Raw genomic sequence first — 72,089 nt, 5'->3', positions numbered from 1 at the left:
GCAGTGTTCAAGGTTCTGTTGGACAGAGCCTTAGGCAACATTGTCTAATGTAAGGTGTCCCTGCCTATGGCAGCAGGATTGGAGCTAGATGATCTTAAAGTCCTTTCCAACTCAAACCATTCTGTGATTCTATGATTCTGATGAATAAAGTAGGGAAAAAAAAACCCATTCAGAAAGATATGATAGGCAAGACTTTCATACTCACCTTTCATAGTCACCTTAACACTTTCATGCTCAAGGACTCTGTACCTGAGGAAAACACTGACAGACTTGCATAAACAAGCACAAAACAAGGCAGTCCAAAATTGGGCTTGGTGTAACCACTTTCTGCATTTTGGAAGCCCAGTGCCTTATTCCCTGACCCACTGTAATGAAGGTCTGGCTGCAAAATCTTTGGTAATTGCTGGAAGAGTCAGTGACTCAGGATTCTCTCAGTGAGTAGAACTATTGCAGATAGTCCTGCTAGGCTATGTGCAAATGTACATTTCCCCTTTTAGGTTAGTGCCTAGACATAGTGTGGGCAAAAGAGTTTTGCTGAAATACAGTGAAAGCAAGTCCAGTTTTGTAAGAGAGGGCTAGAAAGCATCCATAGCCTCGGAAGCCCACAAGGAAGCTACTCAATTTGGTTACAAACGAAGAGAGTTTGATTTGAGGTTGGTTTCCAGAGGAACTGTTCACTGACATGTTTTGCGATTTAACTGGAAAGGGCTGAAAGTTTGAGGCAGATGGACTGATAGGAAAGAGTAGAAGGGCAGAGTTATTTAGATTAGCTTTAATGTAATGTTCAAGATCTCAGGAGCAGGCTAGCATAGGTTTTTGTTTGTTGTGGTACTATAGGAGCTACCTCAACATAAAACTAGGTAGAACAAGAATAATTTTGGAGACTGTGAGGGAAATCAGTTCTTCATAGCAAGTCTTCTGTGTTGCAAAATTCTGAGGCTTACCTGGAAGGCCCACTACAGAACAGTCATCAGAATAAGATGTCACCACCACCACCTTTGAAGTCCTCAGCATATCACAATGTCCCTGGAACTGCTCAAGCATCCAAAGACTTGGTTTCTAAAATATACCTCAACATCATTATTATTGATCTCATGGGGACCTTGGGTTTTCTGTGAGCCCCAAAGACAGTCCACTTATTTACTTAACAGGCACTGGGCTTGGCACAGTCTCAGCAACTGCATGACAGCCTCCCCTTGGTATATAGGTATTGGTATGATATATATATATATCTCCAATATATACCAATATATATAGATATATTGGTATGATATCTATACCAGGCATGCCTGCAGGGATTATTTCTCCCATGATGTCTCATTCTGTCGTAATTGTAGTTTTGTTAGCACTCCAGATCACTGTGCTTTTTAAATCTTAACTTGCCACTAGTATAAATCAGTATAGCTAGACTGCAGCCACCAGCTACAGCAAATAATATTGGCAGAGTATCCAGACAGTAAATCCAACTTATTGACAGGAAAAAAGTGCTTTTTCTATACATCTGTGTCAATGCTTCTACAAGAATCCTATGTGCTATAAGAAAAGACCATGCGTTAACACTGGAACGTCTATCATTTCAGGGAAAAGACCATAGCTACCAAAACAGTTGCATTTTGGTGACAGACAGGGATAAATGCAGTCAGCATGGGTTTGTATGGCTTCCGTGACACCAATGCATTGCCATCATGAACAGTTTAGGCAGTGCGCTCAACAATTTGAGAACACAATTGATTCACTGTATGCCAGGAAAAGCATGTCACTGATAATGGGGAAAAGTTGCTTCCAAATGATCTTATCCTATGGTTGTTTTGGACATTTTGCTGCTAAGGTTGTAGAATTGGTTAAATGACAGAGAAGAAGAAAATGTGAGATCAGGTACATTAATGCAGGTATGTATGTGAATCCTATCATTAAATTATTTCATGCCAGTCCTACCCAGAAGTTACTGTACGTACAGTCACTTATCACTAATACTAGGTTTCTTTGGGCATATCTGAATCAGGAAATAATATGGTAATTTTCATAGTCACCAAGTGGAAAATATTTATGGTGCAGCAGTTTAATATATCTGTATTTTATATTTCTAAGATTGTACCTGATGACATAATAAGAGTTTGAGTTTAAATAACAACTGGATGATTTCAGGAGGAAGAAAAAACTGCACTGTTAGAAAGCTTACTCCTTTATAAAAAACCTTTTCCACGTTCTTCAGGATTGCCAGCCTGGGGCAAGCTTAATTAAAGTCAATGGAGAAAAAAATTGAATACTTAAAAGTGCTATTGGGGGCTCACAGAGCTTGAATGACTCAAAATATGAAATATTCAATTACAAATAATTGTGAGGTTTTGTTTGGTGAGCATTTTGTCACTTACTCCACATTTCAGATCCTTCCCCTTGCTTTCCTTGCTAGATAGAAGGGTTAAAGAAGAAGAACCTATGTTTATCCAGCCCTTTGCTCTTTGTCATCCTGGTCTCTCCCTTTTATTCATACCTTATGCTTGCTACTTCCTCTCTTTCGTCTTCCCTCTCTCCCTGAAACACACGCTCTCTCCTCTCAGTCTTTCTTTTTCACTTGTGTGGAGTGTGATCATGATTCATGAGGCAATGATCTGACTTTGAACGTGACCTTACATTCAGCAGCTCTGTTGGGTTAGGTGCCTGAGAGAGTTTGAATTTCTTACTGACTTGGGCACACCATTTAACGAACCCAAACACTTTGAATAGCAATTTGGAGGAAATGATACCAGGACTCACTTTTCAGCACAAGCTTGATGGGCCTTGTAAAGGGAAAATCCATTGAACAAAGACAATGAAACTTGAAATGGTTTTATTTACTGGATTGCAGTATTAGAGGAAGTGAGCTCAAATTTAAATATATCACTTACCCAAAGATGCAGCTGATTCCAAATAAAAAGCTGAGTTTTGTATCACAGGAGGTAGAGCTCATTGGGATTGATGCTTCACTAAAAGTACTGTGCAAGAGGTCAAGCAATTTCCTCAACTTTAGAATTAAAACCAAATCAAACCAGTGTTATATCTATGTATTAAATTGGACGTGAACTGAAGTCAGCCTGTCAAACCAATGTAAATGCTTCTTACTTTATTTCAAATATTCTCCAAGCATTATGAACAAAGGAAAACTTGGGTTCAGTTTTGGGTTATTCAACAATTCCAGAATTAAAGAAAGACACAAGAATAAGGTTCATTAAGTGACTGATGAGGACAGGCTATTTGAGTGAAAAAAATTTAGCATATTTTGCTGTCTTACAATGAAAGAAAATCCTAACCCAAAGAAATGGCAAATTAATTAACATATTCTCCAGTACTTAACGACACCTCAGTAGAAGGCAACTCTTAAAATATGAAACCCTTGACACTGCCAGCATAGAAAAATAAAGTACATGTCTCTCAGTGGGTACCAGAGACCTATATTATGTCCTACTGTTGGTTACAGAATTTTCAATATTTTCTTATCCTTTTTCACTCATATGAACTGCAGCTTATAGCACTGGTAATCATTTCCTGTGTTTGAAAAAGAGATGAAAGCATTCATGGATGAAAGCAAGTTGGATTTAATCTCCTTCTCTCTCATCCAGTGCACTGTACTGATCATTTTCCAAAAAAACAAGACTTAAGCTCATTTTTGTCATGACAAAACTAGTTTCATAATAATCAGATGGCAATTCCTAGTGTACACAATTCTAATATAATTACCAGGAGGAAATGTAGAGGGAGTTGCAGGTTTGAGATAAAGAAAAGCCTGTGAATTTTGTATTAATGTCTCAGACTCTCTTATTTGTGCAAGTAATCAATCTTTCGGGGAGTAGAATAGTAATTCTTTGTGAAAAAAATGACAAGAGTCTGAGGAAGAAAGAAGATAATCTGAGTTTCATTCTGTACACAGCAGGTCAGCTGTGATTGACAAAGCTCATCACAAAACTATAGCTCCCGGAATAATCCCAATAGCAGAGTTTCATTTGCAGCCGAAGCAGTGTTAATGACATGTTTAACAGCTGCTTGTTGAAGTTTGGAATCTGCATTAACCTGCAGAGCAGTGAACAGAGAAATGAGGGGAAGTATTGAAATCAAGCCTTCATTATGCTGACAGCCCAGGGTAAGGGGTAGCAAGGGGTTCGTGGAGAAGGAGGGCAGAGAGGCGCAGGTTTGGAGGATTCAGTTGCAGATAAGGATAGTCAAGAAGATGACAGCATCCGATCAATGAGCACAAAAGGCTGCAAAAGGGAACTGACGTGCTTGACTCAAGACACAGATGAAGAGAAAAATTAGACAACTGAAATGAACAAAAAGGAAGAGGTGGAAAATGAAGGTCTGACAGCATGGCTTGTGAAGAGAATCAACAGCACCATGCCTTGCAGGCTATCACACCCTTCGGCAAGCCCATTCTTCAGTCTGTAGCTGTTCTCTTTTAACCAAAGGCCTTTGCCTACCCTATAAAAAGGATAATTTTCACAACATTCAGTCTCCTGCTGATATCCATTTCAAGATAAGAGGCTCTTCCCTAATGAAGAAACAATGACAGGACACCGAATGCCTTTCCATGCCACACTGGTACCCAGTAATTAGAAATTTAGATATCCTGGCCTGACTCCAATCTTTCTGCACCAATAAACATGCTAGTAGCCAGAGTGTGTGTTTGAGTTGCCCATACACTGTACTGTTCTACATCAACCCTTCTTTTCATACTCCTAATACTAATGTCACACAAGCAAAAGGCAAAGGCCTGGAAGTCTCTGATCTCTATGTGCATGCTTCAAAATGTTGGCAGCACCAGCAGGCATCTTTTGATGGGGATTCCAATTGATAGAGACATTTACATACAATACCTTTATAGGTTAAACAAAATGCTTTAAGCTGTATGTTGTTACTCAGAGTCCTGGGATCAGTTACGGCTTCCATTAGAAGTCATTGGAAGGCCATCTCTCACACCAATTATGTTAACCTTTCCTTGTCTGAGGGGCTGCTTAGTCAGCATTTTTCACTGAATTGGGTTGTTCTCTGTTGCTTCATGATATAAAAGGGACATATTTAATCCTTTAGAAAACCACACAATTTAGACCAGAAATCGTAGGTGGAAGGCACTTCCACCTCAATCCCAGACTATTTTAGGCTTCCAGACAGGTAAATCTAAGCATATTACAGCATATTAAAGCTACCAAAGAGTCTGACAAAATGTCTTTCCAAAGACAGGTGCTTGAAAACATGGGCACATTTGTGGTTAAGTTAGGTCTAGCTATGGTAGACTCAGCAGACCCATCACAGTGTCACTCACCTACTACAATAGGTGCCTTTACCATTAACACAAGTGACCTTTACTGGGAAGCTGGAAAAGATTTTTGTCTTTCAAGAATATTTGGTATTCAAAGCCAGGACATCCCAAAGGTAAGCACAGGCCATGAAAAGCAAGTGTAAGTTTGGAGATATGGAAATGAAACCTAAGTTTAGAGGTCACACCAATGGCAAGGTCTACCATTCGACCTGCTATGATTTTCTTCACATGCCTGCAGCTCTAGTGTTTTATTTGTTACCCCGTTTTTTACTTTTGATTCACATGTCTTTGTCTCTAGTGAGGGTCAAAATCTCTGCTCTGGAACAACATTGTCTGGGAAGCAAGCCAAAACACAGTTGATGCTCTCTGAAAACAACAGGAGAAAGCAGAACAACATTGAACTGGCATATTCCAGGGGCTAGAGCAGGAGTCAGAGACCTGTGTTATATAAATACCTTTGGAGTGACTTATCATAGGACTAAGGGCAATATTTCTTGACATTCTTAGTCAGAAGGGTTTTTGTTTACATAAAAATCAAAATTAGGGTAAATACTGAATGTTCTGTTGTCATTTTCTCTCTCTTGCATGATTGCATGTGATGAACGTATTTGAAAGCATTTTAGTGGGGAGTCTTTTCACAAGCATTTTTGCAGACAACCTTCTTACATCTTAAGGCACATAACAACCCAAACACTGCATTAGGGCAAAAATAGAGGTGGAAGCATAAGCCAGGTAAAAGCAGTTAAAATCTTATACTATGACAGAAAATACATGTATTTTGTGCAGAAAAATCACATTCTGTGCGATTTCACTCTCTCAGCTGTCCTGTGGATGTAGGTTTTAAGATCAGTCAAAATTTGGGATCATTTTCTTATGTTTAAATGGCCACTAGTATAAATCAGTATAGCTAGACTGCAGCCACCAGCTACAGCAAATAATATTGGCAGAGTATCCAGACAGTAAATCCAACTTATTGACAGGAAAAAAGTGCTTTTTCTATACATCTGTGTCAATGCTTCTACAAGAATCCTATGTGCTATTAGAAAAGACCATGCGTTAACACTGGAACGTCTATCATTTCAGGGAAAAGACCATAGCTACCAAAACAGTTGCATTTTGGTGACAGACAGGGATAAATGCAGTCAGCATGGGTTTGTATGGCTTCCGTGACACCAATGCATTGCCATCATGAACAGTTTAGGCAGTGCGCTCAACAATTTGAGAACACAATTGATTCACTGTATGCCAGGAAAAGCATGTCACTGATAATGGGGAAAAGTTGCTTCCAAATGATCTTATCCTATGGTTGTTTTGGACATTTTGCTGCTAGGGTTGTAGAATTGGTTAAATGACAGAGAAGAAGAAAATGTGAGATCAGGTACATTAATGCAGGTATGTATGTGAATCCTATCATTAAATTATTTCATGCCAGTCCTACCCAGAAGTTACTGTACGTACAGTCACTTATCACTAATACTAGGTTTCATCGGTCATATCTGAATCAGGAAATAATATGGTAATTTTCATAGTCACCAAGTGGAAGATATTTATGGTGCAGCAGTTTAATATATCTGTATTTTATATTTCTATATGACAGAAAATATATGTATTTTGTCCAGAAAAATTGCTTTCTGTGCAATTTCACTCACTCTCTCAGCTGTCCTGTGGATTTAGGTTTTAAGATCATCCAAAATTTGGGATCATTTTCTTATGTTTAAACAGTCATTTGCTGACAGTGAATAATGTCAGATGCTGCTTTTAGTCTTCTTTATGCATTCCTGCTACCTATTGTATTATCAGAAAACTTAGATAGTCTTAATTTGTCCACTAAAATATATGCAATGGATTTACACAGGTTTTGACAGCAAAATCTGCTCCTTAGACAGTCTCCTTAATCCCTGTTCCCAAACAAACCTGAGGGCAAAGACTGAATGATAGTAAACTGTTGAACATGAAAATAAATAACAAACAAAAGAAAATGAGATATATTTACGGAATAATTTGGCAATGTGTTTAATGGTTTTGTTTTTATCTTTCACAGCTACTTTTTTAATAAAATGACTATGTTAGATGGAGAATTTTCTCAGCAAGAGCTTAGGAAGCCGTATTATTTTCAGCTCAGCCTTCAATTTTTCAGTGGCCAGGAAGTGTACTATAGAGAATAGAAAGTAGGGAGCGGGTTTAGTCTTTGGATCTAAGTACACAAAGATTTACAGTTACTAGAACTAACCAACAATTCAGTTGCCACTCCATTCTGCTTCACAATATCAGAGTATGAAAACTGCTATTGAATTTTAACATAATTTATTAATATGAATATTTTCTGTATGATAATAATAAACAGTGAGGGGGGGTTGGTAGCATCATCTACTACTTGCGCTCTCCATTTCTGACTTTGTCAAGCGCTGTACCTTCTCCCATTTGACTACTCTGCAATAAAGTTAGCTAACACATACTAGCATTACACTTGTAACAGTAAAAGCTCTATTTAACTTGGCTGTGCAGAGGTTGGAAGACAGTGCTTTACAGAAGCTGGGAGACAAAGTATGTAGAAACTATAATCTATGGGAGTTTCCTTGGAGACAAGTATTTCCCGATGTAAGCAAGCAGCATTTAAATCAGAACAGAAGTCAGTACAACTTTGTTTGAAAATACATTTTGGGAAAAAATACTGCTGCGTTAAAGTGAGTTGTTGACATCTTTAATAACCGTGACTGTGTATCAGCTCTTAAAGTTCTCTATTAATACTATCCACCTTTGAAAGTGCTTCAGAGAGGCAGACAGTATCACAGGATCTAAAACACAGAGAGTTGAAAGGAGTTCCCTGTGCAGAGTATTCAGCAACCTGACAGTTGAAATAGCAAGGCTTTGTCCAGGTAAATTGTGAGCAGTATTCCAGGAAACTGGGATAAACATGTAGAAATGATGGTGAAGCTGTTGAAATGTCCTGAAAGCCAGCAGTGGGAGTTAGATATACAGGATTATTACGCGATTGTCTTTTTTGGTTTTTTTTAATCACTACTGAGCACCCTACGAAACCCCCTTTGAAACTGAGGATGCTAATCTGTGGTTGCATTTATGCTTCGCCGTGAAGAAGTCTCTCCACAGAGAGTGGTATCAATTCTGTACAATAAAGAATTGTCTAAACAGGGATTGCATGGTAGGGAAAGGGGAGTATGCAGAAGTTAGAGAATACATTGATTTTCACTCTGTTTTGGTGTAAAAATATTGCAATCCTCGTGTGGATTTTTTATAGTTATTTAATTTCAGACCAAGGGAAAGAAAAAAAAAAAAAAGGATTGAACTTTCAACCACATACACGTGCATTACAGACACACACCAGAACCCAATCAGGTGTAAGGACACAAGAAGATTTTGACACCTTTTAGTGGAAGCATATGCACTATTTACTGTTAGCATTTCAGGGCAATTTTTATGGCCAGATAAGATTGAGGTGGCAGTAACATAAATGAGAATCAAACTCCATACCTGTCTGAACAAATTTCTTGTGCTATTGGGTTGAATTACAGGAAATGATCTTATTGCCATATGTACATTTTGCTCTTCTTAACCATATGGCTTTATTGCTAAGCAAAATATTTCTAGATTTCTATTTTTTCATCCTCAAGCTGGGACAAATGTTAGCATTTTGAAATTTTTCACATATTAAGAATCAGTGGGGAAAATTGTATCAAATCAGTTAAAATATTTTTCAGACTTTTATAAAAGTTTATAATAAAATGAGTCTGGCTTACAAACCAATCAGTTATTTTGAGCTGAAAATAGAGATTTTTATACAGAGAAGGTCAGAACAGAATGATAATTTATAAGTATTTTGAAAAGTTTGAGCTATGAATGAATCAGCAAATTTAGTAAATAAATACTATTTAAGTTGAACATTTTTTCCAGTCATCTCCAAATACACATAATGCATGCTTTGTGATTTGAAGAGAAGCCAATAAGCTTTGGTTTAGGGCAGGAAGTGACTTAGGGAAACGTGAAAATGGGAGAGGGAGGGCAGACAGAGATTTTGAAGAAGATCAGAGGTTTCAAATCAGACGTGGAATGGGACAGAGGAAAAAGCAAAAAAAAAGAGCAAATAAATGGGGAATGGCAAAGCACAGAACATGGAAGATAAGGGAGCTTTGGTAAAAAGAGAGAAAATGTGAAGTCCTCACTTTGTCATTAACCTAGCTACCACTTAAGCAAACTGTTACCTGTTACCCTTATTTTGGATTTGAGCCAAGAAGGGCTGATGAAACCCTGTGGTCATGAGGGAATATTAAACTGTGCCTGTGGTTTCAACACCCATTACTACATATAGCACACTAGGTGGATTCTTGGAGTGCTATCTCCTGGTTTAGTTTCAACTAAAAAGGATCAGTTTCACATACCCTGAGACTACCCTATCATGTGAACCAAACTGCTAAGAAAAGCCAACTGCTGGAAAAACAAAAAATGTTAATGTTTCATGCCCATGATTGGAAGCATGAAAGAAAGATCAACACCAGTGACAAACTGGAGGGTAAGAACCGGAAAAAAAAAAGGGAAATTTTCTTCATCACATTGCAAGGCAGAGATGCTGTTTCTCTGCCATGTTTTGGGGCAGAATGCAGCAAGCAGTCCTGCTTTCCAGTGCCGATGACTAGAAAGCACATTCCCCAGCTACATGACTCGATACTGAACACTTTTCCCAGTCAGACATTCCAAACCATGGTTATTCCATGTTAAGAAAGGAGACACATGGAATGTTCACCTTGCCACAGCTGAAGGGGCAGAGAGGGCTTGCTCTTGTTTTAGCAAGTCTTCCCATTCCTGAAGTGTCCTTAGAAAGAGAGACCTCATCCTGTTTATACCTTCAACATTGATCCAAAAGCAGAGGCATTCTCTGTATCAGTGAGAGAAAAAATATGGGCAATTATGTGTATTTCATAATCATTCTAGGTTTTAAGAACTCAGTTAATGCAAAGTTAATGCATGTTTTCCCTGATATTTTTAAAGGTCATCCATCCTTTTCTTTAAAAGATCAAAAGTATGAATTAATACCATAATAAATGTTCAAGCTCCAAAGTGTCCTTCCTCAGTGACATGACTTGGGTTTGTTCCTTTCCTTGCTTTGATCTTTTTCCAGTAGCATGCAGGCCCTATAACGTTTAAGTCTGAATTGAACTTGCAAACCCCTAATGACTGAGCAGGTTCAAAACTGAACAAAAGTAGCCTTTTCCATTCATTACTAGCAGGAATAGAGGAGTCTTCCACACTTTACACTGTCAGCATGGAAGAAGATGTTCATGATTATTTACTTTTAAATTAAAGAGCTTTTCTACAGCTGCTGATAAAGCTGAATTTTACCAGTTTTCCCATGCAGCTGCCCTCAGAGAAAGCTGCTGTGTTCAGGATCAACAGTTCTTGTCAGTATTTGTCTGCGAAGAAAAATATTAGATTAATCCTTCAATGATAAACATGAATTTACCCCTTTTTCTGCCTATCCGGGTAGGAAATTTGCTCAGGAAGCATCTTGGGAAAGAAAGACCTTTGTCCTCAAAAGCATAAGCTAAGTATTCAGGGGATAAGTTAAAAGACGTTTAAGGGAAGTAGGAGCTGATGCAATTTGGCCATTATTACCTCTGCTATATTTTGGAGTATCATTATCTCTACTGATGCTCTTGTGTCAGAGTCAGCTGCCACTTGCAATGTCACTCTTCACTAAATGGGTAGCTGGTCTCGTTCTAGACTAGTTATTTGCCTCATGTTGTCCATTTTCTCACTGCATACCTACACCATAGAATCATAGAATCAGAGAATGGTTAGGGTTGGAAGCACCCTTTAGGATCATCTAGTTCCAACCCCCCTGCCATGGGCAGGGACACCTCACACTACACCATGCCATCTAAGGCTTTGTCCAACCTGGTCTTGAACAGTGCCAAGGACAGAGCATTTACCACTTCTTTGGACAACCTGTTCCAGTTGCCCAACATACCCTCACAGTAAAGAATTTCTTCCTTGTATGTAACCTGAACTTCCCCTGTTTAAGTTTTAAATCCATTACTCCTTGTCCTATCGCTACAGTCCCTGATTAATAGTCCCCTTCCGGCAAGTTTGTAGGCCCCCTTCAAATACTGAAATGCTGCTATGAGGTCTCCACGCAGCCTTCTCTTCTTCAGGCTGAACAGCCCCAACTTTCTCAGCCTGTCTTCATATAGGAGGTGCTCCAGTCCCCTGATCATCCTCGTGGCCCTCCTCTGGACTTGTTCCAACAGTTCCATGTCCTTTTTATGTTGAGGACACCAGAACTGTACACAATACTCCAAGTGAGGTCTCACGAGAGCAGAGTAGAACCCAGGACAGGGCAGGATCACCTCCTTTGACCTGCTGGTCACACTCCTTTCGATGCAGCCCAGGATATGGTTCGCTTTCTGGGCTGCAATCGCACACTGAAGCTGCCTCATGTTAAGTTTCTCATCAACCACCACCTCCAAGTCCTTCTGTGCAGGGCTGCTCTCCATCTCTTCTCTGTCCAACCTGTAGGTGTGTCTGGGATTGCCCCAACCCAGGTGCAGGACCTTGCACTTGGCTTGGTTAAACTTCATAAGGTTGGCATCAGCCCACCTCAGAAGCGTGTCAAGGTCCCTCTGGATGGCATCCCTTCCCTCCAGCGTATCAACTGAACCACACAGCTTGGTGTCATCGGCAAACTTGCTGAGGGTGCACTTAATCCCACTGTCTGTGTCACTAACAAAGATGCTGGACAAGAGAACAAAAAATAAATGAACATGGTTCATTAAAGCCAGAGGCTCTCACAGTGAAACACTTCAGCTTCATGAAAGGTATGAAGGTGAAGTATGAAGAAGGAGAATTAGCCAAAGGATCTTTAGAAGACCCAACAGCTGTAAGGTATCCATCTGCAATGCATATGTGAGTTATGAGGTCCTGCACTGATATTATCAAACCAAAATTCACAGTAACTGGACAAAAAACCTTAATATTAGGCCCTTTTTGTAGACTTCTTTTCCTGTAAGGGTGAGCTAAGACATTTTTCATCTTTGCTTTGGATGGAGAGTTCCTGAATGGTGACAACCTGAATGTTAACCTGGTGAAGTCATATTTTTAGTATGTGCTAAAGCATGCTGCAGGGTACACATATGTATCTGCACTTTTTCCTTCAATTTAGAAATATGACTTCTAAATAATCCTTTATAAAAATGTGTACAGATTTAGTTATTTAACAGCAAAATAACGATCCATTAAAAATGGTCTGGGACAATAAACAATAAATCTATCTGATAAATTTAGCTTTCTTTTTCACAATTCTACTTATTATTAAAGTACTTTTAAAGTCTCTGAATTGATTTGAAGCAGAACTTTGTGGATATCTGATACAATCTCTCCAGGGGAATTTGGAGATTACAGAATGTTTGGAAAAAGCAATGAATGTACTGCCCCTTACTCTCCTGTCAACAGGTAATGTTGTCCTACAGTGATAGCAGCTAGATCTCAGTAAGAAAAAAGATTGATAGCTACTGTTCAGTTCTGGGATAGTTAATTTGAGTTTCTTATTCAGTCACCTTTTTGTTAGGGATGGACTTTGCTTCTAGCCAAATTTTGAAGGTAAACTTTAAAACCAGTACTTTATTTTCGATATGTATGTTTGTGTATTTCAGATTCACTTTCAATTGAATTTATATATGCAATGTAAGGCAAGAAGGATACACGAGACTACAAGAACTAGTTTTCTTGAAATGTGATCACAGCAGTATGCAGAAAGTAGGTTTGGAATACTTCTTTTTTTCCTTTTGCATTGTTTAAATCTGTTAGATTTTGAGTCTGTTCTATTTACACATCTCTCACTCAAGAAAAAAATAATTTTTAAAAAAATGTTACCCAGAAAAAGGCACTGGCATATGCAGAATTGGCAGAATTTGCCCAGAAACAATCCTACCAGAAGTAACTGATAAACACAAATTGTTTTTCTGACTCTGTGATATCATGAAATAAATGACAGTCCTCATCTTTCTCAGGCAGCCAACTCTTTGCTCTAAAGCTAAAATCTTACTTGAGGCTTAGTTATCAGAAAGGAGAAAACTTTGATTCCCTAAGTCAGGAGTAGATGAGTACACATCACAGCAATGTTATGACCATTTAATCGTTTTTCCATAAGAAAAGATTAAAATGCCTTAGTTATGCTAGATTAAATGCTCATTCGATAATTGCAATGGACAGTATGCTTTCAGAATAAGAGAATTAAATTAAAAGAAAGACAACTACAGAAAATGTACTAGTGGTAGAATTAGACAATGTTTCATCAGTCCCTGATGTCTCCACAGTAATGAACCTGTCAAAAGATAATAATATTTTAGTGAAAGGTGTGATTGGATAAGTCACGTTATTTATTAACTGTTACCCTAAAATATCATTTTTGTCTTATTATTAAAGAATGGTTAGAGGGCAGCAGGGATGCCTGACATAAAGCATTAAAATATGGATTATGGCTATAACAGGCTGTGAAGTATATATGCTATGTTGTAAACTCTGTAGCATAACTTGTTCATACCCAATGACTAGGAGCATTCAAGAAATCATAAACGAGCAGACTGTGCAAGTTCTTTGGCTTGATTTGCTAATTCAGTAGTGTATTTAGCTAGCTCCCTGGAGCTATGTTTGTCGAACCATGTTAACCATCTTGTGTCTACATCCTTAGCTTCTAAACTTGATTTTCAAAGCCTTGCAATTAAATACATTCTTTTTCTTTCCTTTTTTTTTTTTTTTTTTTTTTTATGGTGGTGGTAAGGGTAATAGACAGGGATGTGTTATGGAAAAAAGAACTATACAGCAGCAAACACCAAAAAAACACTGTTCAAAGATCACAGCAAGCTCTCTAGTATTCCCATAGCACATGCTTTTTATTGCAAGCCCAGACTAGGTCATCTAGCTGTATGTTAAAGAACAGATCTTTATAAGTCCACTACACAAGATAATGAAGAGGGAGGAAATAAGCAGTGACACCACGGATGAGAGCAAAAGAGCTATTATGAGAAGGGAAGGATGTGGCTACTATAATGAGAAGACTATATCAAAATCACAGATAGTACGTACACAGAAAGGGTCACTCAAAACATTACTTCCTTTGTTTTTGTAAAAGAAGAAAAAGTGAAAAATCAGTAATCCAGACTTCTCAAGCAATGCCTCCCATTTTTGCAAAAAAGCAAGGCACAAACAATTTTGTATTTTTTTTTTTTCTATCCATATTTCCTCAGCTCAAAATCGGCAGTTACAAGTAGGATTCTGCCAAATCATACTGCCCTGTAGCAGTTGCTGGTTACTCAGGGTATTCTGTCTTTCCTGTGCCTGTTAGATCACATCACATTGATAAAATGCAAGATATGAAGCTGAATACAGTAGAAGCTTTTAAACAGCAGACTGTACCACCTTTAACTAACTACATGCAATTGCCTAAAACTGTGCCTCAACTTCATTTTCAAGGAAAATCTCTGCTGAATTTCCAGAAAGTGTTTTAAGTAAAGATGAAAAGTTACCAATTATACCAAGAAAAAGCTAACCTTGTGGAAGAAGGAAAAACTATATAAAGTGAACCCATTCACTGATAAAAACACAATTACTCTTGTTGAGTGCAACTTGATCCAAAGTGCTAAGTGTGGGTTTACAATCCCTCATGTTTCTTGAAATATAAGACCTTCAATAAGTCAGGGGCACCAGCAAGTTGTTGACTTTTTCCATCATTGCCAGAAGCACCTCTGTTAAATGCATTAATTCAGGGAATAATAGTGCAACACTGGACAACACCGAACTGGCAAAGTCCCACAAGAACACCTAAACTTTCAAGCTTCATATGAAAGGCTGCTCATAGACAAATCAAGATTTTTATCATAGGAACATAAAAGGATGCATGATACTCTGGGACAGATACCAGGAGACTGCATATCACCTCAGCTTCATCAGTATCGTTGCATCGTTGGCACATCCTCCTATGAGCCTGCAGATGCGGCATTTGGGGATGTATGAAACACAACATACACGCGTGTGCATACACACTCATGTGGAAAGACAAAATCCCACAGAGTAGAAATGTACATATTAAATTCCCATGCTTTAATATTCAGTAAATTTCATCAGCTTTTTTTTAAATGAATTAATGTTATCAAAACCAAAGCAGACACTAAATTACTGAGAAAATCCAAACCCTGGAGCTGAGGCTACACTACTATTTGGCTAAGTATACAAGTCTTGTTTCATTTTCCTTTCTGTGAAAAACTGAAATCTTGAAAGTCTTCCTGACCTGGTTCACATTTATGAAATTATAACTGAATCACTATTCTGGTACCAGATCTCTGCAATACTCAGAATGACCATGAAAACCTTTTTTTCATGGCAAACCAAGGCTCATTGCTGCTGAAGAGATGATGTGAAATAGTTTTTCCTGTTTGACTCTTTTAAGGATGATTACTGTCAACCTAATGTGCAAGTGGGAGTATCAGAAATACACAGATTATACACATTTAAATCCTAACACAGGATGATATGAAAGTACCTACTATCACAGCATTTGCCACTGACACAATATCTTTGAGATAATGTGGCTGTAGCAACCAAGGACACCACAGCTACCATAGTACACAGCTTCATAGGAGGAGAAGAAAATGGACGTAAACAAAGCAAATGTGTGCTTTACTGCAAAGCTGAATGAACCATTGCCCAGAACAAACACATGAAAAAAAATATACATAGAGTCAACATACCCCCCTAATAAGGAGACCTCCCCAAATACATTGCAAACCACTCATGACAGGAACTAAAGAGGAGGTTTCTGAGGTGGTTTGTGTAAGGGCTGTTAAACATCTTATTTGCACCTTTATGCCTGGTAATTAGATGGCATAAATACCTAATAACTGCACACATACCTCTACGCTCTTACAGGAATACTCTTGCCCCAACACTATACAGTACCCTTTGGAAACAGCTGCTTTCAATGGGACAGAAGGCAAATCACAGCTCAGGTTTCTAGAAAAAAAAATAGATAAAATCCCAGAAAAAAAATTATTTTCAGCTCACAATAGATGGATACTATTTGTGAAGTGGCAAAGTGAGAGTTAATCTAATTCCTAAAGCTCCTTATAAAATGACAGTTCTTAAAAGGGCTGTACCTACACTTACAGCTAATGATGCAAGGAAGTGGAGAATCAGGCCCACTTGACTCTAATCCTACTGAGTAAAATATATATTTGTACATTAATCAGAGTGTGCACAGAAATACCTATATAACAATACATAAGGAAATGAACGGATTAAGGCACAGAAAAGTCCAGATGCTGGATAAGATTTTGCGTCCTTATTTTTAGCAGTCAGCATCAGCAAGATTGTCTTTCAAAGGAAGGAGAGAAACTGACTTCACAAAGACACTTGTGTTTCAGGTCAGCGGTACTTAGGGAGTATTTCTGTTCCCAGATGGCTTCCTGAGTATATTTATAAGATGCAAAAAAAAAAAGACCTGCAAGTATTTCCGCACTCACTGCATTTTAATCTGGACAAGGGATTAAAGGGAGGTTCTTCCCATTGCGTGCACAACTGTTGCTAACACACTTCACATAACCGATGCCTGTCTGAGCAATTTCCATACCAAAAGTACAGAAGATACTTGGCCCCTGACGACCTACTAGAAGAGCCACAGAAAACCAGAGGATGTACACATACATCAGCATGAAGGATCAGACACAAGTTATTGTCAGTCTCTGTTATTTACTCCTGAAATTCTTTGCACAAGCAACAACAATGTACAATGATCTGATAAACAGTACTTCTTTTTCTTTCTCTTTCAAGGTCAGTTCCAAGAAACCCTCGCTAGAATCAGCTAATTAATTTTTGGCCTCTTTAATGACAGGGAATTTGAAGGCACATGTTATGAATCATTTTCAGTTGAGATATTAAAATCAGATTACAAGAGAAAAGCCTTGTAAATATTTGCCTTCAAATGAGGCTAAGAATAAATATATATTCAGTAATTCATCCATATTTAGCAGATACTAAAGAGACAAAGCATAGCTTTAAATTCACTTATCATTTTATACAAAGAGGGGAAATATGAAACTTGGCTTGATTAGCTTGTTTCTTCCTATGCTTTGTAATACCTTATTAAAATTTGAACTTTGAAATTGATATTATCAGTCAAATAATATCAGCAGAAATATTTAATCTGTGGTTAGAGCTTTATTAATAGAACTTTTATTTGAAGTGTTTTATGTCCAAAGAGAAAAAAAATAATAAAAAGAAAGCCCGAAATGGACTTGGAAGGTTGATTTGACTGATTCCATTTTGAAACTTCATAACTTGCTGGTAAAGAAAAATCCCTAAATCTAGCTTCCCACATACATACTTCAGACTTACAAGACTACTGTACTTTCACTGGGGAAACTGCTCCTTTTTGAGTGGGAGCTATTCAGGTCTTCATGTGACACAAGGTTCAACTGGCCTATCACACTAGGCAGAAAAAGACTGTTGTGTTCACTGGGAAACACCTATAAAAAGTGTTTTCTCTTCTCCTCCCCTAATGATACCATTTTAACCGTTGAAGAATGCCCATACAGTATAGAAGTGAAATAGGGAAATCATTGCTTCTTGCCTGTTTTAGATAAACAAGTAATGTTAAATAATGAAACATATTTGTAGACCTGTGATAGACCAAACCCCAAAACTAAATATAATTATTCTGGCAAAAATGAGGATGACATTGCAGAGCCTCCAAGGGTGACATTAGAAATAAAAATCACTTCAGAATTTCACTTATAGAGGAGCTGCATTTATGGAAATCTGAGTGACTGTCATTCATAGTATTCCATTTTGTGCTATAGTAATGTCATTGGAAATACATTTCAGTTTCCCTGTAAAGTATCTTTTCATCTCCACATGCACCAAATACTGCAGAATGCACCCTATAAAGAAATATATATGAGAAAGAGAATAAAGAAGTCTTGCTGTGCATTCTTATTTTTCCAGTAAATATTCTAGTTTTCAGCCGTCAGTTATGAATTTGCAAGGATAGGATTTATCTTCAAAGTAGCTGAAGGAGAGGTATGGGGGGAAAAGAGATGGTGAGGGTGAGGGAGAAGGAAAGGAAATGAAAGGTGAGAAGGGAAAGGGGAAAAGGAGAATGGGAAACAGGAAAGAGAAAAGGGGAAAGAAAAAGGGAAAGTGAAAAGGGGAAAGGGGAAGATGGAAAAGAGGAAAAGGGAAGAGGGAAAAGGGGAAAAGAAAAAGGAAAGGGAGTGGAAAAGGGAGAGGGAAAAGAAAGGGAAAGGAAAGAGAAAGGGAAAGGGAAAGGGAGAGGGAAAGGGGAAGGGGAAGGGAAAAGTGAAGAGAAAGGGAAAAGGGAAGTGAAGGAAAAGGGAAGAGAAAGGAAAAAGGGAAGTGAAAGGGAAAAGGAAAAGGGAAAGGGAAAAGTAAAAGCAAAGGGAAAGGGAAAAGGAAAAGGAAAAGGAAAGGGAAAGGGAAAAGGAAAAGGAAAGGGAAAGGGAAAAGGAAAAGGAAAGGGAAAGGGAAAAAGAAAGGGAAAAGGAAAGGGAAAGGGAAAGGGAAAGGTAAAGGAAAGGGAAAGGAAAAGGAAAGGGAAAGGGAAAAGGAAAAGGAAAGGGAAAGGGAAAAAGAAAGGGAAAAGGAAAGGGAAAGGGAAAGGGAAAGGTAAAGGAAAGGGAAAGGAAAAGGAAAGGGAAAGGAAAAGGAAAGGGAAAGGAAAAGGAAAAGGGAAACGGAAGGGAAAGGGAAAGGGAAAGGGAAAGGGAAAGGGAAAGGGAAAGGGAAAGAGAAAGGAAAGAGAAAGGGAAAGAGAGAGATAAGAGGGAAGGACAGATAGAAGGATGGAAGGATGGAAGGATGGAAGGATGGAAGGATGGATGGATGGATGGATGGATGGATGGATGGAAGGAAAAGAAGGGATGGATGGATGGATGAAAGGAAAAGAAGGGAAGGAAGGAAGGAAGGAAGGAAGGAAGGAAGGAAGGAAGGAAGGAAGGAAGGAAGGAAGGAAGGAAGGAAGGAAGGAAGGAAGGAAGGGAGGGAGGGAGGGAGGGAGGGAGGGAGGGAGGGAGGGAGGGAGGAAGGAAGGAAGGAAGGAAGGAAGGAAGGAAGGAAGGAAGGAAGGAAGGAAGGAAGGAAGGAAGGAAGGAAGGAAGGAAGGAAGGAAGGAAGGAAGGAAGGAAGGAAGGAAGGAAGGAAGGAAGGAAGGAAGGAAGGAAGGAAGGAAGGAAGGAAGGAAGGGAGGGAAAATGACAGGGTAAAGTAATAGAAATATATTGAAAGAATTAAGAGACAGAGAAAGAAGAACAACGGAGAAATGTGTCCTACTGGACAAATTCCAATAAGACCCCAAGTTTTTTTGTGCATGTGAAGAAATAAAAACGGTGGTTTCACAGAGAATCTGATTTTAGAAGTGTTCGATAATCTTAGACTGTTTTTAAAAATTGACTCTATTTGTTACCTTGTTACCACCAAAGTATTCCTTATGTAAGAATAAAATAAAAGAATACTGCATGTAGTAAAAAAAAGCATACTAATATACCAGACTTCCTTTTTATCACATATGCATAGGTCTGAATATTTGTTTCACACAAAAACTACAGGTCACAACTCTAAGGAACAAAGAAGGGAAAGATAATGCTTACCAGTTTAGCATGGTTTTAGTCAAGCCAAAACTAATACGAAGCCTAAAAACAAGAGATACCTGAAAAGATCTTACTATCAGACTTTGTTTTGACTAACAAAAAGCCTTTCAGGTCTTTACCTCCCTGCTGATCTGTGAATGCCTGGCTTTGATAATACTGCATGTTACCAGTAGAGGTTATGGCATTATCCACTGTGAGCAGTTCATGAAGACAGGCACTAAAAAGAGAACTTTGAATTCTCTACTTAGCATTTTTCTTTCAGAATGAAATTTATGAAATGTGTTAGAAATCACTCTGTAGTAGCTGAGTGAAGCACACTGTTTTACTCCTGAAAATCTGACTAAACCCACACAGCCACAATTGGAGTTCCTGTCCATAGCAAAGGGGGCTAAATAAATTACTTTCCCAGGACTATGAAAGTGAGGATGAGAAGGGGGGGGGTGGGGGTGGGGGGGGGGTGGGGGTGAAAGGAGCTTTTTATAAGCATTAAATATTAAAAGACACGATAAAATCACTGAAGTTTGTAACACAGAAGGGTTTACTCTGTTGCTGGTGCTTTTTGCAACCAGTCTGCCGGAAAATAAAACCTCTTTATTTAGGGCTGTCCCTAGTGCTTATCCTAAAAACAACAACGATGTCAAATGGGAGATTTTCAGAAGGAAACAAGGTATTGGGATCCCAAGTGTCACTGCTCTGCAGAGGAAATTCTTCCCCAAAGAGCGGCAGGAGCTTTTGAGAGTCCTTCTTCAAGTTAGCAATAATTTTAAAGGCAAGTGTTTCTTGATCATATCAGCACTACTTGTATTTTTTCTCCAGCACCCCACTATGCTATATTAATTTAATTCTTCCCTTGGGATGGAGGCATAAAGCAGCATGAAAAGATGCAAAATAGAAGGATACCGGTTTTAGCACAGGGGGCTTGTTTATGCTGTTCTCCATAGCACTGCAATCTCCCTAAGAACCAGAGGGCACAGTTAGTTTAAAAGAGTTTGCGTGTGATGATGGCTCCAGTATGCACCTTTTGGGCAAGTCCATGGGATATAGCAACCACTTGGTATTATCAAGATGAAGTGGACATAGGCATCTCCCCTGAAAAAAAGTAGCTGTGGGCAGAATACCCGCTTTGTCAGGCACACGGGGCTGGCTGAAAATTGTTTCCCACTGGTAGAGAAGCAGCAGCCCAGTCATGCTCCCAACCTGAAAGCTACCTCCCTTCACCTTTGCTGAGCTGCTGGCAGGAGCTGGAGCAGGCACATTGATGACATGGTGGGAGCTGCAGGTTTGGAAACGTGTGAGGAGAGCAGGGAAAACTGAATTGTGCAGGAGAGCGGTCGCTGCTCAGGAAGGGAGGGAGGAAGGTGACAGCTCACCAGGCTGAGACTTCCGAGCTGCTGAGGAGGAGCAGAAGAGGCTGAGAGTGTACTCTTCCAGTAGGCATGCCAAGCATATGATTGCTGCTGATAGGGAAAGAGCTTCAGTGAACAAGCACATCCTTTGTAATGCGAAGGAGGTGTTTCATTACGAACTAGTTGAGGAGCATAACTCCATTTCCATGAATGCAAGAAAAGGACAGGCAGCATCCTGACCTATATGGCGTGACCCAGCTGCTGAGGCACCATGGCTGCATAGGCCAGAAAGCTGGTTTTCTGAAAACATAGCATAGAGTCAGCTTCTGGGCTTTTATAATTAAACTTTTGAATTAAAGTGTGCAGCAACTCCCAAGACTATATCCTGCAGTAGCTCAGTGTGCAAACACAGCTGCAACCTGAGCATTTAAAACAATATCTGAAATACACTTTAAGCAAGCAAGCAGCAAAGCCGCTCACCTTGGCTTAAACAAAAATACAGACTAGCTGTCATCTTTTTGGCATATAATACCACCTACATGGCCGCAGTGTGATTCTTGCCCTGACAAAACCCTGCAATGCTCAGGTTGCAAATGTTGAGAAACCTTTAACCTTCCCAAGTGGATTTTTTTTATAACCAGTTAAAAATATTTCTATCCAGCATCAGTTCTGCAATTTTCCCCTTTAATGAGTGAAACCAGAGCATAGGGCCCAACTTTTCTGCCACTCGCCTACCATATGAAAATGATGCTGGCATGTGCTTTGTGCTGCCTTCCCCCATCACCCAGTGGGTGAATTTTGTAGCCTGCCTTGTTAGTGGCACAGCAGGTCGCCAAAAAGAAACTGAGTTGTTTGTACGAGATGAGATGTTGGGCTGCCAACTGTTATAAATCTTGTGCTACTTACAGCTTCGGCTTTTCTTCAAGCCTACTCCACCCCCTGCTGTGGTTTCGACTGTTGGAGCAATATTAGGAGGCACAACTGAAAGCAGTAATATTGGCATTTGTGGGGAAAATAAGAGAAAATGCGAGGAAGTGGCTAGACACAAATGTTTCATTGCAAGAACTGTATGCATAAGACCTGTGGCCACAGAGATTTAGGTCCTGTGATGGTGGAAAGGGGATTTGCCCCCTGCAATATTTACCTGTAGCTGTACCCATTGCTACAGGCTTGGTTTGTAAGTGTAACTGCTTGTAGCCTCACACGTGCTTCCTCACTGTCATATCATATTAAATGAGCTATAATTGTAGTCTATTAGAGTGCAATAACCTAAAAGTGATAGTGCATGACAGCACCTGTCAACACGTCATGGAGGGTTGTATGGAATGCTGAATTATATCCATTTTATACCACATTAATGAGGCAGCTCATTCTTACCCAGTCATAAATAAACAGGTTTCAATTTCCTTATACACCATGAGAAGCTTTTTTTTTTTTCACTTTTGCACAGACAGCCACAGAAGTGATGATAAGGTGATCTATTGCCTGAAAAAGAGTATCGGAATGTGGTCATTAATGACAGTGATGATGTTATTTTTATCATTATTAATTGCTTTATGAGTACATCTTAGTGTGACTGTTTTTTTCCAGTTTTCTGGAGAACAGAGAAACACATAAAGAAAAATAAGATTGGTTGTCCTTAATAAAGTTTTAATAGAAAATAAATGAATTGTCTGATTGCTTCAGCAGCACCCAAAGGACGGACTGATATGGGAAGAAACCTGATCCCCTTAAGATCAATGGCTGTGCTGGGGCCTGGTTCTCCTTCATAAACTCTTTAAGTCAGGTTGAAATGGGACTAGAAAGAGAAAAAAGGGAAATGACAGTAGGGAGAGGAAAGACAGAAAATGAGAAGCTTTCAGCCAAATCAAAAGAAAAGCACACGTATCAAAGAACATGCATAGTGCCCATTATTTTCCATAACCTAACGATCAAGGTGTCTTCATTTCGAATAGCTGCTTAGGACTTCAGAGCCATAAATACCTGTCTGTACTCTTGTGCTGAGCCCATGTGTGGAGAGGTCGATACAGTTCCCCACAAGTGAAGATCTCTCTTCCCTGAGGCTGGCAGAGGCCCTGTACACCAAATATACCAGTCAGTGTTGCTGAGAGACAGATGTGGGGAAGGGTGATCATGTTAGACAATTTCTTTCCTTGCTCAAAGTTACTCAGCTAATGCAAGAAAGAAGTAATCCATTCAGGAATTATTTAAGTATGTATAAAGTAGGACATGCAGAAATACAGCACATATCTCAAGAGACAGTACCAATAAAGAGTGGATGGTATTCATAAGAGAGAAAATATTTCCAACATAAGGAAAATTAAGGGTGGGAAGGAACCAGCTACTAACCAAAATGACAAATAAATCCTGCTTATTTGCCAGGCACTTCCCACAGGGCCCTTGTAATGGGTATCTTTCAGGATCCCGGGAAATAGTGTCTGCTCGCTCTTTGATCTTTGAACTGTTCCTGGAAGAAGAGCAAGCCTGAAAGCACAGCCCACAGGAGGCATGCCAGCTTTTCCCTCATGAGTGGAAATGAGGGATCCAGCCTTTGAAACTGACACCCGGGCTGCCAGCACGACTAGACTCTGATCTCACCTGTCCATGAGTCCACATGGGACCCCAGCGTGGCACTCTGCACCCAGGGTAACCACCAGTTTGCTGCAGGAATGATGACTTGTAAATCCAGTGCAAATCTGTGACACTTGTCACTGCATACTCTGACAGACCATGATATTTTATTCTGGTTTATTTCTCAGGACTGGTAATTGGTAATTTTACCAGTAGTGGTTTTGATGGACTGAAAAAGAACCGCTTGCTTCATTTGTCAAGCCTTATTTATTTATTTACACATTACTTTTTAAAAAAACTAAAGAACTGCTTCACTTGGACATTTTGTCTGTGAATCTTAGCTTTATAAGAGAGAATTGGTTTAGAATTATGTCCTTTGTCTCCAACAGAAGTGAGATAAAAATCTTCATTTAAAAATCAAATCATCATTTCCTTCAGAAGCAGTTTGCAACCTTTCTTCCAACAAATGTACTATCATCTTGTGAAAGCAAAGTGGAAGGATAGAGAGAACCAGTGGCATTAGGTACCAGACAAATAGATCAGGTCAAAATTGTACCTGACTCCGGCTTAATGTGGCTAATAATTTTGACTGAAAAAAAGATTACTTAAAGAAAGAGAAATGTTTTTCATATTTCACAGTATTTCAACATCTTGTTCAAAAGTTACTATTTTTAAATTTCTCTAAATTAAAAATGTGCTTAACGAGCATTTCAGTTCCCCCACCAAAATGAATCATTTGACTTCAACCTCAAATCACTTTCTACAACTTTTTTCATTTTGCCAAATAACCCAATAAAATTTTATGTTTCAGGTCAGACCAAAATGAATGGGTTTTTTTCTTCAGTTTGACCAGTGAATGGAAAAATCAATTATTCACACAACCGTAATTCACAGAACTTTAAAATGGCTTGGAACCATCTAATTGTGCATGTAGGTAGTTACTTACTGTGTGATCTTATTACTACTCTCTTAATTCTTGTTCTTTCCCTTGCTAACTGTTGTCCCTTAAGTCAAACCATAGACTGTTACAGACAGACACTTTGCCTTCCTATATGTCTGAAATGTGTGTGTGAGGCAATTATCCCTATACCAGTCGTACGTAAGTGGCACAGAGCTGTGTCCATTATATGTCTATCAGCCCTCTCTAACACCTAGATGCCTTCCAGTCACTGTGAGTGACATTCTCAGAATGCAGTGCTCATGGCCTTCTATTTTCCCCTGGAAGTAATAATTCAGTTTTATAGACTAATCATTTGACCTTTCATACTGGGCCTGTCCATTGCTGTGTTAACTGGAAGCCAACTCAAGGAAGGAAACACAACAGAAACCTTCCAAATCTCCATAGCACTAGGAGAGCTAAGTGTTTGATTTCACAATTGGAAAGCAGATGAAAGAAGCAGCAAGTGACAGAGAAGGTTGGAAGAGTTTCGTTCCTGCCTGCTCGCCAATGCTGGCAAACGAAGAATAGATAAATGAATGAATGGCTTTTGGTGTAGATATAATTACCAGATCATTCAAATACATCTTTATCTTTCACTCTCTTCCAGCTTTTTTGTTATTTGGTTTGTTTGTTGGTTTTTTCTTTCTTTCTTTTTCAAAGAAACATGTGGTACTCTTTTCTGGTCTCTGCTTAAACTGGTCTGAGTTTATTTCATTGGACCTACACCTCATTTGCAGTGTGGTAGCAAAGCTTTCCTTGCAACCCAAGAATAACACTTTAAGTAAGATGAGATGCACTGTAAAAATGTTTGATTCCTTCTCAAAACCAAATGGATATTTCACCTTCACCTAGACAAATGGCAGATGCTGCCAAAAGCTCTCTGTAGCAAGCAGAGACAGAGGAAAAAGCAAAGTTTCACTCTTACAGTAGCCCCCAGATTACTCTTAATGATTTGTAAATAACTTCTGTGCTGTTTCAGTTTTCCTTTAATGATTTTTAGTGTCCTCATAAAGTTTCACTGCAGCCCTCTTCACCCTGTTCCTAACAAGGCATTTGTAAGAAATCTGCCTTCATACATGATACACAGCCTGAAAAATATGTTTCTTTCTGAAAGGGGACTCACTGGCAGCTTATAAAACAAGCCCCTTTCTATTTGTGAAGCATTTCCTACACATCCTCTCTACATATAAGTCATAGCTCTCTGCCTCTGTGCATGACGGAAGCTGACCCAGAATCCATGCATTAGACAACTGGATAGTGTTTCAGTGCATGGAAGAAACACTGGTGGGGATGACCATGAGCAGCTGGCATGAAGATTCTACAGAAATCCTGATGCTAGGCTTGAAAAGTTACCTTCCTCATCCTGTCCTCTGCCCTCCACACTGTTACTTTTCAACTATATGAAGCTGGAACTTTGAACTATGCAAAGAACTATGATAGTAGATCTTCTTTGGGATCCTAGTTTACAAAGTAGGAGATGACAAAGATAGACAAAGAAAAACCATCACAAGTCTAGACCCCAAGTTCAAAAGAATACTTAACATTTTTGGTGCCAGTCATGGCCTCCACAACCCTGGGTGCAGGCCACAATCTCACACAGAGCATGTGAGAAGGAATCTGTACCTGAGACAAGGAGCACAAGGGACAACTCTGGACGCAACACCTTACGTCAGTAGCAGAGAACTACACACCCTTTTTTATGTAGAGAACATACTATGGAATAAATTGTACCTACTTAATTAACTGTACTTTGCAGTTCTATATTATTAGCTGCAGAGGGCAACTGGCAGCTTGGCACTGTAGATGATGTGGATTGCATACACAGCCTGAACCTGCTAATTGAGTATGAGCAAGTGTATGCAGCTCAGCTGGCGGATGTCCCAGACCTTCCCGCACTGCTAGCAAAGGGTATCAGGGTCTTCTGCTGGACACCCGGTGCAACTGTGTAGGTTACAGTAGCATCACCTCTGTCAGCTATGCGTGGGGAATCACTTGTAGAGCACTTGCTCACTGCATGATGCCAAATTTGAGCCCTGATTTGAAAGGGCTGGATATGGAAGGAGGCTTGCTTCTCCTTGGCTGCATTTCTAAATGAATCTTTATCTGACACCCAAGTACCACCCACATTTGCCAGCTGACACCGTGCTTCAGGCTCTGCTCCTGGTATTGTAAATTCCAGGGAGACCCCAAGGACAGCCAAGTGCAACAGTAGATAAATCTAGGGGCTTGGTTGGGGGTTTTGATGGGTTTGGTTTTTCTTTTTTCTTTGCTACTCCTTCTCTATGCCAAATGAGGAATTTAGAATTCCTAATTCGAAATCTAGAAAGATCAGTGCAAATGATACAGACGCGTATAACGCTTGACATCAATGTCAGCAACATCTGAGCTCTCTATAAAAGAAGTTTGCAGTTTAATTAGAATGGCTTACATCCAGCATGTGCGTTCAGAATAAACAAAAATTAGAGCATAGAGATCATTTTTTTTTCCTAATGGTAGCTTAAATAGGGAAAGGGGAGAATTTAATTACATCCACACAGTCCGAGTCTGTTTTAGAAGCACACTGCCAGAGCAGATGCTTGTGGTTGGTGGCCAAGGGGAGATGCCGCAGGCTAAGTTAGATGAGGTTCATGTTGTCCAATGTGATAGTGGGAAAAGTGAGGGACCAATATTAGGCCCCTGCCCAGAACTCTTCTTTTTGTGGTGCCGACTCAGCATTAAGTACACGAAAGTGTATGTGAAGCCTGATTGTCTTCATAGTTTATTTCCTATATTTTGAACTCCTCTTCTTCTTGAAAGTATCACGGATAAACTGCATTAGCTTTGATGTGAGCCTTTCCCAGAACCCCATAAAACACAGCTTTGCACACCAGGGCACAAACAACACCAGTAAATGGGTGTATTTAAGGGTAGGGTTTTATGAATCCATCTGCCAAGCATTTTTTCACAAGAGGAGAAATACACTATGAGTTTAAACAGATGCCAGGTCTCACCAAACTGTTCATTGCCAGGAAAACATCAAGCCATCCCCATGTTTGCCTGACCTGGTTGCTACATTTTGGAACTGAATCTGAAGAAATCACTGAGGTCCTGACTCTGAAGGAGCACTTCAGGGAATGAAGCATGACAGGAGGAGATGATGCTGAGGGCACTGACGTATTTTCTCTGTTCACCCCTGGGCCAGTCATGGTCCTCACCTGCAGCTTTCTGAGTTCCTCCCAGGAAGAAGGAGAGGAAAAGATGTATATCAGATTTATAACCAGTTGAGGGGATGTCACATTCAGCCTTCCTTATCTCTGAAAAAGGCAGAGCAGAAGAACAGGCATTGCTACTGCATAAAACTGGTAAATGTCACGTGGAAAACATAATGGTGCTGCACAAGAACATGGATAAGTAAATGTGACTCCACATTCATAGAATTTATAGAGTTATTTTAGTTGGAAGGGACATTTGCAGGTCATCTGGTCTGATCACCTTCTCAAGACTGAGCTAGTTTTGATGTTGGTAAATCAGTCCTATTGTAGTGAGGGGGTTCAATCAGTCATAGAATCAGAATCACAGAATGGCGAAAGCTGATCTCATGTCACAGCTATCAGCCCTTTTCTTCATTGTTGTGACCAATCTCATAGAATCATAGAATGTTTAGGGTTGGAAAGGACCTTAGATCATCTAGTTCCAACCCCTCTGCCATGAGCAGAGACACCTCACACTAGACCATGTAGCCCAAGGCTGCGTCCAAGCTGGCCTTGAACACTGCCAAGGATGGAGCATTTACCACTTCTTTGGGCAACCTGTTCCAGCGTCTCATCATGCTAACAGTAAAGAACTTCTTCCTTACATCTAATCTAAACTTCCCCTGTTTAAGCTTAAACCCATTATCTCCCATTCTATCAGTACGGTCCTGATGAAGAGTCCCTCTCCAGAACCCTTCAGGTATTGGAAGGCTGCTATGAGGTCTCTACGCAGAACAGGCTTTCTAGAGCCTGGACAACACTCTGACACCCTCAGTCCCCTAGAACAGACAGAAGTTCCCTTGAGGAAGAACCAGGGAAGAACAAGGGTCCCATGCAGTGTTCAAGTTGCCTTGTAGCACTCATCAAGCTTTACCATTTGACTGGGACAAAACTGTAAGAACTGGGCCCACCCCAGATTTCCCAGCAAGAGAGGCAATTCAAGCTAGGTCCAACATTTGTGCCATCAGTGTGTTCAGAGCATGTGCAAGATGCTGAATTCCCCTCTGCCTCTCCATATAGGCTGTGCTTGCTGTAAGACATACTGCACAAGGGTATTCAGGGGTCAAAACACATGTGAAATGTCTCCAGATGAGTGTCCTTCCCACTGTGTCCTATTCCTGCCTTTCTTCTCTTCTCTCTTGCCCTATTGCTTTTGCTGATGTATAAACTGCCAGAATTGCTTGGGAGAGGTGACCATTTAGCTTCCACCTTCTCGGGCCTCCAAATACCTCCCCAGCTGCAAACAAAAGGGCAGAGCACAGGCAAACCCTTGCCAAAAGGGCCCATACCCTGGGAGAGATGTACTATTTACACAGTCAAAAGCTCCTCCTGCACACCTAGGTGCCAGCAAAACCTGCCCACCCAAATGTTTGTGCAAAGGGAATAAAAGGAGCAGGAACGTGATCAGATGGAGTCGCTAACCAGCTTCAGCAAACATGGTCTCTAATTAATTTTTTCCTCCTATTGTTTACCCAGCTTTGTATGTAACTGAGAGCTGAACTGGGCTTATCAGTAATTACCAACAGTTCTGAAAAATTTACACGTTATTGTGCTGTGTTACTACACAGAGTAGTGATCCATAAAGATGGGTGTCTCTTTGTTCTTTGCGAAGCAATGTTTAAAGAAAGCCAGAAAACTCTTCCGACCCACTATTACGGTTGTTGTGATGGAGGGGAAAAAGGGGGGAAAGAAGAGGGTGGCAGCACATCTGTTTCAGATCTAATTATGAAAGTTTCCCAGAGACAGTGTCATGCTACCTTGGAGGCAGTGTCAGAGGATGCTCTGCCTGCAGCCAAGTTTTTTTCCCGGCCCTGGAATTGCATTTTCCCATTCCATAGTGACACCTGCTGGGAGGAACTGAGCAGAGACTCTCCCACTGCTCTGTTTGGCGGGGGGCTACGGAGTGCAAAATGAAGGGTCCACAGCAATCAGGCAGATTGATTTCCCTCCTTTCCTTGCAGATGGATCCAGGCTCTTATCAGAGGGAAAATGGATCTCTGCAGCATGATTAATGCTCAGAAATGCCCTGCGTGAGCAGCCCCTGAAAAGCAGTGCTGGAGCATCAGCCAGGGGCCTGCAGGAGAGAGGAGGAGATCAAAGGATTGTTTGGATGAAGAGGGCCAAACGTAGCCCATGTGGCAAGGAGGTAAAAGAAGGGGTGAATTTGTTCCCTCTGCAGAAACTGAAAGGACACATTACACTTGCTGTTTGCTGACAGTCTTTCTGCAGATATTGGCCACTGAAGGAGGACAAGATCCTGCGTCAGTACCTTTGCTCTGATTTGATATGGCCATTCTGATGGCAGTCCAAAGTGTGGCTTCCCTGTGCTTTCTATTCTCCTTTCCTCCTGAGGATTTCACTGCTCCTGCTCAGCATTTAGACCCTGTTATGCCTGGCATGTGGGCTGCAATGCATGCATGCGATAACCAGGGAAACTGAAAAATCTTGCCCTAACCCTGCACTTCCCTTTCCCCCACTCGAAGCTGAAGGGAAAAGACAACCTGCAGAAAAAGTGCCAAAATGTTTTAGAAATAAATGACAGACACCAGAGTCATCACACATTTTCCTAGGCAGGATAGTAATTTCTGTAATGTATTTTTAACGGTGAGGAGTGATGGGAGGGAAGGCACTTAAATCTAATGCAAACGGAAGATTTGTCAGTTATGTAGTTTGTATAATGTCATACGTAGAAAATGTTATGAAAGTGGAAGGGATTATGGAAAGGAGAGACATTTCTAAAATTGGAAGCCTCCTTTTAGGGCTTTAGCCCCCTCAGTCTTCCAGATCACTGGGAACGTTTTTCTCCAAGGAAGGGCAGGAGCCTATCTCAAAAACTGTGACAGCTCTCTAAGCTACATATTACTTAAGAAACTTCACTCTCCTTCTCACTGCTACCTCTTCCAGTTTCTGCCAATTGCTGCTCCTCCTCATTTCAGCTCTTCAATCATCCCCAACCACATTAACCACAGAGGGTCAGTTTCCAAATGCTTCCCGGCTGTTTTCTTCCCCGCATCAAGGCAGCAGCAGCTTCTGTGACCAAAACCCTTATCTAATCCGAAGGCTTCCTGCTGGTTTGGTTTTGGTTCCAGCCTCGGCTTGAAGGTGTTGGAAACAGGAGCATTTGATCGGCTGATGAACAGTGACAGCATCAGTTATGAGCATGTCTGGAAATTCTTCACAGCAGTGGCTCAATAGGGTTAATTGTGCTGACCTCATTTAAAAAGCACTTTGAGATCTTACGAATGAATATAAGTGTTTTTAAAAACCCCTCTATTATAGTTATTAATATGTATTACTCTCACGGCTAGTTATTTAAGCAAGAAATTATTGAAGCACCCGTTTATAGCAAGAAGTAGAACAGCACTGCAGGAACAGGAGTCTGGTAGGCTGTAAAGAGCTTTTAGCACAACATCTAGGGCTGTCCTGGCCCAGAAACGGCCTTTGCTGTTATTAAAGTAATGCAAGACTCCTGTGAAGGGTGAAACGTGCTGAAGTGTATTAACTCTTGAGAAGGCCGACAGCCTTGGAACCCCCCAGAATAAACAGGGAGGCCGAGATACCTTTAGATGGATAAACCCGAGCCAACAGCAAACGCTTCGCCACGGTGGGGGGGGAAAGCCAGACTCTCATTAGCGCTAGCAAGCCGCTTGCTCTGGAAGGAGCTCCCGGCAGAGCTGCTTTCGAGGGGAAATGAAGCCCCCCGGTGGCAGCCGAGCGCCTTGCAGCAGCCCTCTCAGCCCCCGCTCCGGTCCCGCACCGCTCTCGGGCTCCTGCGCTCGGGCTTCGCTGCCCCGCGGCTGGGCTGCCGGGAAGCCCGCGATGGGTGCAGCAGCCCAGCCGGCCCCTCGTGAGGGGCAGACCGCGCCACAGTAACACACCCCTGCCCAAGCATCCAAGCCAGGCTGGACGGGGCTTTGAGCAACCTGGTCTAGTGGGAGGTGTCCCTGTCCATGGCTGGGGGGCTGGAATTAGATGATCCTTAAGGTCCATTCCAACCCAAACCATCCTGTGATTATATGACCCCCTCTCCAAAAATTTTGTCGTCACAGTCTTCTTCCTCCAGGCCACTTTTATGAGTCACTGAGTGAGAATAAACAGCAGTGAGCTGACAGATGTAGGCATCAGCTGAGGGGATTTCCATCCTATGTGTAACATACAGGTTGTGGCTTGCACAGGGGTGACATGGCTATTACCTGTGTCCCCTCTTAAACTGAACAGCAAATATAAATCTCCATAACTGTGATGCAGGTTGCAGCTCTTCTTTCACAGAGAAAGAAGTTGATGGGCATTCATGTCTCGTGAGGTGAGTTTGGTTTTGCCAACTCTTTGTCTTAATGCTGGACGAACAGGTAGTTCAAAAGCTCATGTAGCACAAGTGTCCTTTTCAGACGTAAAACCACACATTTGGCATTCTTCATCAGTAGAATCCGGGTTCACTGAAAAGCTGGCATGGGCAAAATGGTTTTTATTAAATCACTCTCCCAGGGCCCTGTCTTTTTCTATTATTGGAACAGTTTCTTAGGCACTCTTACATCTAAAGGTATCCCTATGTCTAGACATACAGGTGATAACTGAACTGGCAGTGTGTTTGTGCTGGAATAAGGATCTGACCAAATAACCCAAGCATATGACTGATCAAAGAGTTTCAGATATCAAGACGTAGGGCATTAGCTTCTAACTGGGACTTTTTCTTTAGTCTCTCTAGTTCATGAATTTCATCCTATTCTGAGTGCAGAAGCTCCTCATTAAATTAAAGAGCCCATAGCTGATTCATGCAGAGTCTTTAAGGGATGTGCTCATTTCACTGCAGCAGCAGGGATACGGGCACAGATTACCAAGGGCAATCTGAAGGTGATTTCACTGTCACTGAAATATGCATAGAATTTATTGGGGTTCTTTTCTTCAGAGAAAAAAAAGTCAGATATACTTTCTTATAGCAATTAATAATTGGAATATAATTACTTAATATTCCCATACATCTGAATTACCAAGTAATGTTTCTTACTGTAGAAAAGTTACCCAAATATTTTCCTACTGGGTGAAATCACAGCTTAAGACTTGTAAAACGGTCTTATGTACTAGAACCAGCTGTCACCATCCCGTCTTTGAGTGTGTATGTCATTGCCTTGTGACAGATTTCTATGTGACTGTTCGCGCAATAAGGTACTACTAGGTTTTCATCAGGACTATTAAAACTAAGCTGACAGGAGTGAGGGAATTTTTTTTGTCAGGCTAGAGCTTTTTTTCTGATGGCAACTAGAAGCACGTGCCTCCTTTGGATTGCATTCTCCGTAGATACGGAGTTAGTAGCCTATCATCAGAAATGTCTTCCAAGGAAATACGAAGCTCTTGCACAGCTTCTATATGGTACTGTACAGATTCAGCAGAGGATCCACAGCCTATACTATATACCACGTTCTGGTCTAAATCCCACCAGGCTCATTTCCTCAGACACATCTAACATTTGGGAATCCCACGAATTAATGGTGTATTGTGCAACTTCAACGGCAAAACAAGCATTTGAAGCTGCAGTGATTCAACCACAGTACTGGCAGTCTGGGCCTTGTTTCTGTGGGAAAGGCAGAGAGTATAGTCCAGGTTACAGTTCCACCTCTCTCTTTGACTAACAAGACTATGTCTTGATACCACAGCATAGTCACCATCAGCTGACAGAGTACTCAAGCTAACTTTTTGGAGGTAGTTGGTATGTCCATGCTACCTTGATACATAGACATCTCTGGAGACTGCATTTATTCTGTATTCTCCCATGCCTGGACCCTGATGTGGGTCCTGGAGCAGCTCACATAGCTCTGCAGGCTCATTTCAGCACCAAGTGCGCAGCATGGCAGCAGCACACCAGTGCCTTGAAGCATGTGGTGCTCCAAGGGAGCCTTAACATTTCTCTCCCTAAAGCCTGCTCCTTGAGGAAGATTGTAAAGGTGCTTTTGTACTGGATTATGTGATCTACGTGCCAAAGAAACAAGTTACATTATAAACTTAGCATTAGTCCTGGAATATATAGATATGCTATTCATACTGCGTTGACTACCAAGTTGCTATTTAAAGTCCAAGGCAAAGCTTTAAACCCTGAAAAAGTTTTGACATACTTGCTGGACTTGGGGTGGACAAGGACAATGATGAACAACACAGACAGGACTTCAGAAAAAAGAAGTGAAAGAAGGACTACATACAAAACTTCAGTTTCCTAATCAATACCCACCAGAACTTCCAGGTAAGCACTATCCTATATTTCCTATTTATGATCACTGGTCATCTCAGCACCTCGATTTAATATATCTATCAGGGTTAAAACCTGCATATAAGAGCAGGCACTTTATTCCCTATGGATTCTCCTATTCTCCATTAATAAAAAAATTCAATTCCCTGCAGGGTATTTATTGGTTAAGCCTACCTGGGAGTCACTTGTCTTGACTTTGTTCAATGTTTTGTAAAATTCAAGATTAGGCTTATCATATTAAGAGCAGGATTCAAATCTATTTCAAATCTCATAATGGCATCCTCTCCTGCTATAAAATCTCATCCTGGACTGAATATGGGAAGACAAAATTAGTCCTTTTCAAGAAGCAATCATCAAAGATCAATGACCATCAAAGTGTTTTACTTGGGGGAAAAAAGAAAGACGCCAAATTTCAAGATAGCACAGACTGTCAATGAGACTGGAGTGCTTGGAGCTGGTGGAATTTTTTTAAGTCATTCACAAATACTATATCTACCCTTGACAGGTCATTTCATTCTATTTAGCACTTTTTATTCTCTGTGGTTTATAAGCTCTTAAGCAAATCTAAGAGGGAGGAAAAGCTAACGCATCTGATAATACACTGTATCAGGCTGACAACCTAACTAAATTTCCCCTGAGCTGCTAGCAAAATGCTGTTCCAAAAACTAATAATGCATACAAAAAAAAAAAAAAAAAAAAGAAAGAAAAGTGGAAAAAAGGGATCATAGAGATCATGCCGTCACATTTAATTTCAGAGAACAAAACCTGAAGCTGATTTCTCTTTAGATCAGTTGTATACCAGTTGGAACATGGGTGCCTAGCACTGCGACAGAGTAATATGATCTGAGCTTTAAATAGCTGCCAAATAACCATGTGGTGGCTGGCAGCATTAAACGTGTTGCAATGAGAATGATCTGTTTCAAAGTAAAGCCACATAACAGAGTCAATCTGATGTGGTATAGAAAAGGAGGGGGGAACGTTTTTCATTATCTTTCTGGGTTTCTTTCTGTTTAAAAAGTGTTTCCATCTTAAAGACGGATTAGTTTAAGGTCTTTTTCTTAACCATTTTAAAACCTGAATCACATGCAGGTCATTTCAGAGAACATCTCCTTGGGCACCCAGGCACAAAGTGGAGGAGGACAGTGTGCCAAATGTGAAGCACCACCACTGAGACCATTCCCTTGCTGCAACCCAGTTCAAGGTGGTTGTCTCCTGTTATGAAAAGCACCTTCCCTGTTCAAAGGCTCCCCTTAGTCTGTACCAAATACATGTTTGGCAGTTTTTCGAAACAGATAAGGAACAGATCTACAGGTGACTTCTGCTCCTGGCCCTCCCTTTGTCCTCACAGCAAAATGTGGAGTCTTGCAGCACTCCGTGAGACTCCTCTGGGCACTTTGGGATGCAGGGAAAAATCAGGTGCAGAGTTTGGGGATGTCAAATATAGGAGATGCTGCCAGCCCTCCATTCCTTCTTACCGTCATGTCAAATGGCTCTCCTGATCCCTATTGTCAACACGTCTCCTGCGCAGATGAGTCACATTGTGGACTGGAAAGATAGACCAGTTAAAACTGGTAATGTGAGTAAGAGACATGGAGGGAAATGCAGTACTGTAAATACTTGTGATTCTTCATCCCTTCTGTCACTTTTGATTATAGATGACCAACTTCTGTTTTCAATTTCAGTGTCTCCACCAACAGCAGCAGCAGCAATCCAGACTTACTTTAAGTTAACACAGCTGAATTTCACGTGAACATACTTTATCCAGTCTTCACTGCTGGGAAATCACACTGCTGAAAACAGGCAGGAATAGGAGAGCCAGGGGAAAACCCAGCTGCTGCATCAGAAGGTAAATAGTTCATTTAAGAGGTTAAATATGACTTCTTAAAAAAGATACTGAGCACAACATACTTTGCAGCAAGTTAGGATTTTGCCATAAAGGAGACAGCAATACAGACCCTATGTAACAACTGTCCTACTAGCAGTTTACTAGCACCCTATAGAGTACAGTCTCAGTTGCAACAGCTAGGCACCCTCCAGAGAAATAAAGTAGGCTTTATTTTGCATTTCCTCAAAAGAGAACATCGCTTTACCGCAATAACATAAGTGTCAATGAACAGTCACATACTTCATGAAGCTCATCTACAGTGAAAAGTCCAGCTGCCACCCCAATCAGTAACAAGGATAAACTAGGGGTAAATCCTTCTCTGACTGTTTTTGTCCGCAGTTGCCTTTGCCATGTTGTATCAGCGCATCCCCTAGGAATCCACAACAGCTGCACAGCGGGCTGGCAGAGGCATCAGAGGGACACTCACTCTCCTTTCTCACGTCCATCCACTTGTTTTCTCACTGCTTCCTTTGTCGGTAGTCACAGTCCTTACTATGTTTGCACTGGACAAGCGTATGACTGTCAGATTGGAAGTAATCAGAAAATGCTTCTCACCTACCTGTTTCTTACCATCATTTTTCCAACCATGTTACTTAAAAAATAAATTAAAAAATAACTTTTTTTTCCAATATGACCGCAGGCTATTAAGTGGCCAGGCAATTTAAAAAACAGACCCCAATCAACCAAAATAAGCTCAAAAGCCCATAGATTTGTGAGGAACATGGGTTTTTTACCAATTTCACAGCATTTAATCCCTTTACAATCTTTTATTCAGCTGTAATCATGAAAATCCCTGCATTGCCACCAAGGATTTGCTAGACAAAAGCATATCTGGAAGAATGCCATGGAGTGAGTCTCCTTAGCTGGTTTGCTTTCCTCAAGTTCTTACAAACCCATTCCCCTGCACATAGTTCAGAAGAACAGAGATAGACTGTGCTTTTAGGTAATATCCATACAGAAATGACTTCCCACCACCCTCAACACCACTCCCTGGTCTGCAGCAGCTACTTACTATGCATAGTGTGTTTTGGAGGGAACAAGCAACCTGTCCTAGCTCTTTCAGAAGGAACCTGACTCTTAGTTCTGCTATTAGGAGAAGGTGGCATCCAATTGAGGCCAATTGATGGAGCTACAGACTATTACCAAGAGTGTGAGTTTGAGTAAAGAATTGAGTATTCAAGCAATCTCTACTGACACCAGAAAGGCCTCATGAAGTTTCTTCCCAAAACACCTTGGATCTTCAATGGCCGTTACATCCACAGCCTGACTCAAAGAGTTGTCTCCAAGACAGGCTGCCTCGCACACAAGACTGTAACTAATTTAGCTGCATAATGGAGAGAGTTCTGAAGATGCACATGGGCTGAATTAAAGTCTCCACGGGAGCCTTTGGCTCATTCCTTGCAGAGTTTATTAGTTGCTGCTGCACACATGGTTAGGTTTGCTGGAAGAAGTCCAGCTCTGAGGCACCTCTCAATTCCTTCAGCTTCTAAAAGTTGCAAGAAAGTGGCTCTGTATTGCCCCCTCTAAGCTCTTGTGGAGAAGGACTCTCCCCTGCAGAGAAGCAGACAGGGTTTGGGAGGGGCACCTAGTCAAATAACTCTTGATTATTGAATTTACCTCCACAATTACCAGTGAGTATCCTAGACTGTAAAGAGGGTAAATACCAACAGATTGTATTATTTGAGAAACAGTATGTGATTGTGTAATTAAGGGCAGGAATATAATACCATATGCACAAGGGTCAGGGTTAATTTCAGCATTTCCTGACTAACCAACGGCATTATGGTGTAAGCCTAATGTTCTCCGGATGGCTATCATTTATACGGAGTTCATATATATGCTTATGAATATTTGGTTAAAATTCACCCATCATATTCTCTGACACAGTTAATTAAAAACACCATGTTAGCTGCCAATAAAAATATTTTTGTGATTTGATAATTATTCCAGATCTCACAGTCCCAGATCCCCTATCCCCTGCCCTTGTTGTCTTCCTGTTCTAAAATGTATAAAACTAATCTTGATGATGGAAAAATAAATAAGTAGCAGGGAAGGCTGGAAAGTTTCCAATCACAAAAACTCCCAAAATGGAAGCAACATCCAATCTGGCCCACCACATCTTCTAGGTGGGCACTCCTTTCCTGCCTTTTAGTGATGCTTTCAGTATTCATAACAGCTGTGGAATTAAGCATTATGAACAAGAAGAAACCAACATGCAGTCTTTACTTTCCCCATCAGTCCTAAACTATTCCTCATTGAGTTACAAAGTGAAAACCAACAGACTCTCAGATGGATTTAATTTCAACTTGGGCCCAACACCAGATAGTTTCCCCATTGTTAAAACCCCACCCCATCTTTTTCATGCCATGCATACAGTCCCATCCTTACCCCATCTTCCAAATATATGTGCGCACACATATACACAGAGAACCAGCCACTCCTACAATCAATACAGAACCAAATCCATCTCCACTGCTAGGCTCACTGCTTTCCCTGGGATGACTAGTAGGTGAGTTGGATTTGGTCTTTAATGTGGATTTTTAATATTTGGGAAAATGAAGGCTACATGAAATATACATTTTCATGTCCTAGATATTGTCTTCATAATAAACCTTTTTTAATAAAAAAGTAATTTTACACAACCAGGAAAATGTTTGTTGGAGAAGCCGACTATTCCAGATAAAAATAAAAGGGTTAAAACTTGGTTAAAATATTAATGCTATAATTCAAAGTACAATTTTGGCATAACTTTAGCTAGTGATTTAACTATGGCATTTTGGCTTATAGAATCATGCAAAATACGTGGATTTCAGAACACAGAAGTATACAGCTTTCAAATGCATGCAGAAAAGAGAAACATGTAACGGAAGCAGTTAGGCTTCTACATGTACAGACTAGCACCAGGTCGCTGTTCACGGCAATTGTCTTCTCTCTCGTCCTCTTCGCATGGATGCTGTATGAACAACTGCACTCTATTTTTATAAATCACAGACATGTTTGCTTAGACTAAAGCTAAGGCAAGTAGTTGAAAACAGAAGAGGGGGCAGACTGAATTATTGTGTGTGAATGTTTGTTCTCTCCTCTACCTTGTGCCATTTTCCACAAGTAGAAGCACAAAATAAATGTCAAAAGACGTATAAAATGTTGATTTGGCCCACTTCGTGTTGGGCTTTAGGTTGCAGAAAATGTTTGCCTTTCTCTAGTTGCAAAACTGCAAATATGCTGCTACTAGTACAATATGGAGAACCATAAGTGTACTTACTAAAGAATTAAGAACAACTAGTTGAGGCTAAAGGTGGTTTCCTCCTGTAATGAGTTTTGTGTCCTTTACCCTTAAACAAGTAACAGAAGAACTTCCAGAAGTCTGCCTGCACACTTAGGATTGCCATAAAGGTAATGTATAAAATTGTGTTCCAGTTTACAATTGTGATGAAGCTTCATTAGGATTCCTTTCCTACTGTATTGCCTGAAGCAGTGTACATCTAGTCTGAGTGTAAATAAATGGAACGCCCTACCAACAAAAACAGCATCCCTGCTAATAAAGCAAAAAATACTCCTATAGGAGCCAGCATAAAAGACCAGCCATAACGCACATAAACAGCAAAGTCTGGGCAATCCATTTTTTTCATGTTTGTGTAGTTTTCCAGATCAGCCATCGCTTGGACCCAGATGACATACATCATGACTACCAGCGAAAAAAAGACACCTGGAAAAGAAACACCAGGTTTTAACAACACAGTGTGAGACAAATGCTGGGCGCATTTACTGTAATACTTAGAAATCTGACAGTACTTCAGGTCCCATCTGCAAGACAGTCAGCCACCACTGGATAATTTTTTTGCCTTTGGCTTCCTCTAACAAGCCCTGTCTCAGTCTTGCTTCTGATTTGCACAGAAAGGCATACTCCCATAATAAAGGATTTATCTGACTTTGGTAGACATACTCAAACTCAGGTGTGTTTAGGGACAAAATTCAGGCAGGTATTTACTGTTCTGAATTCAGGAGCCAAGGGAGGATGGAACAGGACGACCTGAAAAAAATACCTACTTTTATTTCCCATTTTTCCAAACTCTGACATTGTTTCTATTGTAGTTTTTTGGATGAGATATGAAAAGGGGGAAAGGGCAGAAAACACATTCTATCATCTTCACCTATCTACATTTGCTACTTTTTTTTTATGAAAAGGGCTTTATTTGGAACATACTACCTTCAGTGTATTCTAATCAAATATTTAATTCAAGATCCTCCACATTAGAAAAGAAGTTCCTGTTGTAGTAACAAAACCCAACAATAATGAAATAATAGCTATGAAGCAGGCTATTGGTATTAGCCTCAGATTAGATACAACAGTTTCCTGGAATTAATCTACCACATAATTCACAGCCTTTTCCCAACCTCTCCTCTGAAAGGCCTTTGTATTGTTTACACATGATAGTGATAGGAGCACATGTACTTACAAACTTTGTTAATCTTTCTGTTACTATACACCAGAAGGAGATATAAGAAGAAAGTACTTTCCAAAGTATCAGTTGCATTCCTAATATTTCATTTCACTTTAGAGGAATGTGGACACTTGAGAAATGCAAGCCTGCAGGACAGATGCTCCAGCAGAAGATCTGCTAGAAAACTGAGGGCATAAGTCTGAATATTTTGCATGCTCCAGCCTGTACCCACTTGCTCCCTTAGGTCCAGCTGTCACAGCACAGTTACAGCAGCAAAACTATCTATGCCAATATTAAAATATCTGGAGGACACCACCCCATCATGATTTTACCCGAGGATGCTTACATGCCTCATTAGAACCATAAACCAGTGCATACTTCTGGGAACACTTCTTGCCAAACCTGAGTCTACAGGCTGTAAAACTGCAGAGCAGAAGTCAAAGGTATTTGTGGTCTCTTCCCCACCCTCCTAAATACTTGCAGTGCAACCATGAACAAATGTGACACTTGTGGCAAAATCCACAAGTGAACTTTGTAAGCACCCATGGACTAGCATTTGCTTCCATCTGTTCTGGGAATCTGTCATGGTTACCTTTCTCCATCCCCACCTTGAGATGCTGCTTCACCACCTTCTTTTCCTGCCCTTCTGGTGACCTGCTGACGCTCCTGTTAGTGCTATATGGTCAAAATAAGGTCAAAAAGCTTTATACTGTGGACATCCTGAACATCTGATAGGTGAGAGCTCACAACTCAGTGAACGCTACCTTTTGAAGCCCACCAAAAAATGAGCTGAAGTAGTTAACCTAAGGCATAATCAAAATGTGACTGAAAATCCCAAAGGATCTACAACTTTTATGAGGCTGAAAGAAAGTGGAAAAACTAAATAAAGGAGGGAGACACATTCCCTATCTATGAAATATACTTTCAGGATTACAGTTTTTGCTAGGGCTCAAATTCCTCACAAAGTTTGAAAACAACCAACACTCAGCTCTAAAAGGCATAAATTCATTTGGAAAGTATTTTACCTAAGTAAAACTCAATTTTGATGGAATACTGTGCTTGTATTAAACATAAAACCAGTGAAACAATCAGAGAAAAGGATCACCTTAGGGCCAGACATGAAGACTGAGAAATTAAATTGAAGATACTCCAAATATAAGTCAAATTGAGAGGAAGATTCCTGTAACAGAACATCTAATGATAAGAGGTAATGCAGGCAACAGGAAAATTATAAGCAGCCAAAGCTAGTAAATTTTTATGTAAAAACATTCAGGGCCAAATTTATAAATGGAGTTATTAGAAACATAGAGTTTGTTCAAGCTTTCAAACAGAAAAAAAGAATAAAATTATAGCCCAAAGATTTTGAAATATACATTAATAATTTGACAAAATCCACATGAACATTGGAATTTACCTCTTCAGATGCAGTGTAATTTTCAAATATCTGTAGTCTTCTATTTATTCTTGAGGCAAAATTAGTCCAAAACAATAATAATTACAAAAAGTGGTGAGGCATATTCCCTTACTATAGTAGCAGGTAAGTATAACTGGGCTTTGCACATCCAACATGACCTCTGGTACCTTAGGCAGGTACAACAACACTAAGTAGCTCAGTTAGTCAGAAGCATCTGCCATGAAAACAAGAATCTATTACAGTGCTTAAATCTCAGAATGGGCATCCCTTGCTCTTTGGGCAGTCTGAAACAATAGCTAGCTGGTTAAAACAAAGCCAACATCATGTAGGTGCAAAATAGCAAGGAAGTGCTGCCAGTGGTAAATTGACTTTATGGAAGCTAAAATCCATCGGGTGATTTCACAGCAAGCTGCTAATACCCGTGTGTGGCAAACTGTTGGGTATGGAAATTTGCTGAAGAAATGTATGTCAAGCAGAGATAAATGTTCATTTTTAAAAGAGAAGAAAAGGAAAGGGACAATATGTAATCCCTCTTATTTAATTAAAGCACTAAAGGAGTATTTAAGGGTTCTCACTATCTGTTAATGGAAGCTAATTAGTAGGTATATTGCCTAGTGTGTTCAAGAAATGTCTTGAACACTAGTATCAGGCTAAGAAAAAACTGACCATGTCCTATTGCCTCCAACAGCATTTCTTTCATTAGTGCTCCTTTTGTCTAATTTTCACAGAGTTGTAATTTCATGGGAGTTAAGCACTTAGGAGCATACTATGTATATATTTATTCCGGGAAATCCGCTCCTGCAGTCTTGCACTATCTATTTTGAATGTTATGAACTCTCATAGCCAAGCTCCAGAGCAAAATTACTGAGATTGAAAAAAAAATAAAATCAACAATTTCATGAAGCAAATATTTTTAGGAACAATGTGTGCTATGACGTATTTCTACACTTGTGGCATTTAGACCTTTTGCACAGTGTGTGGATGTCCATTTGCCCTTGCCTTTTAGTGAATATAAAATAAAACAGCAGTTGCATGAATCAGGAATGATGGGGGAAATTATTCCTAGAACATGAAATATGTCTGACAGAGATTAAGACAAATAAATACTTCCCTCCTCCTCCTTTTTCTCTCCTTTTTGTCATTTTGCATTTTTTTTAAGAACACACACGTTTAATACACAGCTCTGTGCAGTGCGATAAGACGTGGACTTCTCTGAGGTCACTCTTTCTGTCTTTTGCATTCATTCTTTTGAATTTCTTTCAAACAAACACTTGTGCATATTGCAGAGAAGAATACAGAACCTTTAGAAATGTCTATGAATTCAAGAAGCAGTTTGCTGGCCTTTAGTACTTATTCTTCCCACGTAGAAATGCCTTTCACTTGTCAATGGTGAATGGCTGTTTATGGCATGAATTTTTTACTATGCAGACACAAAGACAACAGGTGCTGTAAAGAATGATGTGAGCCTTTTACTTGTGCCTAGAAGTTTAGAACTTTTTATCTCACTTGAGGAAAACTTGTATGTGTGTGTATATATATATATTTTTTCTTTTTCAGTTGCATTTTTATGTCCTTTTCCTTATTACAGATTCTGACACCTACCTTGGCCTCTTGTGACCTTTATTTAAAAAGTAGGGTTGACATTCCACTTTGAAGTACATGCAGAGGATCCCACTTAAGTGTTATGGGAGTTGGCATATATCTCTGAAGACAGATTTTTGTCCTTATCTAGGAACTAGAATTAAAATATCAGCTTTTTCACTCTTTTGGCAAGAAGCAGAAGTCATACTGGTACTTCTAATCTTGCTTCTGCATGAGGGTGTGATTCTGTAATGTTCTGTGCACATCCTGGGGGTTTGATTGTTTGACATCAGTACAACAGGACAGTTTTCACCACTAGCCAGGCCCAAGGTAATTATGGACTTTACTGAAGGCTGTCTTAAGTTATTATTTTAGGTCAGCTTTCTCTTCATTTCCTATGACCTTTGAAGCAACTATAAGGCTTCTTACAGTTTGCATTACTGTAGCTGCTCTTGGTCCAACCTCTGATATTGCAGACATGGAGGTGAGGCTGCAAACACAGTGCTCAAGTCACTGACTATAATATTGTTGAACTGATACGCTCTTTCCCTTACAGGTGTAGCATCTGTAGTTTCATCTGCAGCCTCAGGGAGATAATGTGGCTACAAAGCTTAACAGAGGAAGCTGCTAGTCAATAAGCTGCCACCAATGCCAATAACTGTGTATGCCTCTCCATTGGTACTCCACTGCAGCACTCAATAAGAGAAGTGGGCAGCCTTTCTTAAAGATCAGGATAAAGAAAAGGTAGGGGTGTGACTCTGCTACAGATTAGACATCATAACTGCTCTGTGGGTAGGTTTGCTGCTGTTCTGAACCCCAGATATGTGATGCTGTGGAGAGGCTTCTGAGGTCTCTTTGGCTGCTGGAGACCCTTTGCGGTTCATCCACGTGGGCATCAGTGAAGCTGGCACAGAGACCTTGAGTGAGTAATTGCAGGGCTCTAAGGGTTATAGGCAACGGTATGAGGCTCTGGTGATGATGGTCTCAAACCTGCTGCCCAAACAATAAAATCTATGCAAATGTTGGTTTACACTCTGCGTCAGCTCCTAGCTTTGTAGCTAGTCTTGCAAGCAGGGCTTGGGCTTCTGTGACCATGAGACTTTCTCTGAGCTTCGAGGATTGCTGGAGAGAGGCGAGATCCATCAGACAAGGTAGGAAAAGAACAATAAGCTCAGTAACCTTGAGAAAAGATGCAAGCAAGGACCATCAGCAGACAGACATTAAAGCCTCCAGAAAAGCAGGGGGAATGGAATGGGACAGAGCAATAAGGGAGGATCATACACTTCCGCTAAGAAAGCAGCACAACTGAAAGCCCATCTCAAATGTGTGTACATAAATAAACCTGCTGTTGGAATAACATAGGAGGAATTCTAGTGGATGATGCCATTTCAGCTGCAGACATGGTAGAGCAGTTTGCTTTACTGGAATGCTTTGCTGGATGCATACAGACTCTTTAAGAACAAGCAGTTAAGATGGGGTGGAATGGCTGCGGCCTGTCTTGAATGGACAGAGATTTAAGTCATAGGAGCTTATGGGTTAAGATCAATAAGATGGACAAAAATGGTGCGATCATGGTGAGCACCTGCTACAGGCCACCCAATCAAGAAGAAGTAGTGGACTGGAAAAATAGTAATGATTTCTGGATCTTACAAGGGACTCAGCCACCCCAATATCCTCTAGAATCAATGATAACTTTTTGAAACAGGTGTGGAACAGACAAACTAATAATGGAAGTGCTTTACCGGACCTGCTATTCAGAAATAAGGAAAAACTGGTCAAGAATGCAATAGATGGTGTTAGCTGTGGTTATAACGGCCATGAAACGGCAAAGTTTAGTATCCTAGGAGGAATACAGAAGGTGAGCAGGAGATTAAAGACACAAAACTTCAGGAGAACAGACTTTAGCCTGTTAAGAAACCGGTAAGCAGGATCACAAGGAAGGCTGCTTGGAAGGACAAATGATGCTCTGAAGGACAAAGGTGTCTAGAATATCTGGTTGTTCCCCACAGGCAACTTCCTTAAAGTACAAGAGTGGTCCCTCTCAGTGGACAAGAGTTCAAGCAGGTCAGGCATAAAAGAAAATTAATCTCATACAGAGCCGCACTAGGAAGAACACAATCATCAGGTTTGAAAATACTATTATTTCTCTTTCCTCAGCATTTTTTGACAGCATATCTGGAAAACTGTGTCCAGTTTGAGATTCCCTGGTGAAAGAGAGACACTGACAAACTGAGATGATGACCACCATGATGACTAGGGGAATGGAGGAAAAGGACAGGCTGAATAAGCTTGGGAAGAGAAGAAAAACAGACTTCATCTTTCTAAATGAAATTCTAGAGATGATGGGGATAGACTCTTCAGAGGTCTGCACACTGAAAGGACGAGACACAGTGATCAGAAACTGCAGCAAGAAAAATTTCAGGTGGACACACAGAAAAAAACAAGTTCTCAATTACGTTGCTCAAACTGAGACAAGTGTCCAAAGATGCTGTGAAACATCAGTTAGTGGAGATTTTAAAAACTTGACTGGATAAGGCTCTGAGCTGCCTGATCTAACTTTGTAGCCAGCCCTGCTTTGAATCATGGAAGGTCAGACTTGATGGACACAAGAGGTCCTTTCCAACCTAAATTTATTCTGTGTCACTCAGGAGCTCTATCATGGCTTCTTTTATGGTTCCCTTCTAAAGGCAAGTCTCTCTGCCTTAGCACAGATATGATGAAGTGTCCCTCTGAGAGTGTTTCTTACTATTGGTGCTAGAAGTTTTAAGTATTTGGTTCATAAAAAACATTTAGCTTTCAGATGGCTGAACAGTTGGCATGAATTCCACTCCCAATAATATCTTCAGCTGCTTTCTGAACCCTAAGATGGCACAGCAGACCATATTACAAGCTGTTCTCTTCAGTGGAGGCAGAGCTTTTATCTGCCACCTAATTTGTCAGTTGAGGTTGGCAAAAGGATACAGATACTTCAATCCAATAACAGGTACTAAAATTGCTTCATCTAACATTTTTCTTTAAAGGTATGTAAGTAGGAAAATGACTGATCTTCCCATCTTCTACCAAATTTCCACAGAACTGTCTTGTCTAACTTCTTTCTCAGAAGCATACTATTCTCTCCAGTATAACAGCTACTCGAATTTTGTGGAAAGACAGCATCCAGGCCCTTTCAAGACAATGTATATAATTCCTTTTTTTCTTCAAATTAGTATGCTGGTTTCTGTTTTAAAAGAACTCTAACTTCACCTATGATTTAAGTCACATCTTTACATTTTTCCCTTAGGTTTGTGTTTAAATAGATCATAGAATCATAGAATGGTTAGGGTTGGAAAGGACCTTAAGATCATCTAGTGCCAATACCCTGATTGCATCCTGATCACATATTGGTATGAATGGTAAATATGTACCACTTCTCATCACTTCTCCCCTTCATGCCCTCCTTTCCTTTTATTTTTAGCTCTTCTAGTTCTGAAGGAGATGGATGGAGGAACAGGCCAGGGCAGCAGGGAACACAGTAGAGCACAACATCCTGCCTTCTAGAGGCAGGCTAAAACATGCCTCTTCTGCATCAGGTTCTACCTTAGCTCTGCCCACAGGTTATCCCAGAATTAAGGTATTAACTACTGTGAGGATTTCCTACTGGGAGAGAAAGAAATACAGCAATTTCTTGCTGTCATACCTTTGGGTCACAGAATCTCTCTTACTCTCCATTTAACTCCATTAATGGGCCATTGATCAGTAATACCACAGTTGGGAAACTGAGTTGTGCCCAAAACATCTCACAGGATACAGCTTAAATTATATCAAATACAAAGGATTTATAAGCAATTCTTACGTCAGCATGGTCACTCCCACAGCACGATTTTAATTCACGATATAATTAAACCTTCACCTTGGCAATATGAATACTTCTGAGAAGAGCTGAGAGCAACAAACTTTTTTCAGTGTCTTTGTGGGGGATCTTCAGTGTTGGGTAGGATAATGATGTTTACAGTGAGTACCTTCCCTGGGCAACCTCACCCTCCTGGTGAGACTGGCAGTAGATATAGAAGAAATTGGTCAGGAACCATGTCCCCCCGCTCAAGCCAAAATTTCCCGTGCAAGCTGAATGGCTCCAGCATCCTATATTGTGCTGTCACCACTACCTTTTGGCAAATTATAGCAGAATTTTACTAAATATCTTTGCTTTTCAACAGCAATAATGGCAATAATAAATATAACACAGCTCTTCTCTGAAATGCTGATTGAGAACAGTTCTTAAGTTGAAAAATACTACATACAGAGTAGGAAGTCATGATTTCCCTTGAAGAACATCTGCTCTAAAGAGACAGAGGGTGAGAAGGGCAAAGAGACAGGCCCAAAGTCACACACTAGGATAACAAAGCTCACTTAACTTCACACTTCTGAAAAAATAGCCTCTCTACATTCCCTCAGTAAAGGAAATAGAGGTGTAGGGTTCCTCCATAAGCATTCATCTGATCCAATTAGGCCTCTCTTTCAGGATGAAATGAATCCACAGCTAGGGAAACTTCTTACGTACCTACTATTTTTACCGCAAATGTCTCTTTTATTGCCTCTTGCATGCCTCCTAGGGAAGACAAAGGAGACTAGTGCAGACTTGGGGATCTAACTTTCCTCTGCCTAGAGGAGGGCAGATGAACTGACCCAGAGAGGAGAACAGACATGTCACTTTGCACCCCTTCCCATCAGTTTCTGGTGTCTTTCAAGTGCCCTTTTCCTCTATAACAGCCTCTGCCACTTTCTAGTCACAGCTGAGGTTTTTTATAGATTACAAATGCAGAAAGAGTAGGACTCACATGGGCTCTTACCCTGCAAATTAGTGACAAAAAGCATTGAAATATCTTGTGATTTCCATCAGACTATGAATATATTTTGTATGTCTTTTAAAAGTGAGGAGGAGTAATTCTCAGATCAAATTCAAGTATGCAGGAGGTTTTTCAGCAAAAATATTATAAAATACTTCCCACACTTCACTGAGGATCCTTTAAAATGGAATAATGATCACTTGCTGCGCATGAAGAGCTGAGAGGTGAAGTTGGTAAGCAAGGTCAGCAGTTCAGCAACAGAAGCAGAAAAAGAGCCCGGGCTTTTTGGTCCTGACATGAGTGGCTCTAACCCGTAACAAAATATTGCTCTCACAGGGCTGCCTCTCACCAGGCTATATACAAAGGAGAACAGTGACTGAGCACATAGTATCATTTACATCCTGCACAACTGTATTTTATACACCAGTGTGACATCTTCCCAGACTTTGCAAGGTTAACTGAACAGCATCCCAGAGAGCTGCCCATATCAGCTGAATCATGGCAGGGTGCATCCTCCACAGTACATGTGGGTTATGAGGAAAGAGGAAGTTAGGTTATTTGTTATCTTTCATTCACAGAGGTTTAAAGCTCCCACTTACTCATATGCGACAACTATTTTTTCTACTCCGTCTTCCAAATTCCTTGAGCCCACCATAATGATCTCTTTTGTCACTTATTAAAAAACACCTCTCTTCAGCCTTTGAGAATCCTATAAGGCAGCACCCCTAAATATGCATTCTTTTTTCCTGTTAAAAGAGTAGATTGAAACTGCAGTGTAATTCCATGATTTGTCCTGGATTTTATTTTTTTTTTTCAATCCAAAAGTTGCTTTTAGAATAATTTCATGACTAAGTAACTGTGGAAAGAATTGTCTCCATGGTAGGCACTCCACAAGCCAAAGGATAGAAGCATATGCTTTTTCTTTCTTTTAGCCATGAATGATATAGTTTTTGGTCAAGGAAAATGGAAGAAATACCTCATCCTTTCTATTCTTTAATTGACTGAGCAAACAGTATACCCACCAGCAATGATGAAAAAGCCTCCTCCTGCTTTGTACAGAATGTGGCTGGCAAAAGGAGCTGCACAGATGATGAAGAAACTAGCCATCACAATAGTGACTACTCCCAGGAGCATAAGAACTGTCCAGAAACCTCGATAAACTGAAGAAAGGGAAGGAGGGAAAAAGAATACAACACTTTTTAGAACTTAAACAAGTGGCATATTTGGCTAACAAAGACATATAATTTCCCCTTTTCTTCTTACTTGCTTTATTAACAAATGAAACATTCATTCTATTGGGCCTACAAGTTACATATCATGTGGACTAAATTAGGTTTGAATGTCAGTTGTTATCTGATGATCATGGAAAATAGGTTGTAAATTACCATGAATAAAATCTGTCTGCTTAAAACTTAGCAGTGACTTGTAAGATAACAACTTGACCAAATTTATGCTATTTAGAAAATGGTACACCAAAGCTGTAGCAATGTTTCTTCGAGATAAATGAATAGACTGACAGGATGCAACTGTTTTAACCCAATTGCCTGGGAGAAGCAGAGAGCTGCAACATCTTGACATTCTTAGTGCTCAGACCATATCACCAATAGCAATCTGCAAGTTCTCTACAATCTACAACTGGATAATTCCCCTTACATACAGTTATATTCAATAAATGAAAATCTAAAGCAGAAGGGGAAGAAATTCAAAAAATGTAACCCAGCTTTCTGAAAAACAGTGAAGTATTTTAAACCAGCCTATTCCTGCTCTAAAGCTCTTTGTATTTTATTAAATTTAAAACATGATGTTTCAGAAGCCCTGTTAGTGCCAAGCAGCGCTGAATTAATGGATGCAGCTGGTGATAAATGAGCCGAGAGTTCTGTGACATACCCTGGCCAAAAGCGTCTTTCTAACAATTATTTTTTAGCTGGTTAATTGCACATCCATTTAATAAAGTCATCATTTTACAAATGCTACAAGAGTGACATACATTTCTCCCATGAATTTAAAAATTGGTACATTAACACAACCCATTAGTAAAATTATGAGTTGCAAAGATCTCCATCGTCAGATCTGAAAATCTTGAAGCACTGACAATTCAGTCAGTAAAAAACATTTCCACCCAACTGAGGGAAAGCATATAAGCCAGCTGGCAAGTCTGGAAAAGTGAGTCACAAAAGAAACTGCCACTTATCATTTGACAGCACCTACTTACTGTTATGGCAAAACACAACCAAGAAACTATTACGCTGGTTCATATACTGAAAGTTGCCAATTCATACAGCTTGTTAGAGCCAGCTTCTGGAAAAATTTGGGTTTGCCCTCATCTGAAATCTGGAGGTGTACTACACATTATCAGCTTGTGCTTCCCACTACTGTGTTCCAAAAATCTACAGTTTTTAACTTGACCAGCTTAACTCATGCTAAAGTATATACCATCTTGCTTCTATGTTAGCTAGATCACATTCACCACATCACATTAGCCACACTTTTTAAATACCATCCTTTTTAATCCATGCAAACATTCAGAGATATAATTTTCCGTCACACCAGTCAGCAGATTTGGGCATGAAAGGATGAATGTATCTGAAATAAGCTGGCAGAGGGGTTAAAACTGTGGTTTTTTGGTTCATATCCAATACAACTCTTCTTTCCACATAAACAAAAAAGAATATGGAAATAATAGGTGAGAAATAAGGTTGTGGTTCAGCAAAGCAGTTAAGTGTACGTTCTGCTCTAAGTACTCTCTCTCTTACGGGATTTAGGCAACTGTTTGAAGTTAAACTCATAGTTAAATGATTCACTTAAAGCAAATGGACAGTGAATGGAGACCTAGAGAGGTAAATCTCTCAAGTCCTTCAGTCTTGGGTTTCTGAAGCAATTTCATATTATTTTACTCATGGGACTACTTTGCTAAGCTTCATCGCGGTCCCCAAGTCCATGGGACATTACTTCCGCATTTAAAACCTAATACCACTAAATCAGTCTATAACCACCCAACTCTTTTACATGGATGGCCCAAGGTACTTCAAAGTCATGCTACATAATAGGACACATTGGCCAAAATGGACTTTGAAAAAGCTTTCTTCGATATCATTATAGTCAGTCACCTAAATCATACAGCATTGTTTCTATTTTCTGAATGGACGAGGATACAAGATTCTCCAGCATTACAAAATCAGTATCCAGTTTCATTATCTGTTCTTCACACGAGAAACTCTGAAGTCTGCTTTTAGTTTTTTACCAGAAAAGCTTTATTTGTTCAAATATTCCTGGAAACATAACACAAAAAAGGAGTACATATGTAACTGATGAAAATTTGTTTAAACCTCTCTGTAGCTATACAAAACAAAAGCTGTTTCTGTGCTCCAACAGCATAACAATTTTATACATTATACATGAAATACTGATTTGACCTGGCTATCACCTGAAATAAGCTTCCATTCTATTTCTCCATAAATAATTATTTACTCTAGAGATTCACAGATAAATTCTGATGACCCTAATGCTTGTTTATCCAGCTAACTCTGTCATTAAACATCAGCTAGAAAACACAGTATAGTTGGCAGGTAAAAAGTCTGCAATGCTCCCAGATCTGCAACTTTTCAATCAAAAGACTACCCCCTCTAATTTACAAGCCAGTAAGTCATTTGGATCATTTGTGGCACAGGTCTGAGGAACATCCTAAGAACATTTAGACTTTTTCATTAGCAAGAAGCCATTTTTCTGCAAAGGCCTATTTTTGCTTGGACATTTCCCATCTTCACTGCCCAGATGGGCAAGATCAGTTTCTACAGGGCTAATAAGTCAAAATTACAATGCAGCTCTACTGTCATTTACCTTAGCTGGCATCTACAGATGGATGCAAAAGAGCCAGTTGAAATTAAACCTTCCTAAGAATGAACTTACTCTTCAAGTCAAAGACTTTGCTGCTCTGAGGTAAACCATGACAGCTAAAATGCAACAGAAGATGCTGCTTTGAATTATGCTTCTTTATAGCCCATGAAAAGGGCTGACACTGTGATCCAAGCAGCCTGTTTCAAGAAATAATGGTTCAGTGCACTCATGCAAAGTGTTAACATACGTTTGCACCATTTCAAGTCTCACTGAGGCAGTTCTTAAGGTAGCCCATATTCTGGTCCAGATGACAAAGAGCACACTTGCCTCAGCAAAGCACTTCACAGATACGTTTGTTAGCTACCTCAAATACATGCATTAATCAAAGTATTTCTTACAACAGAAGAAATAAAGTACAAGCACTACTGCAGAGTCCGAGGTAAACCTATCTGCAGTGTTAATCTTGGATATCATTGCTCTGTGTTGCAAGAGTGCTAAACAGAAGGTTCTGTAACTTGTCTTGGTAAGCTGCCCCTTTGTCGGGTACAACATTTGCCTTGGCAGTGACAGGCAGGCCTAAAAATAAAACAGTACTTAGAGGAAAACAGGAGTACACACGGTATGCTTGTCTTTGAGTTCTGCACCGTTTGGCCTCCATACTACGGGAACATTATAACTGCAGTATATTCCTTCAAAATTGCATGACCTGTAGTTTTCCCTTGCTACTTGTTTTTCTCCCTAAAGATGCTAATTTGGGTCCCTCTGGAGACTTTTACATCATTTGAAATCTAGAAGTATTATCTGGTTTTGAATAAGGGGCCAAATTTTTGAGAAATATCTGAAAATTATCTAGTACAGTAAGTCCCAGCACTGATTATAAACTAAGACATAGATCTATATTTTAAGAAGTTACTGGTGCATGATATGCAAGAGAAGCAATAATGTATTTTGACAAAGTTCCACAGCTGTGTCATCTACAACACACACTTGTGTAGCAGCCACACACACACACCTCTGAAGCTCCATAATGGGTTATTCAGGAACAGGTTAGCTAAAATGACAATCTGACACCCATCTACTATTGGAGATGTTAACATCAACCTCTTGAAACCATACTACATATCTTATTGTCCTTGCTGACTTCATGTGTTTTAAAATCTCAGCCATCAAGCCCGTATGTTTTCTATGGCTTATGAAAAAAAAGAACAAACCTCAAACCCAGACACTTAATATTAAATTTAATGTCAACACAAATTATTAAGCACTAAAAATGCTGAAAAACTTCTGAAGCATGTGTGAGTACAGTGTTTCATAAACATTGCTAAGGATAGGCAAAATGACTTCGGAACATTGCCTTGAATTTTCACCCACAACTTACCTCCTAAATTGAACTTTTCCTGTGATTTGACTGTGGACTGCAATTTAGAATATGTCTTTTTTACCTCTCTATTTCATGTAAGAGATATCAAAATTCATCTGACATGAGTATTGCCACTCACAACGTAAAATACTGTGAAAGGTGAAGTGCCTAACTGCTCTAAATCACTAGTACGTATTTTCTCTGCAGATAAACAGCTATGAATGAGGTCAGAGATCTCATCAGCACATAGGAGACACACCTGGCAGCACAGTAAACCTTGCAAGACTTTTCTCAGTTTCACTCAGTACCTTTTAATACCCCCTAGTAGTAATAAACCCTTTTTTTTAAATAACCTTAACAGTAAAACAAATACAATATTCACAGTGGGAATACATTACTTTTTTACAATACTTCCTACTTTATCACTGCTTAGTGGCTGGGGTGTTCTCCCTTAGTAAATGTACTGTATTACAATCTCTCATGGGCAATTATGTGACTGTATTGCATAACAGGATTTTTTTGCCCTAAAAATAGGCTATTGCTAACATTTCACTGTACAGTTTGTATTCTCAGATTTCATTGCTGATATATTTTAGATTAGTTTAGGTTAATTTCAACCTAGTAACAAACCTGCCAATAAATTTGATCACACCATTTTAGATTTAACAGTTGCTGAACCAGAATTTCGTTTCAGTCCTATAAATGTTGTGTATTCTACATTTTATTAGGCATTACTTCAAATCCTGGCAATGTGCCTGGTACTAGACTAAATAAGGTACTAATAGTCAGGAAAGAAAGTATTAGCAGCTACAAATCAGAGTATTAAACTAATGTGTCAGTGCAGCCCCATTAAATGTCTTCCAATTTAGCTTCAGAAGGGGCTGGGGCAATTTACAACAGTTAAGGAACTATTGTTCATTTCAAAATAAAGTTAAAAAGCAAAAAAAAAAAACAAAACCAAAACTCAAGAATAAAATTAATGACTTAGCTAAGTGCTAAATTTTGCACTTCTTTGTCTTAGGAATAATCCCACTGTAGCCAATGGGACTCCCTGTACAAATAAGTACTTTGTACATTTTTCGAAAACAGGCCTAGTATTGTTCTGTAGTAAAAGAATTTTATAAAAGTGTGATAGTCCTTGAATGTCACTGTTAAGTAATCTAATGCCATGATACCATGCAGTAATCTAGCTAGCAATTAATTATTATTTAAGTACTATCCTATTATGATTACAAAATAGACTGACAGGATAACCATGCAGAGTTCACTACTCTGGCACTTTTATTCTATGGGCTAATTTCATATTTTTTTATTCCTAGGCTGTAGTTTGTTGCACATACATTTGTGAGTCATCATACAAATGAATCTGCTGGCAACACAATGAGGTGCTGTCTAAGTCTACTTAAGAGCTGCACCCTATAATAGGTGTCACTATAAACCACTGTACAATCACAGAAAGTCACTAGAGTCAGGCTTCCCTGAGTTCATTTAGATGCCTGTTACAGGTTAAGATAAATGACATGGCGTAAAATTTCTTTAAAGCACTTTAACCACAAATGACGGCTAGCACAGCTGTGGACCACACCTTACACTGCAGATGGGTGGAGTCCTCACCACTGTGCCAAGATACTGAGCAAAACTGGTGAATGAACAAAACCATTGTAACTGTAATTAAAAGATACAGCAAGCTGTAATTTCAATGCAGTGCTACTTAACCCTTCAAAGCTGATCATGTATCTGACAGTAATGATAAAAAGAAATCTGAAACATTAAGACATGCATTCAAATTTCCACTATAAGCATCACTGAAGGCTTTTCTGCCTTTACATTTCCATCTAAGGCTATAATTCTTGACATAGTCTAGGTTTGTACAGCAGGATGAACCAAGCTTTTGGTCTAAAGCCTTGTAAAGTGTACTGTAACACAGAACTTCAAGGTCCTTGGTGTTTTGAGTCTTTTGGGAACTATAATACAAAAAGCATAAAACCAACATACAAAAAGATGTAAATCAGTACATAAGAGGGGATAGATTGAGCTTCTTTTGAATTCTGGCCCAGGAAGCCTCTGAGCCAAATTCATACTGACGCTAATGCCAAAGGAGCTGTGTCAACAGAGAACTTGGTCCAGACACTGCACTCAAAAATCAGCAGAGATTTTACATCCCTGAGGAAACCTATTTTTGCCTGAGCCCTTCTAATTGGATGGTAACAAGCCACTCCACAAACAAACCACACTTTTGTTTCCACAAGGGGCTGCAGTTAAATCCGAATTCCTGTGATAAGGTCCCAAAGTCTTTTAAGCCAAACAGTCTGTAAAACAAGTCATGTGCCTTCACCTGCTCAGAAAATTAACAGTCCTGTTAGCAGAAAAGTTAGAGATTTTTATAAAGATGTGTGGTACATACATATTTTATTGTTCTAATGAAGTGTAAAGCTTTTTATTCAGCCGTTTACTTTTCTACAAAACAGTAAACTATTTTTCAGAATATTTCTTCTTATCCACACCTAATTAAAATAGGATTTGAGTCTCACTAAAATTACAGCTATAAACCTGTGTGAGAGATTTCTTTTTTTATCCTGAAAAGTGAGTATTTTGAGAGAGTTATGAAAAGTTGAGAAAGTATATGAAAATGGTAATATTCTATCAAGAAACAGCAGCAGAAACAAAAAAGGGACAATAACTTCAATCTTTTGGTAATGCCTTTTTGTTCTATGTTTAGCTGATGCAACCTATTCAATGCAGCCAACTGGATATAAAATAGTTAATGAAATTTTGCTTTTCATGAAATCAAACTGAGGGCTTTTGCCACTGGCTTTTACAGAGAAGCATTTCCTCCACTGTGAATCAAGAAGAGGATAACCTTCTAGCATTTCTTAATTTAGCAACTGCAGTTGCAGAGAGGTTTTAGAAACTTGTTTGCCAAATATCATGGGCAGGACCATCAAACTAGACAAAATGAGAAACAAGTTTTAAACTAACAGAAGAAATCAGGACAAGGGATAATGGGTTAACACTTAAACAGGTCAAGTTTAGATTGGATATAAGGAAGAAATTCTTTACTGAGAGGGTGGTGAGGCACTGGAATGGGCTGCCCAGGGAGGTTGTGAATGCTCCATCCTTGGCGGTGTTCAAGGCCAGGTTGGATGAGGCCTTGGATGGCATGGTTTAGTGTGAGGTGTCCCTGCCCATGGGCAGGGGGGCTGGAACTAGATGATCTTAAGGTCCTTTCCAACCCTAACTATTCTGTGATTCTATGATTCTATGACATAACCTTTTTCATAAAAAGTTGTGAAAGATTCCTGAACAAGCATACCTGCTCTAGTAAATAATTCAGGTTGGATGCTGAAAACAAGCTGAAGGCATAAAAAAACCCCTCTTCGTTTTAACGAGCTCAAAAGCAATCCAACAGTACCTACTTATATAGCAGGAATGGCTTTGAGTACACCCTACCTGGGCCAGCATCCCTACTACAGTTCTATTTTTAATCTCCTTATATGAAGTATAGATAGGAAAATTATATTTGAGCAGTGGTTCTTTTGGCAAACATAACTAAAATTAATTAAACTTTTGATGATATTCCTTCTCCTTTCCTTATTCTTTGTTTGTCCACTTCTGTGTAATCATGTAATATGAATTGAGGATCCTTTGTGAATGTATGAGTGAATGGTGGAATATAAACTCTGTCTAGATTATTGGGACCTGATGACTCTGTCATTTTCAAATGGAAAGATACACTGTTCTAGATGTGCTGTAAAATTACAGATTAGATCTCTGAATGGTGAGGTCTGAATTCTTCCTGGACAAACAGTTCATAATTTCTAAAGATTAACAGAACATTATCAATCCAGCTTACTTTCTTTTTCATGTCTGCAGCATTAAAAATGGATTCTGAAGACACTTTGAAGCTAGCAAAGGCATAATTACAGCTTCAGGACAGGAAAGGATCACTGAGTGAGCTCAGAGAAATGCAGCACCCACACATTGTGGGTTATTAAAAAAAGTCCTATGAAACCATCAGAAATGACAAAACAAAACTGTCCACTGCTACAGTCTTAAGCACACACTGTTGAGAGTAATTTCAGAGCCCCAGCTCCCTATAGTGTCACTGTAGAGAAGCTGGCACATCCAGCAGTCAGTGCAGTACATCTAAATTAGTTGAATAAACTTAGACAGTATTAAGGCCCCTCTACTCCTTCCTTATAAAGTAAAATTGCAATATATTTCCACATGTGATTATTTATTTTGAAAAAAAAAAAAAAAACCAACAGGTTTACTGGAATACATGAGAAGTACTTGTTCAAGGAAGATACTTTTTATGTGAGAAAATAAAGCACTTAAAGAGGAAATATCTTTAAAAAAAAAATAAATTACCATAATTCTGCCATTATGCTTAAAGCTAAGCATTCATTTAACTACTTTGCTAATTAGTGGCTTAAATTTGTATGTTGTAAAATAATGAGAAGTATGAAACACCAAAACTATTAATTAAACTGTGTGGAGTGATAAGGATGTTTTACACTGAAGCATACAAATGGTTTTCTTGAAACTATAGGCATTGAATCCATTTGCAGCCAAAAAAATACTTACTGATTGCAGAGTCATAGGAGGTTGAGTTGTGTTCATCTCGAATAAGAGGAAATGGTGACAGGTAAGCATGTGTACAATTCTTGGAAGGCGACTGGTTAGCTAAAAGTGAAAGAAAGATGAAGATTAATAATTTACTGCCTTAAAAATAAGCCTGTTCTTCAAATGGGCAAACTGTGTTCTATAGGTCAAAATTCCAGGTTTTTTTCTCAGGCAATAACTTACAGTGGATTTAGTTTGGTAAGAGATACCAGCCTTGTTATCCAGCCACGGATATTCTTTAAAGGGCAACACAGATTTTGAGAACAGTAAAGCAGCCTTGCTGGAGGCACACTTCAATTTATATGTGATGCATATGTATGCTTTTACATGCATATATCCTTTCACTTGTGAGGGTTAATTATGTGCATCACATTATCGCATGTCCCACAAAAAAAAAAAAAAATCCCAGGAAATTACTTTTCCTGTTGTGAAAGAACAATGAAAAATATCAAGCATCTTCAGAAAGTTTACATATGAGCTTAGTTTAGAGAATCAATATCCCCAGAGAAGGATAATTTCACCCTTTATATTAAATGCATATAAAAACATCACCTTCTTCCTTGTGAAAGATAAAAGCTGACTATAGCTTAAATCACATTTAAATTTCAGATACCTGACCACAGAATTCTCCAGATAAGTAACAAAGGAAAATTAACTACAGTGAATATTACATTTGCCACCTAAGACCAAGCAATATGGTTAGGAAAACATGGGTTATTGAACTAAAATTTGTATGAAAGCATCTGCTTTTCACAAGGATTGTGTAAATCTTGCAATAAGAAGAGGGAGCTCTGTACCTCAGAGATAGGGTCAAAGACAGGAAAAGATGTTTTGTTTGACCTCTCTTCATAGGAGCTTTTGGTTGTAAAATACTATCTGATGTAGTGAAAGAAAGCAAAGGGTCATCTGTGAGTTTAGTAGAGAAATTTTTCTGGAGATGATGTGCACAGTTTCACAGTTTTCACAGTGAAACTACCCATGCCCTCCTTAACCCACTTGTACAACTAGTTGGAAAAACTCTCCAGACAAAAATCCATGGACCATCCTAACCACTAAGCTCTTTTTCCCCACATTGCAGAAACAAACAGTTTGTTTAACGTAAGTGGCAAGAGACTGTCCTGATAAGAATGGACTCAGGTTAACAGGGCAGCCATAACACTCAAAGAGTAAGTTGACAGTTGAATGTGTATCATTTTGTCCCAGGGTTTCCTTTAACACACAAAAATGTGTCAAGAATTTATTTTAGGGTAGCTAAAGAACCTGATCACTGAAGAAGCCATAAGAAACCCAGTGACTCATAAGAAGGGAAAAAAAAAACCCCACCAAAACCACAGCAATTTTGAGAACAAGCTACTGTAGATAATGTAAAATGAAAAAGTTACTTACTATACCAGAAATTCCACATGCTGGCATTATTCTCTCCTACATTTCCACTAAACCAGCACCTCCAGAAGAAACCTTCATGATGGAAAGTGGCCTTCTCTCCCTACAGGAAGGAAAAAAATATATACAAAAAAAGGCATTATCATACAACTGAAATTAGATGTAGAGGCAAAAAACACCACCCTCATAATGAAACTCAGCCTATCTGAGTAGAGATTAGCTATAGCATATCTAAACAGTTGTACTTCATTTGAAAGAATCTCATATTGCAAAAGTAGTATCACAAAATACAAATCCATTTCAGAGCTAATTACACCTGGTTACAAGAGGGTTTAAAGCAGGCTTATAAGTCTCCAGAAGGTCAAAATGAGAATATTCAAAAGTTCATACAGAAATAAATTCTTACAAAATAAACATCCAAGAAGCCTATATATTTAATTCTCGTTATAAATAAAAACATCCATACTAACCCCAGCATCTTCAGGTGCGTTTGAACACGTTCCTATTTCTGTAGCAAGAAGCCAATAATCAGTTCCAAATGCCACCAAAAAAAGCAAAACCCCCAAAGCTGCAAAGAAGCCTCCAAAAAATATCCCCACACTTAGTTTCATTATCAAAGTTATCTTACAAAAAACCTCCTTAATTACTTTAGTAAAATAAATAAAGTTATTGGGAAAGTGAGTAATAAGCTGTTTGGAGAATACAGCTCATATCTGAAGAAGTTTCTCTACACCTGACTTTCTGCCTGTGCCCTTCCTTTAATGCGCCCTGTGATTCGGTTTGCATCTGCTAATTTGTGTTCCATGTGGCTGGCTCAAGCCTGACAGATGAAAAGGGCCTTCTATTTTAGGACACTGATGGCAGAGCTTCATTCTGTTTCTCTGTCTGGGCGAGGCCAGTCAAAAATAGCTGACCTTCCCCTAACTAATCGGGGATTGACTTGAAATATTATTGCAGTTGGTGCATCAACATCAGTGGAGATGGAGGTGCAATGGCTCCATCCATCCACGTGAACAGAGCATGTAATAGCAGAAAGGACTTCCAAAGTTCAGGCTTGGTGGTGAATGTTTCCTTAGTTGCTAGCAGAGAATGAAACACATGCAACACTTCAGAAGTTACTACGTTGTGTTAGTAAATGAAGGCTGAGAATTTTTTTATGGTAGCCAAATTGACGAGATGCCTTTGAAAACTCCAAACTTTATTATAACTACAGGTAGCTATAAAAATTTCCATCTTACTGTTAATGTAATAACTTTGACAATACTAAACTAAGCATTTAACTGATTTATTCATATGCATCTTATTTGCATACATCAGAAAAGCATGCAATCAAAAATTCCTCCCAACACCTGGTAAGAAAACGTCAATCTTTTTAAAAAAGAAGACACTTTCCCATGCATGTGCTTTGGATATTTTGGAAGGTGATGAGGTAACACATTTAAATTCCACGGACTCACTCCCTCAAAAAAAGGCTTTTCAACAACTTCTATTAATGTAAAACAAGCCTTCCCAAACATATCTAGTGGATTACATGCTTCTGTAGATACTTGTTGAGTTTATACTATGCACCTTACTCTGCAGTCCTTACCCAAAGTAGAAAATACTTCACGAACATCCCATGCTGGGAAGTGCTGGGATCAAGAGAAGGATGAAGTCAGTTTACTCCAGAAAACATTTGTCATGTAATTTTATTACAACAGACTTAGGTCTCCAGAGGGAGTCTTTCCAGTATACCAGTATTTCTTCGGAAAGGGCAGCAGTGTGCTCAAAGAGAGCAAGGAAAAGACCTCACCTCACTTCCAGATGGATAGATGAACCAGAGATATGTCCTCGGTGTTTGTATATGATCTACCTAACACCATATTCACTTTTGTTATGAGTCATATTTTATTCAAACCTGACACTATGCTAATTTCTTACACTATAAGAGCATTTTGTGGCCTTTTTGCACTGCACAGTTTCAGTGTATGCAGAACAGTAAGTGATTTTTCAGTCAAACAGACTCTTTTTAACATATTTACTTTCCCTGCATCCATCCATGCAGCTCCCTTTGCTATAGCAGAAAGTGATCTTTCAAAACATCACTTTAGAAAGTAATGTTTTATTGTTCTTTATTAAAGAAAAAACATCTTCAGGAAAAAGAACAACACACTGAATGTGCTATAAAAGAAAACAAGACATATTTTAGAAAAGGATTACTTGCAGTTTAGAATAATGCTTTAACTTTTGGTCAGCCCTGAAGTGGTCAGGCAGGTGGACTAAATGATTGTTGTAGGTCCCCACCAATTGAAATATTCTAGTCTAGTCTCTCCTGTCTTATCCAAAATAGAAGGAAGGAAATAAGAAAAAAAAAGTTCACTACTAATACCCAAATTTAGACAATTTCACACAAGTTTGTATTTCACATATATGTCTTTCCATTATAATGAATAGCAATACAGTCAGAAGAGCCTGGAGAACAGTTCAGCACAACCTAGATAAGACTCAGAAAGCTCAGTTTAATCACTCAAGTGGGCACCTAGCTCTAGTTATTTCTCAGGGTATCCTGATGGCATATTTATCCAGAAGGGCGTATTTCTCTCCCAGTTTTAACCACACCTCCCAGCCCCACACAGGGGTCTTAGGTACCTTTTTTTCACCTCAAATGGCACTAGCAGCCTACATGATGGTGACTGAAATATGCCTAGACAGATGGATACAGTTGCCTTACTGTCATTTCCCACCACTGGATGCTCCAGGATGTCTAAGGCATCTATATCTGGCAGGCAGGTATGACAAAAGGACTTAGAGAAGACCCACACCTTTCTTAAATCACAACTACAAGCCAGGTTCACAGTACCTAAAAGTTGGACAGAGCTATGTATGAGTACAAAAAAGGGACAAATCTGAAGTTGGTGAATACTGCCAGTGAAAATAATACAAATACTTTTCACTGACATGCTTTACTTCAAAATTCCCAAAGCTCTTTTCAAAGATGGTTATGCACTGCTATTCATACCTATAGCTAAGGAAACTGTGGTACACAGTGGTGAAATGACTTTTTCAACATTACACCACAAGTAAAAAGAGAATTCCAGCCAGCTGACTCAGTCACTGAACCACAAATAATCAAAGAAATAAAATGGCTGGTTTCAGTCTTATTGCACCTACCTGGCTTCAGGTCAGAAATATGTCAGTGACTGCATGAGCCCATTTCTACATGACAGTAAGTTACTTTCATGAGTAGCTTCACTGAAATCAGCTTGCATATAAAAATTCACTAAATTCAAATGACAGCTGAACCACCGCCTGTGCAGTACATGTATTTATTTTTAATATACTGTACATGCACTCTGGTCTCAGTTTAGCATGTTCATCCTGAGAGGATCTGACTTAATTATTCTCTTTTATATTTATGGCACATTCTCTGGCAGTGCTATCTTCTAAATACTCTAACATCTCTAGTATTATGCCTGGCTATGTTAGGAATGAATCACAAGCCATGTTAAGACTTGTTATGTCAGCTTAAAAATTCATGTTATCCACTACTTGAATACACAGAAAGTCTTGGGGCACTTTTTCTTCAGTTAAAGTAAATTCTGAAGGTTCCTCAATAGAAGAGAGAAAGTTTCAGGGCCAGCAGAGGTAAAGCAGGGCCAGGCTTATTAAGAAAATCATTACTCTGAATCTTAAACAAGGTCACGCCCCAACTCCTTCCAAACCTCCTAGATTTCTACAGAAAGACTAGCATTTTAAACCAAAGTGACGTAGCCAAATTTATCCCTACTATAATGACAATTAAGTAATTAAATCAGTTTTAATGTATGATCAGTTTGGCCAATTAAGCCCAATATTAATTGATTTTGTTGATTCACAGTGTGAAGATTGAAGGCCCCCACATAATGGAGGGATTCCAATTTCATTTAACAAAGCTGGCAAAAGTTTTATGATTTTATTTCTGTTTTATTTTCCAGATAAACAGGGCTAAACTAACTCCTAAATCTGCATATTTTATTTATGTATCTAAATTGCTCCAGCTTCAATATAGTATGTGTGCCCCTCCTTTTATTTAGAAATAGGAAGAAAAAACAAACTGAAACAATAGCACGCTGTTTCTTTCTTCCTTCCTTTTTCATCTGAAGGGAAAAAAAAAAAATCTTGATTAGTTTATGGGAGGGGGAGGTTGTTTATTTGCTTGTTTATGTTTGTGTGTGATTGATTAAATGTCTTGTGTGTATGTCTGGAACTGGCAGGCAGCTCCTTATCTATGCTGGCAGATATGTCCATGATCTAAAAACAGCCTTTTAGAACTGGCTGCGTGTCTCACTATACACCAAGAAACAATTTCAGCAGCTGCCTCAGAGCTGAGTCCTTCTGAGACCTCAATGCCCATTTACTGTCTAAGAAAAACATTCTGAACAGCAACAGAGTATCTCACCCGCTGATTCAGATCCTCACCCTGTCCATCTTCCGCAGCTGGGTAGTAAGTTATCCATTGCACCTACACAGTCAAATGTCAGTAGCGTGCTGGGCAGACACACAGTCCACCTAGTACACTTTGTTCATTAAATCTTTAGCTGGGATTCATTTTACCTAACACTAGACAGCTGCAGAGTAGCTGTCTCCAATTAAGCTGGTCACCTCTGGTTTCCTTTACAGTCGTATCAGCACTTTTGTGGCACAGTCCATCTGACCTATTTTTGGATGACTACTTCAAAGTGCAATTACTTTGGTTTTTTTTTCCTCCACTGATTAAAAGGGGGCCTGGAATAACTAGTTTGAGATAAGACAACTTTAACCTTAATACCACAGTAAATCAGGCCACAAATTACAGAAAGATCGAGGTTGGAAGGGGCCTTTGGAGATCATCTTGCCAAAGCCCCCTACTTTGTCCCCCTGCGGGACCACCTAGAGCTGGTTGTCACAGACTATGTCCAGGCAGCTTTTGAATATCTCCAAGGTTGGAGACTCCAGAACCTACTTGGGTAACCCATACTAGTCATTGTTCAGTCACCCTCACAGTAAAAAAAAGTGTTTCCTGATGTTCAAAGTGAACCTTTTGTGCTCCAGGTTGTGCCCATTGCCTCTGGTCCTGTCACTGGGCACCACTGAAAAAGGCCTAGCTTTCTCCTCTTTATACTCTCCCTTTAGGTATTCATACACATTCAAAAGATGCTCCTGACCCTTGTCTTCTCCATGCTGAACAGTCCCAGCTCTCTCAGCTTTTCCTCATATGCTCTAGACACTTCATCATCTTAGAGGCCCCTCATTGAACTCGGTTCAGTATGTTCATATCTCTTTTGTACTGGGTACCCCAGAACTGGACTTGCCACCCCCACTCAGGTGTGGCCTCACCAATGCTGAGTAGTGAGGAAGGATCACCTCCCTGAACTTGCTGGCGACGCTTTGCCTAATGCAAACCAGGATACCATTTGCTTTCTTTTCAGCAAGGGCACACTGTCAACTCGTGTAAAACCTGAGCAGAGATTTAAGACAGTATAAGTCCTTTACACATGGATGAAATCAAGCCATTCTGAACACAGGTACCACTGAGTTATTCATTCCACATGAGCTCTACTAAGCACATGAAGAGATAATGATGGCAACTACATTTCTTCTGACCTAAGGACAAAAGCAGCTCATATCCCAGCAACAGCTCCAACAGATACTTTAATAAACCAACAACAATCTTCATGAGGCATTATATCTACACATTTTTATGTACCCAGGATCCAGTTACATATCCACGTGAACATGTGATAAATTTACAGCCACCTAGACAAACAAAGCTGCAGGGTGTATATCCTATTTGGACCGTCTCATACCCTCTCATACTCAGAACTTTGACACTCTGTACAAAGCATCACAGGTTTATTCAGCCACAGACAGGACAACAAAAATTTAGTACTGTTTCATGTATCTCATTCTGCATTATACCTTACATTAAAGCTACATTGGATAAAATAGGTAAAAATAGGGGAAGGCACAGTATTTTTTGAGTCATAGCACCAGCTCATCAAGGTGTGATGAATACATGTACCTGCAAGCTGGCAAAGTAACTAGAACCATCAAAGGTGCATCTGAGTTCCTCACATCCATGGTGAGTGCTCTAAACTTTTCTTATAATTATTGGATAGTCAAGCCAAATGACAGAAAGAGAGAGAGAGGGAGGGAGAGAGAGAGAGAGAGACGGGTGCATATATGTGTGTGAAAAGTTGTCTAGTCCAATTCCCCTGCAATGAGGAGGGACATCTTCAAGTAGATCAGAACCACACACAGCCTGGCAGTCGCTCTGCCATGACCACCAGTACTTACAGCTTTGAGGGTGGAGTCAAAACGTTTCTTTCCAGATTCCTTAATTCTGCAGACCTTTACAGAGCGATTACACTTTAAATGTCCTCAAGAGTAACAGCAATTTCCAAACTCAAGTTCATTTACAGTACATCTTCAAAAGTTCTGGACCACTGGATTGTAACTTTTTCTACTGGGCTCAATTTGTATTTAAAAAGTTGCAATGACTGTTCAGTGTTACCCTAATGATCTGAAGTGGTAAACCAGAATGAAATAAGTCATTGATAGGTTCACTAAATTTGGTGATAAGATTGTACTTTTGGGGATCTTGACCTTACCCATTTGTAATGCTGGAATCCAAGAATACATTCCATTTACTGCAATAAATTGCTATAGTTCTCACAGATCTGTCTTACAAAAGTATTTTACAAACTTTATTTAAGAATTTATAAGGTTTAACATTTTCTCCCCCACTGAAGGAATGAAAGGATCTTTTTCCCAAAACTGTGAGATTTCAAACGACTTTCACCAGTGCTTCCACTTTGTCATGACTTGGAGCACACACAGACACAGAGCTGTCTCAACCCCTTGTTTGGCGTTTACCACAGTGGATGTTTGTAGTAAAGGGCTGCAGATCCCTCACACCTTCTCCTCATTAGCAAACTGAGCTTCAGACATTCTCCAGCAAACCAGTTCTCCTCCCATTCATAACTTGAGGCAAGGGTAGCCCACTAAGCAAGGCTAAGTACAGTCTGATCTCTGGCTGCCCAGCACTGGAAGAAACATTTTTGTTGCCCTTAAAGCATCTGCTTTTTTCCAACCCTCTCCATTTATTCAACATTGATCTTCAATTAGGACAGCTGAACTAGATATCATGTTGCATTAATACTTAGACCAAATAACTGATACAAATGTAATAAAAGTTTTCCTAGCTTACTTCCGCTACCTCTATTTCTTATCAAAGGATGGATGTGTCCCAAAATAGTTTTTTGGGCCACAGAATAGCAATAAAACTTCTGGTTGCTGGTTATTTACTATGACTCCTAGGTTCATCTCATAATCACTGACTACCACAACAGAGGGGTACACTTCCTAAGCGAGCATCATTCTTTGTTTGTAGCTGCGCTTTTCCAGTCAGAATACTTACATGTATCATGGAAGCTAAATGCTCAGATTTTCTTGTGTCAGTAGTCTGCCTAATTTTCCTGGTGCTAGGATTGTCCATAAAAATCAGTAATTTTGATTCTATCTCTTTTTCCAGGTTATAGAAAAAGGGTCTGAAATTAGAAGACTATGTAGACATCTACCCCTTCATCAGGGAAGATTATCCATTCATAAATACAATCTGGAGACATACCAAACAATTCTGAAGCCACATGCTGTTTGCCATTTCTGAGTATGTACTGATCAAACACCTTAAAACTGCAACAAATCAAATACCTGAAAGCTATGTAAGTGTACTGTATTGATAGTATTTTAATCAACCAACTATGAAATTCTGCCCCCAAAAATACTAAGACTAGTTCTATTTTCCTTAAGACTGTGATAAATTCTCTTCTGTATTTCTTTCATTCATTACTCAATTCCCTTGTCAGTCATACCACCACATTATTTGGGAACTTCGTCTTAAGATTTATTTAGGAGCCTTTATCTTAAATTTTGTAATTGCAGTGACAGAACATGAGTGAGAACCTCCAAGGCTGCAGGAACCATTTGCCTTCAGTTCAAATGCAAGAGATATTTGCCATGTTACTATAGAATGCCTTTCTCACATATTATACAAAACTAAACATGCAACATGCACAATTCTTCAATGATCTGATCAAGCTTGTCAGTATAAAAGCAAGAAAAGATCTGTTAAAGGAAGTGACATCTATATGTTTTCTAAATTATTTTTGTTCTTGGACACATAGTTTGCAATGACACTGTTATTGGAGCATCAAAAAGTTGGGCTATTCTCTTTAAAAGCCATTTATTCTGCTTATTCATTATTCTGCTTTACAAACCATTCTGCATGGACATTGCTTGAAATAATAAGCAAAACTAAGGAACAGTTTCATTGTCAGGGAATCCAATATTTCTGCCTACAATACTCTGTCCCCATTATATTAGATCACTTTTATCTTCAGAATCTAAGAAGAACGCAGAATTGCCAAATCTGGTTTCTGAGACTTATAGCACAGACTGACATTTACACAGAACCTCAAAAATTTCACCTGGGCTCAGTGTTTGAAAAAACCCAATCTGCCTTATACCACAGGAAGAATACCTAAACTCTTGCAATATCTTTTAATCATCCACCTCTTTAAGTTTCCTCTGATAGATCTTCAGGCCTTTTCCACTTCCTGTATCAGATAAAATGACCATGAGTAAAATTAGTGCAATACTGAGCAGACAATATACTGTCAATTCCCATAATGCCTTCTCTCACTGAGAGGGTTTGTTATTCAAAGTGGCCTCAGAGAGCTAAATTAATAGGATGCATTGGTTAAGCCAACTATAAAATATCATAGCCACTTGGATAATGACTAAACCATTGCAGAGATTCTGAAAACATCTTTTCCCTATGCATATGCTAGGCTAAGCTTTGCCTTGGTGTCTTATAAATAAGCTGCATATACAGGAATACGTCTTGCTGTCTACATTTTTTGTTTGGTTGTTGGGTTTTCCTGAGCTAAATTTTTCATAACCATAAGGAAAACCACATTCCCCTTCTACTTTTTTGTGCCTTAAATCTGTTGAAGACCCTTGATCCTGTAATATTTATTTCTTCTGAAAACATGAAGACAAGACTGAAGTTGCCCTATCGACAGTCATTGATTAATCATTCTCAAACTTTATCAACTGGTGACAACTTTTAAAATGTGATTCATTATAATTTTTCAAAAGCTTTTCTGATAATTAAAAACAAAACATCTCCTGTTTCCTTTCATTTTTTTAAAAAACTATTTAAAACTGCAGTCCCTTCATTGATGCCCAGCTTAGCAGCTGGAAAGGAAAAAATCCCTTCTACCTCCAACATAAATTGCAGAATCATAGAAAGGCTTGGATTGGAAGGGACCTTCAAAGGTCATCTAATCCAACCCCCCTACAATGAGCACGGATATCTTCAACTAAATCAGGCTGCCCAGAACCACATCCATCCTGGCCTTGAAAATCTCCAAGGATGGCACATCCACCACATCCTCTGGGCAACCTGTTACAGTTTTATCACCCTCACTGTAAAAAACTTTTTCTCATGTCCAGCCTGAATCTCTCCTCTTAGTTGAAAACCATTACCCCTTGTCCTGTTGCAACAGGCCCTGCTACAAAGTCTCTCTCCATTTTCCTTAAAGATCCCTTTTAAGAACTGAAAGGCCACAGTAAGATCTCCTGAGAGTCTTCTCTTCTTCAGACTGAACAACCCCAATTCTCTCAGCCTTTCTCTGTACCCTCTCCAAGAGGTCCATATCTTTCCCGTAGTGAGGACTCCAAAGCTGGACACAGTATTTTGCATGTCACAATTAGTCCACCTGTGCATCTCAGAGATTTAAGAATGTTGTTTTACTACTTTGGATGCTAATATATTGTAACATAATAGCTCTGTACAATCCAGCTACCCCTGACTTTAACGAAGTGCAGCACAGCTGTGCATGGGCCAAGGATAAAGAGGGATGCCCTTCTTCCCTGGCTCAGTACAATCACTACCAACCACCCAACAAGGCAGGAGAACACTGCCATCAGAAACACCTGATGGCACCTGGCTGATTCCCGTGAGAGGCCCAAGCAGCAGCAGTGGGGCACAGCCACTTTCCACGTGGATAAGGCAGGCTTGGCCATGCACAGGTTCAAAAGTTGTATTTCTATAGCAACTGACAGAAACGTGCAATGGGACAGTTACCAAGCTCCCATTCCAAAGGCCCTCCACCCTATCTAACTTTTCCTCCTTTCCTTCGAGCTCCAGGCCCTGAACTCACAGGTTGCAAAACTCAGGTTGCAAAACCCTCCACATAACAAGAGGCAAGAAGGGCAAAGTCCTACAGGGTAGGAGAGGAGGGGGCAGGGATCCTTATTCTTCCTCCTCGCCTGAAAAAGAGGAAATACAGAGAGCACGTTCATTAACACAAACACATCACCAAACTTTGCTACTTCCCCCTTCCCCAATCACCTCCATGTTCACCCGCCGCGCCGCCCGCACTGCGCATGTCCAGCGCCGCCGCGACGGAGCGCCGGCCCGCGACCGCCGTTGGCCGAATGGAGGAGGAAGACGAGGATGGGGGCCGGGGAGCCTCGGGAAGCACGGCAGCGGCAACGTCCGGCCGCTTCGTGCGGTGCCTTTACGCGGTGGGCTTCCTGGTAAGTGAGGAGGCTGGGTGCGGTTGCGGGGGTGTCCTTCCGGCGAGGCCTGCCAGGCAGCCGTGCTTGAGGAGAGAAATCCTCCCATTCCTGCCTCACAGGGCCCGCTGCCCGGCCCCATGGCAGGAGCCGTATTAGAGATGGGAGAAGGGGAACGGGTCCGTAGCTTGTTTCGGAGCCTAGAGGTCCCCTCAGGAGATGCTGCAAAGCCCGAGGACGGTCCCCGTAAGCGCCCTTACTTTCCTCCCCGTGGCCTTTGCCGCTGCTGGGATGAATCTTGCGGGCACCTTCGGACCCTGACTGGTAGCGGTAGCCCCCCCCATTGAACTTCAGATCAGGCTCGGGTTTGAAGTATATCCCTTCACCTGCCGCCTTGTTGCAGTTCTAATGTTGGTAGTGGTATTGGTTGGTTGCTACTGTGTTGTTTCATCCGTGCAAACAGTCGTGCAGCTTCATACATGGATATGGTTTTCGTCCTGTAAATACAATGGAGTAGTGTAGCACCCTGAAAGCTAAGTCTTGCCTTGTGCTTGTCAGAGCTGTTCTACTTCCTTGAAATACCAGTGGCTGGTGTAAAGTAAAGTAAAAAAGTCCATGCTTTTTTGGCGAGGGGAGGGGGGCGATTTTTAGAGAAGGCTTGTATTTTGTAGTGATTCACGAGCCTCAGGAAACTGTTATTTAATGAATTTAAAACTAAAAGGTTTGACTTGGAAAATTTAGTACAAAATTAGTATGACACTGCACCATGATATGTGGATATATTGAAATAGAAAACAGTGGAAACAGTGTAGAAACAGTGTAGTTGATTTGTGTCCTGGAGCAAATATTCTAGCAAAGAGTGCATTTAGAATAAGCTTTGCTTCTTAGCTAACTTAAGCACTGTGGTTCTCCAATCCTGTAATAAATGTCCTGACACTGAGCTGTAGTACACACTGAAATCAATCAAGAAGTGAGCATCCTTTTAGAGGGTGCAGCTTATGGTGAAATATCATAATGAAGAGCTGTTGCCTGTGACGCAAGCTTCCTGGAACCAGGCAAATACAGGGTATTTATTATTTGACCTAAGACATTATAGGTGAAATGAGAAATAACTAACCCATCAGAGGATAGTGGTTAATAGGTCTTGCTCTACCTTTATGCCTATAAAAGTCCAGTACTGCCAGGGTGTATTTGGAGACTTGTGTTTTTAAATGTCTCTATTGATGACCTGGACAAAGTCACTGAACCTCTCCTCAGGTTTGTAGACAACACCTAAGATTGTGTTATTGAAGATATTTGTAAGTTGTGTGCTCTGTTTGCTGGTGCTAATATATTTAATAATGATTCTAACCTTGTAAGCCTCAATTTCAACCATCAAAAGGTACTTAATGACAGCCTGTGAGAATTTACATTGCAGTGCACATTGTTACAGTTATTCAGGCTATGGGCATACTATAAAGAGCTAGTCTTTTTCAGCTCAAGTAGTCCTTGATAAAAGGTGATTCTTACTCCACTAGATCTGTAAGGTTCTGCTCTGATATAGGATACCGTATGCTGTGCCAGATAATAGTAGCAGAAGAACTCCTGAGTTGATGTGGTTAGCTTAACAAAAGATAAAAAATCAAAAGGAGTGAGTAGGAGATTCTTATAGTGTTAAGGACGGGCAGTGACCTTTGCCCTCCTCTTACAAAACATTTCTGATTTAAGCTTTGCTTTTTTTTCTCTCCCTTCATGTTTCTGTCTTTTCAGTGCATTTCTTAAATTATGCACAAAGACAGTCAGTAGGTAGGTTTAGATCTACCATAGCTTTGGCCCATTGTGGATGAGAGCTAAAATACTGTAGATTTTGTGAGTATGCTGTCTTTGCCCAAATAAAAAC

The 72,089-nt window shown here is 39.8% G+C and overlaps 1 protein-coding gene across 2 annotated transcripts; it reads right to left on the bottom strand.

The window, feature by feature from the left end:
- Nucleotides 1-39,645: 39,645 nt before the first annotated feature.
- TMEM182 (transmembrane protein 182) lies at nucleotides 39,646-70,082 on the bottom strand (the record flags this gene model as incomplete). Of its 2 annotated transcripts, none has more annotated exons than XM_080612639.1 (5): nucleotides 39,646-39,869; nucleotides 49,446-49,583; nucleotides 58,205-58,303; nucleotides 59,630-59,729; nucleotides 70,044-70,082. In XM_080612639.1, the coding sequence occupies 5 exons, from the start codon at nucleotides 70,047-70,049 to the stop codon at nucleotides 39,646-39,648; spliced, it is 567 nt and encodes a 188-aa protein (XP_080468765.1). The 2 variants fall into 2 exon arrangements, with proteins under 2 accessions (XP_080468765.1, XP_080468764.1); XM_080612638.1 differs by lacking the exon at nucleotides 70,044-70,082 and adding an exon at nucleotides 60,097-60,237.
- Nucleotides 70,083-72,089: the final 2,007 nt, after the last annotated feature.

The sequence above is a fragment of the Psittacula echo genome (assembly GCF_963264785.1).
Source record: "Psittacula echo genome assembly, chromosome: 3".
NCBI classification, from domain to species: domain Eukaryota; kingdom Metazoa; phylum Chordata; class Aves; order Psittaciformes; family Psittacidae; genus Psittacula; species Psittacula echo.
This window is presented reverse-complemented; position numbering and strand designations above follow the sequence as displayed.